Source organism: Micrasema longulum, unplaced genomic scaffold (assembly GCF_059751315.1).
Source record: "Micrasema longulum isolate JH-2025_06_02 unplaced genomic scaffold, ASM5975131v1 h1tg001519l, whole genome shotgun sequence".
Taxonomy (NCBI): Eukaryota; Metazoa; Arthropoda; class Insecta; order Trichoptera; family Brachycentridae; genus Micrasema; species Micrasema longulum.
The window spans coordinates 60,847-126,863 of record NW_028278702.1 but is presented as its reverse complement, the minus strand read 5'-3'; the positions used below and the strand labels follow the sequence as shown (position 1 = coordinate 126,863).

The 66,017-nt window shown below is 32.9% G+C and overlaps 6 protein-coding genes across 10 annotated transcripts; 3 read left to right on the top strand and 3 right to left on the bottom strand.

Annotated features, from left to right (window-relative positions):
- The first annotated feature begins 8,441 nt into the window (after nt 1–8,441).
- On the top strand, nt 8,442–11,477 carry Arpc5 (Actin-related protein 2/3 complex, subunit 5). Its single transcript, XM_088236179.1, has 3 exons — nt 8,442–8,730; nt 9,047–9,118; nt 11,138–11,477. The coding sequence occupies exons 1-3, from the start codon at nt 8,590–8,592 to the stop codon at nt 11,375–11,377; spliced, it is 453 nt and encodes a 150-aa protein (XP_088092305.1). The 5' UTR covers nt 8,442–8,589; the 3' UTR covers nt 11,378–11,477.
- A 1,956-nt stretch (nt 11,478–13,433) lies between these two features.
- CRAT (Carnitine O-Acetyl-Transferase) lies at nt 13,434–26,798 on the bottom strand. 3 transcript variants are annotated; one of them, XM_088236178.1, is made up of 13 exons: nt 26,672–26,798; nt 25,976–26,045; nt 23,573–23,812; nt 22,498–22,709; nt 22,174–22,324; nt 21,613–21,787; nt 20,702–20,886; nt 18,823–18,926; nt 18,377–18,496; nt 18,160–18,282; nt 17,852–18,050; nt 17,043–17,180; nt 13,434–15,361 (listed from the first exon to the last, which is right to left on the bottom strand). In XM_088236178.1, the coding sequence occupies exons 2-13, from the start codon at nt 26,009–26,011 to the stop codon at nt 15,146–15,148; spliced, it is 1,899 nt and encodes a 632-aa protein (XP_088092304.1). In that variant the 5' UTR covers nt 26,012–26,045; nt 26,672–26,798; the 3' UTR covers nt 13,434–15,145. The 3 variants fall into 3 exon arrangements, with proteins under 3 accessions (XP_088092304.1, XP_088092303.1, XP_088092302.1); XM_088236177.1 differs by lacking the exon at nt 26,672–26,798 and adding an exon at nt 26,217–26,660 and having other exon boundaries at nt 17,043–17,176; nt 17,848–18,050; XM_088236176.1 differs by lacking the exon at nt 26,672–26,798 and adding an exon at nt 26,217–26,660.
- Nucleotides 26,799–32,556: 5,758 nt separating this feature from the next.
- On the top strand, nt 32,557–40,236 carry Prx6a (Peroxiredoxin 6a). 2 transcript variants are annotated; one of them, XM_088236171.1, is made up of 6 exons: nt 32,557–32,695; nt 32,926–33,019; nt 33,098–33,273; nt 34,117–34,315; nt 38,895–38,967; nt 40,008–40,236. In XM_088236171.1, exons 2-6 carry the CDS (start codon nt 32,931–32,933, stop codon nt 40,131–40,133), a joined length of 663 nt encoding a protein of 220 aa, XP_088092297.1. In that variant the 5' UTR covers nt 32,557–32,695; nt 32,926–32,930; the 3' UTR covers nt 40,134–40,236. The 2 variants fall into 2 exon arrangements, with proteins under 2 accessions (XP_088092297.1, XP_088092298.1); XM_088236172.1 differs by having other exon boundaries at nt 32,590–32,605.
- A 416-nt stretch (nt 40,237–40,652) lies between these two features.
- Ntmt (N-terminal methyltransferase) lies at nt 40,653–43,712 on the bottom strand. The gene is made up of 2 exons (XM_088236170.1): nt 42,979–43,712; nt 40,653–41,568 (listed from the first exon to the last, which is right to left on the bottom strand). Exons 1-2 carry the CDS (start codon nt 43,407–43,409, stop codon nt 41,169–41,171), a joined length of 831 nt encoding a protein of 276 aa, XP_088092296.1. The 5' UTR covers nt 43,410–43,712; the 3' UTR covers nt 40,653–41,168.
- A 916-nt stretch (nt 43,713–44,628) lies between these two features.
- Nucleotides 44,629–48,971, top strand: Rab14 (RAS oncogene family member Rab14). Of its 2 annotated transcripts, none has more exons than XM_088236174.1 (5): nt 44,629–44,786; nt 45,379–45,488; nt 46,052–46,232; nt 46,465–46,647; nt 47,347–48,971. In XM_088236174.1, the coding sequence occupies exons 2-5, from the start codon at nt 45,383–45,385 to the stop codon at nt 47,516–47,518; spliced, it is 642 nt and encodes a 213-aa protein (XP_088092300.1). In that variant the 5' UTR covers nt 44,629–44,786; nt 45,379–45,382; the 3' UTR covers nt 47,519–48,971. The 2 variants fall into 2 exon arrangements, with proteins under 2 accessions (XP_088092300.1, XP_088092301.1); XM_088236175.1 differs by having other exon boundaries at nt 44,629–44,925.
- A 6,566-nt stretch (nt 48,972–55,537) lies between these two features.
- Nucleotides 55,538–63,402, bottom strand: Rpp30 (ribonuclease P protein subunit Rpp30). The gene is made up of 6 exons (XM_088236169.1): nt 63,171–63,402; nt 60,594–60,721; nt 60,021–60,095; nt 59,293–59,636; nt 58,921–59,000; nt 55,538–57,152 (listed from the first exon to the last, which is right to left on the bottom strand). Exons 1-6 carry the CDS (start codon nt 63,250–63,252, stop codon nt 57,037–57,039), a joined length of 825 nt encoding a protein of 274 aa, XP_088092295.1. The 5' UTR covers nt 63,253–63,402; the 3' UTR covers nt 55,538–57,036.
- Nucleotides 63,403–66,017: the final 2,615 nt, after the last annotated feature.

Genomic DNA, 66,017 nt, shown 5'->3' with positions numbered 1-66,017 from the left:
CATTATCCTCGTTCTTTTCGAGTTTATTTCATGGGCCAATGTTCTTAAATATTATATTATAGGTATTACAACAGTTTGCTTTTAAACTTTGGTATTGGGTACTTTGGTATTATTTATTAGCACATTTTTACTGCGGATTGCAATTATTGCCTTATTTTTATATTTTACATTACTTTTCTGAAGTACCTAATATTTGCTGAAAATTTTGTGAAGTAAGAAGGTCAATTAATAAGTTTGATAGTATTTTATATTATTGCGAATGTAGATAGGTATAATGTATCTCCTAAAATCACCCGGTAACGTTTTCAAAATAACTACCCTCTAATGGTTAGCTACTTCCTAATTATAGGTATGTAATATGTAGGTAGCTACATATTTTCTTTAATCCCAGGGTTTTTATCGGATAATGTTTTTTTAAATATTTTCGACTTCCGCAGCTATCTGAGGCTGTAAAACTCTCCACTATACAAATTTATTACGAACCTCGGAATCTTTGGAGATACCTTTATTTATTTGTGGTAATTTCTTGATATTCTGTACCCACTAACAATTACAGAGGGTACACGAGTGGAGAGTAGTAAATCAATATCGAGTAACAGAATATAATGTTGAATTAGATCATTTCTTTAGAAAGTATCGGGTAGTTTCGAATAACCACAGTCAGAGTAATGGCCGTAGGTATTACGCAGATCAGAAAACTTAACGAGAGATTATTGAACAAGAAATATTGTAAAATTTTGCTCATAATTTTCCGTTTTGAAATGTGTATGCGCAAAAGGCAATACGCATTAAATACCTAGTTGTCTTATACGCACAGTACCTAACTATGCATACCTACGCGCAAGCAGATTCTGAATCAGAAAATTAATGTTTTTTTTTATTTAATTGAATGAATTCTTTCTAGAATGTCGTCATTCTGTTTTTTTTTCTCAATATAACCTATTTGATCGAAATTTTAAATTTAGCATGCCCACATATACCGGTACATATTTTATCCCTGCATACCAGTACATCTAATATGTGATACATGCCTACCATAGAATTAGACTATTATAATTTTATGATGCGCACACAAGTTTTCAACCAATTTGTATGACATAATCTTTTTACTCAAAATCTGATCAGCTTTCGGATTCGTGTAATACCTACAGCCATATTAGTTATTTGTATATTTGTAATTCAACGTGTAATCTCACCAATTCAGAGATTTAAAACAGTTGAGGCATTCTGAAAAAATAACAATAAACAATTAAGTGTTTAAATTCACACCACAAAACATTGTAGTGAGAAAAAAGATTAAAGAGGAGAGTTACCAAAAAATCACTCCATGTTTGGAATAATGTCCCTTAACTTCAAAACTAGAGACGAGTTATTAAAAACGATATCACGCATTAAAACTTGAATAATGAGTGTATATTGGAAATAATATCACGTCAGCGTTTACGTAATCGAAAACAGGCCATCAAAGTATTGGTCAAAAACTTACTTTTGGTATTTTTTTCGTCCAGATGTCGTATACATCCAACCATTCCCTTTAGACTGTGGTTGCCAACTCCATCATGTGGCGCATCAAAAACACAATAAATGCGCGATGTTGCCAGTCTATCGATCACAGATTTTTTTTTAATCGCCATTGTTTCAACTCTCCTCTGTTACAACCCTCCTCAGTCTCCCCTACACAATAATAGTTAAACGAATGCATAAAATAAGAAGCGAAGTCTGTAAGTAAAAGGCCGTTAACATTTAGACAATACAATATTGTTTTGTCCCAGGATTCGACCATTGTCCACATGTAAAACAGCAATTTGATTGTCCTCGTGTGAACACGTACGGATAGGACCTTATGACAGTAGCGATTTGCTTGACGTGAACGTGTCGCTCCTAAAAAAAAATTCTACCGAAAATGGCGGGCCAAAAAAATCCTTTTTGTTTTTTATTTCGTCCTTTAAGAATTCCAATACATCTTAGTAAAAAATTAATAATATTTTTTTGTGAATTCACACGTAACGAACGCTGTTGTGTGATCATTTTCGCAGCGCTCACGTATCAAATGCGACCGAATTTTCGTATTTTTCCTAGCTTCCTGTCCTGCGCGGTCGAAGCTGTTCACGAAGCTGGGACATGAAAATATTGTCATATTTATTGTATTGTCCACATGTAAACGGCCCTTAATGATAGGGGTGTGTTGTTTTATCCTCTGCCATCGACATAGGGACAAAGTGCTGTATGGGTACTAGCCCGGTGTCTTTGTTCTTATGAAATATATTCCCGTATCCCTGCGCGGCGGAATAAAATGTGTTAAATAAAACTGGAATCCTGTTTGACTCAATGGCTAGGTACTACTAGATAAAAACCCTGAAAGGGGAAATCGGGTGAAGGAGTGGATATAAGAGTCCGCATAGTAGAGTAGAACACATTTCGGAAAAATTGCGGTGGTTACACACTTATTTAAGACAGTGTATACCACCTTGAGGTCCTGGCTTCTATTTCTGAATTAAATGGGGTTTTACACTTCAAAATTTCATTATCCTGGGCTGCTATTCGAAACGCTCTCACGGCACGTAAATACGCTCTATAAAAGCGTTTTCTACGGCCGCGCGAGTGTTCAGAATAGCAGCCCTGGACTGACGCCTGCAGCGAAAATTTTACTAAGTACCTCACTTTCATGTAATAGATAATCGAGATAAACTGTATTTGCAATTCAGTGCCCTTTGCAAATGCATATATATAAAGCAAAATACTATTATTTCATATTTTTCCATATCCGCTCCTAAGTGGAGCATGTGGACATCACCAGACGGCTCCGGGAGATCCTATCGCCAGCCAGCACTCTCGCCTCTTTCCACGTCAATCCCGCGTACCCCCTTTGTCGAATAAAGCCGAAAGATCGTTATCGACGGCCTTCCAGAACGGCGGAATCTTGCAGGTGTAAAGAAGAGGCAACTTGGCTTTAGGTTCTCGTGAGGCATGAACAGCACGTGTCAGTCAGGTCCGCCGCCGCACACTCAAGACGCTCGTTATAGGAGGCTGCTGTGTCCGTTCTCGAACTTCAATAATAGTTATGAAATCAAACCACCTAATGAAAGAAGAAAATGAAATTAAAAACTTATAAATGGTCTAAGAAACTCTGTCAGTCCAGGTTTTAAAAATGTAACTGTGTCATTAGTCAAAGCTTTATGTTCTTTTGTAAGTAAACCAATTACTCATATTGTAAATATGAGCTTGAGAAATCATGTTTTTCCTAAAAACTATAAATAAATAATAGTAATCAAAATATACAAGAACGGAGATTACGAATAACTATAGTCCAACTTTCTTATGGTATCAAATTTTGCCAATTTTTTTGAAAAAGTAGAAAAAAACAACTCCTAATTAATTTCAAAGCAAATAACATACTTAATGGTAATCAGTATGGCTTCAGAGAAAATATAAGCACTCAAGATGCCATCGCTAAATTAACGTCAATAATATATGATTCATTGGACAAGGACAAGGGTAATAAGGTACTTGCTATATTTGTGGATTTAACAAAAGCTTTTGACTGATAAACAGGCTGAAAGTTTATGGGGTTGGTGGAACGGTTCTTGTGTAGTTAGAAGTATTCTTAAAAAACAGAATCCAGTACACTAGGATAAATAAAACATTGAGCGATTCGGCTTCCTCCTGCTTTGGCATCCCCCAAGGTACTTTTCAAGTTCCAATACTATTTATAATCCATATTGATTTAATGTTTAATTTACCACTTAAAAGCTAAGACATTTATTACGCCTATGAAACTGTGATCATTTTCAATGAAAACACTTGAAATGATGTTAATAAAGTAGCCAATATAGATTCAAAGGTTTTTTAATCGTGGTTGGATCAAAGTTACTTGACAATTTTTTTTTAAATCCACCACCTTGCCTTTAGATTAAACAATAGAAATAGACCTAAAATCTCATAACAGAAACTGCGGACACCATACAAACTGTACTTCTTCTCAGCTACCGAACTTTTGCAGGATACTTACAGAAAGTGTTATATGCTTCGGGTGCATAAAGAGAGCCTCCCATCAGACCGTATTACGGGAAGGGGAAGTTCACAGTGAAAACAAAAGATGACGACTTAAATATTTTGTTTTTGAATAGATCATTAACGTAACCTGATAAATTATCGTGCTTTAAAAAATTAGAATATAGGGATCGAACCTATAATATTACGAGTCTGCCATACTACCACAGAAACACAACCCGCCTGTTGGTTCATGTATTGACTAAAAAAAACTTTATTGGTAAGAAATTATTGAAATTGTGATTACTGCAATCATTTTCCTACCAGTTTTGGTTATTTTCACATTGTGGCTATCCATGATAATTATTGTTGAACATATACTTCTCAACGTATTTACGTCGTCAAAAAGTGATTGTTTTCGATTATACGTACACCTTGTAACCGAGTAACTTTTTCAAAAAGGATTTTTATGCTAAATGGGTAGTACACAATACTATACAATACATGCTATCGAAATCCGTAATGTGCCTCATACGGGTAGGTATATGTAGTTGACTGCGTAGGTATTTTACGAGTAGGTAGGTACTTCCGAAGATTTCTCTGTAAAAGTTGCCCAATCTATTTATTTATTTAAAGTGAGCAGTTTTTATATTATAATATACGTAGGAGCACGGGTATAGTAAATCAGGTGTTTGTAAACTTCCGTAGCTCTGAAGTTTATTGTTAAATTCTGGTCTCTGGTGAAATCGAAAGAAGCATTCATCGTCTTCAAAATAACATGGTTTCAGTTTGCCGTTTGTAGCTTATTTAATATTGTGTATTATTATTCTACTTCTAGAAATGATTGATTGTGTCCGTCCGGTACGGGCCCGTTTCACACGTATCGCGCCGATCTACCCGGGCCCGGTAAAATTGGAGTGGGTGGATACTTATTCATTATTTTCTTATTTGGTTTTATTACACTGTTACCCATGCCCCCCTGCATACATATTATTAGTACTATCAATATAATTACTATATTATTGAGTGAGTTTCTAGAAAACATATCTCAATTATCATTACAATTATGTTTTTATATATATATTCTTTTTCTGTTGATTTCAATGATACTCTTATTTCGTTTTTTTTAATACTACTATATATTACTATTTTTTGTTGATTTTAATGATACCATTATTTTGTATATTTGATTATGGGTGATTCTTAATTTGTATAATTAATCTTTTACAAATTATTTCTGATTATCTTTTTTGCATTGCATTCTTTGGAACTTTATTATTTATTACATTACCTTTTTTTCTAGATTGTTATTCTATGTCATTGTAAATCTATCTCATTAATTTTACTACGTATTTTTATTGTTATTTATTGTGGCTTGACATGGGCGTAGCCTAAAAAGCCTTAATAAGTTCATTAATATTTAAAATAGTGTAATTTTGAATAAATAAATTTGTTATATATCTATTTGGGGCCGGCGACAGGGGTGGCAGATGTGGCAAATACCGGGGGGGCCGGGCACAAAGCAAGAAAACGCTATTTAAAAATATAAAAAAAATTGCATACACATGACTACTACAATAATAAAAATAGAAACAACAGGGCCCAAGATTTTTTTTTGTATATTATAAATGTTGTATCTCCCGCGGTTTCTTTTCTTGCTACACCTAGTCCTTAAAATATAGCTTGATTAGAATGACAGCTGTCAAACTAATTTCATTAATGATGGGAAATTACTGATCACTAATCAAATCGATTTTATCAGTTATTTCAAGCAATCATGAAACTCTGTTTCCGAAAATTGATATAAAAAACGCAAAAACAAGCCTATTATAGTGTGTTTAACACAATTATTCACCAAAAAATGAGACATTTATACTATTTTCATGAACAACAAAAAAGAATTATTTTTTTATTCGATCAATTTACATTGATCAATTTGTCCCATCTCTAACGTTTTTGCAAAATGATGTAACTTTGTAAGAACGTCGTTAATAATTAGGTTTATTTTAGTCTTCTTTTAGTTTTAAAGCTGATTTTATGTATTAATTTTGATTTATGTTTCAAGCATTGTATTAAAAAAATTAAGTAACACGCCAGATACAAATGATTTTTTGTGTGTCAATATAAATAACTCATTAGACGTTACTACAAAGTTATGTCGTCACTTTTTCTGACAACTGTCATTCTAATCATGTTACATTTTAAGGACTATAATCCTTGATATATTTTCGAAAAATAAAAATTAGTACGTCTTATTCGTTTTTTACCGAAAATTAATAAAATAGTAAAATACCTACCGTATTTTACCAAAGCCCAGTTTCTCGACGTCCTAGACGACCGCTGCTAATTTAGTTGGTAGTTCATATCCGAACCACGAGATGCGAACTTGACTTGTGAGGATACACAGGAGCTGGCAGCCGACCGAGATGCCCGGAGAATCTTTGTGAACACCATATGCTCCAACTAGGTAGCGGACATAGAATGATGATGATGATGATGATAACTTTTGGTAGGTCAACTATTAAATAATTGGTAAAAAGTTAGTGCAAATACCGCTTTTCCGCTATTTTGATAAACTCTATTTGATATTCAAACGTGTAGGTAGGTATATTGGAAAGTATTGATCAGAAGAAAAAAACGAATTTTTGGTAATTTTTATTTTTATAAATATAAATTTTATGAAAGTTCATATAATTTTTTTATAAAATCCATAGGGACGTAATTATAAGCAAAACAACTTCATTTTTTCAAAATTTTGGCATGAGCGGTGGTGGTTCAAGGTCACAAACTTAAGGTTTTATTATTATTGGTGACAGACGGTGATATGACGCATTTATTACTAAAAAAGGATGAAATCAGTGGATTAGAAGAATCATCAATGCAGGCACAAGCTTCATGCACTTATATTCATCATAATGTTATTTGGAATTAACCACTTTTTTGGATATTTGTCATGCACTAATTTAATTCGGCGGCCTCCGTGGTGTAGTGGTTAAGACATTTGGGTCACACATGGAAGGTTCTGGGTTCGATTCCTGGTGAGAACACAAAAATTAAATGTGATTTTCTTAAGGCTGGGTGTACCGTGCTGTAATTCACCACTGTAATTGGGCCTCACGGCCTGTTGTGGTGCTAAAAAAAATCGGTCTGGTAGAAATGTCCTGGGATTAAATATAACAGTTTAAATAAAAAAAATAAAAAAAGGAATTTTCTCCATATTTTTATGTATATGGCAATGTGTTGATCATCACTATATGACTTTCGGATTCTGAAATACCATTCTTGACATAACAAGATTCCAGCAAGTTTTCTCAAAACTTGTCTCTTGAAATTTGACATGACAATATTCCAGAAACTTTTGATAAAAACTTGTCGCGTCAAATTTTCCTTTTCAACCTTCCACCAATCTTAAGTCAAGTTTTTACCTAGTTTCACCACTATCTGGGTTAGAGATTACACACGCGTTGACTTATGACGGTGATAACTTAATCATGTTCATTATTATAAAGTTTATATTTGAAGCACTAACTTTGTGGTTATTCATTACAATAAAATAAATAAAACAACTTTGTTTTTAACCGCTTATTAAGAAGCTTGTTTGCTTTGAAACCGGTCAGTGAAAAATAAAAATTAGTGGTTATAAACAAAGTTGTTTTATTTATTTTATTAATATGTTCATTACTGTTCATTGTGCTTAGCGTGTTTTTAAGCACGTCAATAGTTATTTATGATTGAGCTACAGGTATTAAATAAAAACAGAAAACGAAAAAAAATATGGTTACATTTATTTGTTTGTTTGAAAAGATAAGACATAAATCGAAGAATATGTTTTCAAGTTGTTAATAAAACAATTTTTTTCATTTATTCCTAGAATGCATGTAAATAATATTAATATGATATGCTCAGAATTTTAAAATCTTGATTGATATTTTTATCAACAAAATAAAAACCAAAATATTAAAAACAATTGTGTTTGTCTGTTTGTTTGTGTTTCCTCACGTCCCAACGGAGCAACCAATCTACGTGATTTTCTGCATAATGGTGGCCGGAGAGCTGAGAAGTGCTTTAGGTTACTTTTCATCCCTAAAAAAAAACACTCCTTCGGGAAAACTCTTAGTAGAATATTAATTTTAATGAAAACAGAATAACGATGTTACGTCGATGGCGACGTAATGGATTAGTCCGATTAACGGATCGTTGTTTTTTTGCACAGCGATAGTTGGAGGACTGGCAACCGATATGGGCTATTTTTTAACAGGAAAAAATATATCATTCTTTGGGAAAAAGTATTATTATTATTAAACGAAAAAACTAATTAATTAACAAAATTCTCTCTAATACCACGCGAGCGGAGCCGCAAGTAGTAGGTAAATAAATTTTATAGGTAATTTGGGAAAGCGTACAATATATGTCATAGACTACAAAATACACTTCTGTGAATCATTGTGGGCCATAGATTACTTGGGCGCTGTCAACCGAAACTTGTCTGTCAGTGCCGTGCCTGTGCCTGTCATCCGAAAGCCGAAAATCAACGAAAGCGCTCTGCTGAATACCAGAAATTATAATTGATTCTTTTCGAATTCCGTATTGTATTAAAAAATGGCCAAGAACACTTCCAGTTCAGAATTTCGAAAAATTGATGTTGATCAATTTAACGAAGACAACTTTAAAGAAGACGAGGCAGATCAAGGAGGACCAACTGGCCCGGATGACAGTGAAATATCTCTACTTCTGAATCAATATCCTTTTAAATATCTTCTTAAAAACATTACTCTTTTTTTTTCAGGATGTGTCATATTTTATGGCAATAGATTTAAAATATGTACGTTTTTACCTGCCTGCAAAATTTTCCACGCTTCAGCTTCGTTACAATTCTTGTTTGCTCTAAAACTAACTAACTAATTATATACGTTTACGTAATTGTTTAACCCTAACATAGCTTAAAAAAACCTTGGAGATTAAGACAATATTTATAAGTACATAAGCATCCTCTTCTGTTGCCATTGTATACCTCTTGTTCAAAATCCGTTACTAATTCCTTAACTCAATATACACAGGAAAACATATTGAAGCTCTCAAAACTGTTCTTCAGTGTGCACCCCTTGGCTCGAAAAACCAACAAGTAAAGGTAAGTGAATGTTATCTATAAAATGAAAATGGTTTAAAGTGTGATGTTTTAAAATTGAAAGCACTGTAATTTATGTTCATTAAAAAATATATAAATGAATAGGTCTATAATATTTATAGTCTTTACACACAAGATTATCAGTTCAAAAATAGGTTTTTTTTATTGAAGTACATAATAACGGGTGTTCGCCGTGAGGGTTTACTACTTTATTTGGCCGCCATTTTGGTAAACATGAATTTTGACAGTTCATATTTGGCAATCGTGAGGTAAAGACGGGGGCAAGGAAAAAAATCAACTTGGCGTTACGGTTTTCTGTCACTGGAAATGTTATTGTAACACTATTGATAACTTTTCGACTCTAAAACTAGATGCTTTGGGCTTGATGTGTGATTGTGAGTGTCAACATGTGATTCCAATGAGACACTGCAACTTCACATACAGCCAATGTTACAATGGAATTTACTTAAAGATTTGTTTCCATAACAAATTATCTCAAGAAATGGTGATGTCGATTGGCCTCCACGGTCCCCAGGCTGTTGCCTCGGACTTCTTTTTTTGGGATATCTAAAGAGCAAGGTTTGTGTCAACAAACCAGAAACACTTGTGCAACTTAAACAGAACATTTGTGGGGAAACTAATAAAATATTGTTGAAATTTGTGAAAATGTGATGAAAAATGTTATGAAAAGAACCAGCATTTGTCAGGCTAATAGAGGTAAACATTTAGCTGACATTGTCTTCCATGCATAATTCTCAACATTCAATAAAACATTTATCAGCATTAATCCGTTTTGTTTTCATTTTCCATAAAGTTGTATAAAATAAAAGGAGTTCAGGGACAAGTTGCATAGCCTTGGCCTTGCCCAAACTGTGTGTCCGGTGGCGAACGCCAATCTGCAGAAATTTCCTGTGGCAATGCGACATTATGAAAGAGACATTATGATCGCAAGTCGGAGTGAAGTGATGAGACCTGTGTATTGCATAGATCTTTTCTCTAACAGAAAATTTCAAGGCCTTTAAACAATTTATGGGATCTTGGGTATCACAGTGGGAGGAGTTAAGGGGTGCGGCAAATTAACTCAAGCATATTTCTGTGGAGGTAGGGTGCGTGCACTGTTGGATCATCCGTGGTGGGGGCAAAGTGTTGACTGTTTGTGTTGTTCACTCCCTCCGGGGGCGATATCGTATCTGTAAATATTTTTATTTGTATTTTCACATGTCATGATGTGTAATGTTTGATAACTTTGTGTATGTTTTTTTTTTTTTTTTTCAATAAAGTTGTAATGGAGGCATTGAGGGAGACTAGGGTAGAGAAATCGTGTATATGTGTTGATTGCACGCACTTTTTTGCCCTAGATTTTGACTAAAATCACTTGGGAAAAAAAATGTATGTAGAAAGTAAATTCATCCCCCAGGACAGCTGCAGGTGGTGTGGGTTTTCTCCCTCAATGTACAAAAAAAGTAGTAAACCCTCCTGACGAACCCTGTGTATTGATATTATCAATACTTATAGGAATATGCTCACTGTGATAAATTCTTGAATCTGTATCTTCAAAGATTACAAGGATATAAGTTCTGTTTATTGTGGATCGAACTCATTGTTATTTACTAAATGCAGCCTAAAGTTTTTCATAATTGATTTAAATTGTAACACATCATTAATATTAAGTAAGATGTCATTTATCAATGTCCAAATTGAAAAGCATAGTTATTATAGGCCTCATGGTGTAATGGTCAGCCCGTTTGCCTACCATGCAAGAGGTTTCGGGTTCGATTCCGGACATGGTTGGTATGAAATATTCATTTAAAAGTGGTTTTCACACTAGAATATTTCATAGTCCCTGGACTGGTACCTGAAGCATAAGACTGATCATCTTACCTTCATGTAACAAAAATGATGTCCTATGCACCATTAGGTGCGAAAAGGGAATGATGATGATGATATAATATGCTCTCTTCTCATCCAAATGAATTGTTATTTCTGCTGAACAGTATTTTTACACAAAGAAACATTTTTTAGGATAATGCATTAACACTAACGCTCAAAGTATTACTGGCCATTAAGTCTGCACAAATAGAAGAATCCGTGATGGCATTGGATAGAGATTTAGTGGATGTTCTAATGAAATATCTCTACCGAGGATTTGAATACCCTTCAGAAGGATCCAGTGGACATTTGTTGCTCTGGCATGAAAAGGCTTATCAGGTTGGGGGAGCTGGGGCCATAGTGCGAGTACTTTCAGACACAAGAAAAATTTAAATCAAATATTTAAGATTAAATAATTATATTTTATTCACAAATAGTTTTATTTTATTCATTTTAGAATTTTAGAATATAAATACATATTTGAGAAAACATGTTTGGATGTATTTTATTTACTTATAGTTGTAAAAGTTGTTAAATAAAAACAATGGTAAGTAAAACTTTTTAGCAAAACTGAAAGCAGTGAGAGACTGTGAAACAGACCCCGATCGAATCGTTTTTAGAAACACTGAAACCGAGACAAAATTGTCAAGAGATCTGCTCACATGGACAAATAACGCTTCCTGGATTTGCAAATAAATGCAGCAAAAGAGGCATCTCACAGAAATGATTCCAAAATCTATTTAAAATCAGACTCTAAATATCTGGCATGACAAACACCATCCCCAGGCCCTGTTTGCAATTGCAGTGAGACGGTCAGCATTTCCGCAGAGTCCTTAATCACCCACCTCCCTCGGACCTTGTCAATATCCTGACAGAAGCTGCTCAAATCAGTATTCCCAGAGCAGCAAATATTCTTGACCATTCTCCGGCCATCAATTAAATCATCAGGGCGTTAAAATGTCTCAAGAATTTTATTTTTAATATAAAATTTCATGGTACCATCATTGAACTTCACAAGAAAGATGACCCTTTGAAGTGTAATGATTGCTGTGGAATAACTCTGCTGAACATTCTGGGAAAGATTCTTGCGCACATGATTTTAACCAGAATAAGAACTCCTGTACTGCAGATTCTTAGAGTAAACCAAACTTGTTTTTCCAGGTAAATCATGTGCGGACCATATCTATAATATACATGGTCAAATAACTAGTCGAATCCAGTATTTTACTTCTTCGGGTTCATCCTCCACTTCTCTGTGGCTCCAGTCAAGAATCGTCGCTAGCTTCGCCTTGCAGACCGGATCTTCGTTCCGTGATCTGGCCGAAAGTGCCTCCTACTTGACAGAATGCTGTGTAAACCAGGTCCTAGACAGAGTGTTAAGACAGGCGGCGATGCTTACGCAGCTAGGGGTTGGGTGCGGGAGCTATAGCTGAACCGGCGATTTTTTCGCTAGCGTATGCTTAAACTCTTCAAGTCAGGGTGTGTGCGTCGACAGAGAGAGAGACAGCAAAGATGGGTACAGGCACATAAAACGGAGACCGGCAGACCATACAGTAAATAAGGCAATGTCTATGGATCTTCCCTGACAGGTTTCCAGAAGAAGATCAAAGAACTCCTGAATGACTCAATGTTCCAAAATCCTGCAGTTATTTGTTCAACAATGTTTTGAGTATGTCCAAACGTTTGCAGACTAACCAGATTTCCCTCCCTAGGGAATTATTTAGATCTAAATTTGTTGCAACAGAGAGGGAAAACATTTTTGAGAAGGGAATATGGAAGTCTGGTTTCAGCTCTTTTACTTCATAAAAGTCAACAGATGGAAGAGTTGAGGAAATGTGGATGTTTAAACATAGGCAGAATGGTGAATGTTGCACGGTGTGTTAAGTGGCCACTTAAACCAGCCAAACCAGGTCTTAAGCCCTGTAAATGCCTAGATTTCCATATTCCCCTGGCAAAAATGTTTTCCCTCTCTGTTGCAATAAATTTAGATCTAAGTTATTTGGTATTTATGACTAAAAATATATTTAAAATAATTATTAAATGAACACTTCTTGCTGTTTTTTCTGCCTGTGTCATTTAGGTCTCAATGATGCAAAACACCAATGAAAACCATTTAGTATCCAGGTTCATAGATTTTCACAGCTTTTTAGATTCTGATGGTTCATTTTTCTGGATTAGTATGTTGTGGGTTATTAAAAACAATTTTTTTTTTAATATAGAAACAATTCATTTTATATGTTTTTCCTTTATATCAGAAATATTATCCCAAAACTTAATAGAGTGAATATGATACTACTGTAGCATAAAAATCTCAAAGAATCTGAAGCTGTAATGAGAGATGCAAGATTTTTTTTATCAAATAAGCAAGGGACACTAAATATTATCTCTCTATGAATCACTTTAATTAGTGATTTAATCAATTTTTGGACTTAAAAAAAACAAAAGCATACATAATATGAAAGTACAAAATTTATTATCATCATTAAATAAAAGTTAATTACACATATAGAAACCAATGGCAAGTCATTAAATTTTATAAACATTGTAGTAAAACATACATAAATTATTATGTAGGTACTACTTAAATAATTTATTAATGTCGTCGAAAAATTGTTGCTACCATTCACGACTCAAATTTTATTAGTGTCTATTTCTGTTAAACAATAAATTCATATTTTAAATACAACTATATCAAAAATTGGCCTGAAATGAATGACCGAGGTTTTTTTACATTTGCCCACCCATCACTGACTGAGTAGTTTTTGACATTGATGATTTCAAAATAAATAATATAACAGTTTTTTATTGCATTTAATAAGTCACATGATAATCTTCAATGAAAGTGTCAAAACTTTATATGTAAAATGGAACATAAACCATGGAATTTCAGTAGGTATCTGCCATAAATATTTCCAAAATTAAATTTTGGTGATTTATGACCCATCTCCACCGTGGGTGTTCTATTTTTACTTATCTCGCATAAGAATTCAAGAATATGATTATAATATGATACAGCAGAAAAATATATACATAAAAGCGGTGGTGAGTAATATCAATCAAATGTATTTCAATATTTCAAAATGCGTAATTTTATCTTTCACTAGAGCATTGCGCACTGTATATCACAGATACGCAATGGGTGGCCACCAACTCATCCGTGCTTCAACAATTAAGGATCTTGGAGTAATCTATGAAAGCAGATTGACTTTTCATGCCCACATCGAGAGAACATGTGACCTTGCACTAAAGATGTTGGGTTTTATTCTCTGAACTGGAAGGGTTTTTGAAAATCCCCGTACACTCAGAATTTTGTACAACTCGTTGGTTCGCTCGAGGCTTGAGAGTACATCGGTGATATGGAGTCCGCACGAAGCGAGATACTCCCTCATGTTGAAGAGGGCTGAGAATTTTTTTTTTAGGTATCTCTACATGAGGGAGTATGGTAGTTATCCGTGGCTCTATCCCACTGGGTTCCTCTTGGGTATGCTTGGGATCAATAGTTTACAACTTAGAAGGGATGGGTCTACACTGACCCATTTATTCAGACTGTTAAGGGGATTTATCGATAACTCGGCCATTTTAGAGAGTATCAATTTTTATGTTCCTGATGGCTATCTCCGACAGCGTCAGCACAGACTGTTTTACCTCCCGGTTTCCAGAACCAACCTGCCTCTGGTCATGCCGATTGGAAGAGCAGTCAAGCAGCTGAACATTATCACTTTGGAGATCGACATCTTTCACATTAGTGAAACTATGTTTAAGAGGCAAATACTTTTGCTATTAGAGAGTATTATACCTTAATAATATCGAACCATTGCTCAAGGGTTCTTGGTTTGATATAAAGTTCCAATTTAACATCTTAAATCCTTTATTATTTGTTATGTTACTTTGTGAATAAATAAATTTGAATTTGAATTTGTGAGACTTTAATTTTTCTTACGTATCACCACCAATATATTATAATATGTGTACCTAAAAATATACATACATATATCTATTAGTTTCTCGTCCCCAGTAGATCAATAATTATAATAACCAATAATATGGAAAATCAGTATCGGTAATTTTCATACTGAATTAGGCACTATTGGAAGAATAGAAGACACAACAATTAAACTGTGATTGAGTTAAATATTTTAAATTCGATATGTTTGTAAAGCTTTAGAGTTTAGATTGAGTTCCTTGGAGTAATGTATTGTGCATATCCATTAAAGAATCTTCTAGAGCTTTTCTGTACATTCCAACATCTGTTACAGGATTTGATTTAAAAGCTGACGTAGCAAAGTTAATGTCACCATCCCGAGGATTGTAACAAGTTGCATATCCATCTGGAACTAATGGACCATAACACATAAATCCATCACACTTTGCTGCAACCTGAAAAGTTAAAATAATATAATTAATATTTTATTTGACATTCGGTTTCCCTTCCCGAACAGGGAGAGCCACATGCCATTTCTGTAAAAAAACAGGCCCCAGGTTTCTCCTCTTACATTCATCAAGTACTAATGCTCACAGTCGTACTCTTATTATTTATTATTATTAGATTTTTTTCAGTTCATCGAGTCTTCCATGGTACTATATTATTTATCTCTCATCTACATTATCTTATTGCATTTCAGGTGGTTCTATATCACATTTTTACCAAGACTGTATTGACAAGTATTGTCCATCGCTGGTCACTACTTCCTCCCATCTTTCGGGCAGTATACGAATCCTGCGTTGAATAAACTGGTCATCTTTCGAAGCAATCCACGAATCGATTCAATTTTTTACTTTTTCATAAGACCGGAAGTGCTGATCAGCCAGGCCGTGTGCTATTGATCGAAACAAGTGATAGTCAGAGGGAGCAACGTCTGGAGAATACAGCGGGTGGGGTAGGACTTCCTATTTCAACGCTTCCAAGTATGTCTTTTGACCACTTTCGCAACATGGGATCGAACATTGTCATGCTGCAAAATCATTTTATCGTGTCTCTCAATGTATTGCGGCCGTTTGTTTTTTAATGCTCGGCTCAATCGCATTAATTGCGTCCGATAACAATCGCCCGTGATTGTTTCACTTGGTTTTAACAACTCATAATACACTACACCGAGCTGGTCCCACCAAATACAGAGTATGACCTTAGGGGCATGAATGTTTGGTTTGGCCGTCGACGTGGAAGCAAGGTCAGGAAATCCCCATGATTTTATGCGCTTGGGGTTATCTTAATAGACCCATTTATCATCCCCAGTCACAATGCGATGAAGAAATCCCTTCCGTCTTTGCCTTTCAAGCAACTGTTCACAAGCAAACAAACACTTTTCAACATCTCTCGGTTTCAACGCTTACAGTACCCAATTTCCTTGCTTCTGTATCATTAGTTTTGAAATTGCTTGTTGAGTCACTTGGGAGTGATCATTGGGATGATCATGCCGATTCTTTTTGACTTTGACACGAGTCTTCATCTTCTTTTTTTACACCAACTTTACTTCTAAACATTGTTCTATCTTTTATGACTTTAAATTGTATTTTTTAAATTTTATGTTGTTTATATACTCATGTTTTATATAACTTCCTTGTATGTAAAAGCCTTATGGGCATGAAAAATTAATACAATAAAAATAAAAATAAGTAATCCCTCCAATTTTGCATCTTCGAAAATCTTCTCTCTTCCACCGCTATGACCGCCTATAATGTGAAAATCACCATTCTTGAAGCGTTGAAACCACCCAAGACACATTCTTTCACTAATAGCGGCCTCACCATAAGTATTTCAGAGCATTCGATGAGCCTCAGCTGCAGATTTCTTCATATTGAAACAGAAAAAAAACCTCCCACAAATGAAGAGAATTTGGCTCGTAAACTGTCATTTTCAAACGAGAATAACTTTATGATGCAGAAACAAATCGACTAATGTTTCTATGAGGTTATGTTAACAAATGCCTAGGTTTATTACATGACGTGTATGATCTATTTATTTCGACCACTTCTTACCGCTAAAGCCATCTACAGGAAAACACCGGAAGCAAAGTTGTACACCTAATATAAATTATTAAAACACAATTTTATATCTTACCTGACTTGTTGATATGCGCATATGGGTGCTTTTGACAAAGGCGGAATCAGAATAAATATTTGGTATTTCGATCCCGTTTTGAATTGCTATCAACTTCAATCCTAGCAAATGCCTGTCAACTCCAAATCCATTAACTGCCTGTGAAGATAAAATAACATTAAATGTTGCTTTTAATATTTTTATTTACCTCAAGAATGGACGGAGTCTGTTTGTATTTTTATAAAAGAGATCATCCAAAAAGTAAGAAAATTATCAAACTTTAGCACTTATTTCTCACACCAGCAAAATATTGCTATAAATACTGAAAGCTCGGCTACACAATTATATTGGCTGGCAAATTCCAAAAGAGCAGGCTGGTTTTGTGAAAAGAAGAGAAAAGAGTCGAGAATTCCAGACGTCAACTGTCCTGGGCTTTATTGGCTATAAAAAAGCATTAGACTGTGTAAACTGATAATGCCTATGGAAGGTAGGTACTCGGGGATATGAGAGTGTCATCCCATTTGAAACTAATACATGGATTACACCCCCAGTAAGGCAAATATCTGAATAAATGCTCTGCACACTAAAGGTTTACTCATTGAAAAGGGAGTAAGGCAGGGTTGCATGCTCTCTCCTGACCTATTAAATTTCTACAGGGAATACATATGCGCAGGGCTCTTGATGGATGGAACGGAGGAGTGTCTATTGGTGAGTGGGTCCAAACTAGTCACAAAATTTAAAAGGCTTGGTTTATCGCAGGAATATAAATATTTATTTTATACCAAAATTATTTTTAAAAATTTGATTTGTAATATCTGATGTTAACATGCCTGTAATGAGTAATCCTTGTGTCCTTTAACGGCATTATGGAGTGCTTGGATTTTATCTTTTGCAGGTGTATTTGGGTTCAGCATTTTCCTAGCAAAATCTATAGACTCTACAGAACAAGATCGTATAGTTTCAGTTCTTCCTCCTATATATTTACGGGTTGCTGCTGATTCATAATGTGCTCCGGGCACATTATGCAATCTGTAAAAATATTGTCCAATTTTTCAACTCCAGAAACGATAACTTGTAAATTTAAATATACTTATTTTTTATTCCCTTTGATTTAAATAAAATATTTCTGATTACCTACCTGTAAAAAGCAAATTGCATCGCCATTTGAAGATAACTGTCGGGACTCATCTTTTGAGATTTAATAAAATCTTTGCCATATACTTGGAATGTAAAGCAGTTCAAATCTAATTCATTCACCAATCTAGAAAATTAGATTTAAATTATTATTTTTGAAATTTTTCCAAATTAATGTTTTTCATTATTGTTTCACAGAAAATTTGGTATTTATAACTTACTTATCTATATTTTCTTTTGCCTTTTCAATGTATTCTCTATTTTCTAGCGATAACTTAAAATCAAGCTTTTTTACATTTGGGACACAGGATGAACCCTCATTCTCACAATTATTATTTTTCCTGAAACGAAAAGAAAATGGTGAGTTAGTACATTTTTAAAAACTATTTTTAAATAAATGTTTAGTAGAAGCATGAAAAATTATAATAATTAATTTGAATTCTGTGAAACATATTCTTTCTTATCTCTCAAAAATTTATTTTCAAAAATATAAAATTATTTTCTAAGCTGATTAGATAATACAATATTATCTTCTGATACAGTTATAATGAAACAGATTTTGATTTCTTATTCATCGATCTATGCCTTAAAATATATTTATCAATTCATTTAAAATTACCCATTGATTAAAATAAACGGTAACATCTGAGACATTATTTTTACTTACTTGATAAAATCAATAACGTGATCTGTCAAAACAGCAATCGGTTGACCTTCAGCAGGAGAGTGTTCATAAGTCAAACCATTTACTCCATCTTGAGTAACAATAAACTGTAAAAAAACGTTTTATTTTTTTTTAATAAATCAAATAAAATACAATCAAAAAGTGTAAAAAAAAAATTAAGTATACAGCAGCAGGGGTCACAAAAATTGCATTGCTTAATACTTTGAGGTTCTTCACAAATTAAAGTGTAAATTTTACTTAAATATTGCAATATTTACAAAATGAAATTAAGATCAGTCCTAACATATTTCATTAAAATGAGAGGAATATGCGTTTTTTTTTTAATCAACCCATACACATTATTTTTTGTAAAATTTCAATTAACATTTTCACAAAATACCAAATAATACAATTTTCGATATTTTGTGACCCCTCATTTTGCCTTAATGGCGACAGAAATTCAGGACAACAATGAATTTATAGGTGTTTCCAAAATCTCTTTATCCCACGTACCGTATTAGCTCGAATATAACGTAATGTTTTTTGCTTAAAATATTTTTCTAAAAAAAATGTTACATTCAAGGCCGCGCTATATTCAAAGCTGTGTTATACTCAAGGCCCCGTTATATTCGAGGCCGCCTTACATTCAAAGCTGCGTTACATTAGAGGCCGTGTTACATTGGAAGCCGCGTTACATTCAAGGTCACGTTATTTTTCACATTTTTTTGCACCACAACAGGCCAGGAGGCCCAATTACAGTGGTGAATTACAGCACAGAACACCCAGGCTTGAGAAAAATCACATATTTTTTTAGTATTCTCGCGGGAATCGAACCTGGAACTTCCGTTTGTGAGTAAAACGTCTTGACCACTACACCACAGAGGCCGCCTTCGCGCCCACCCGCAGAGGTTATATTCAAAGCCACATTATATTCAGGTCCGCATTATATTCGAGGCCGCGTTATATTCGAGCTAGGATTGAATCAAACATCTTTAGTTTTATTAATGTCTTATTAACAATTCTTACTAATCGTATTGGAGATATTGCAATTTTATTCAGAATTATATCAATACTAAATTTTGGAAGTTGAAATTTTATTTTTTATTTACGGTATTTTCTAGTTCTTTCTTCAGCTTTTTTGCTATCTAGGGTTTCAATCTTTGTATTTTAGCTCCAAGTATTGCTCACAAATGTTTGATTGGGTTTAAATAGGGCTATTTCTAACCTGACTGCTACTGTATCTAATATTGAACTGAATTAATGAATTTGAAATATTTAAATTTGTTGCAACAGATAGGGAAAATATTAAATATTTTTGAGAAGAGAATATGGGAGTCTAGGCATTTACAGGGCTTATGACCTGTCATTGGCTGGTTTAAGTGGCCACTTTACACACTGTGTAACATTCACCATTCTGCCTATGTTTGAACATTCACATTTCCTCAACTCTTCCATCTGTTGACTTTTGTGAAGTAAAAGAGCTGAAACCTTTATCATACGGTGAGATTCATCCGGCTGAACCAATCCACCTATTAGGCAACGCCTGAAATCAATTTTCCAATTTTGTATACTTCTTCTTTTACCAGGTAGTAAATTTTCAACAATGTTTTGAGTATGTCCAAATGTGTAATGTGGCCACTTAAACCAGCCAATGGCAGGTTATAAGCCCTGTAAATTTCTAGACTCCCATATTCCCTTCTCAAAAATGTTTTCCCTCTCTGTTGCAACAAATTTAAATATGAACAACTCCCTAGGGAGTAAATCCAGCCAGTCTGCAAGCATTTGGACATACTCAAAACATTTATTGAATTTGAAATAAATTATGGAATGCATTTCAATATTTCTTTTCTGTTTTATTAAAAGTGTATATTGATCAACTAACCTGGATGGTCTTATCGAACCATCGGTTTCCAGAATTATGTTTACTGCCCCTACCGTGAATGGTTTCACCGGCTGCAATAGTTTGTCTCTCCCACCTCTCTTTATCCAAACCTCCTGAAGCCTTGTCCAAACACATAACAAACATGCTTTTCTCAATTACCTTCAAACTTTCTTTGTTGACAATATCTATAAAAACAACATTCATAAATTGACATTAGAGCTTATTAAAAAATATGATTTATCTTAAAATGATAAACTAGACTTATCTAAAAATAGGTGATATAGTATTTTGAAAAGCAATTAATTTATTTTCCTTCTTCTATTGTGGTTCTAGAAGCATTTAATTACCAAACATGTCACTACTATGACAGATTCACCATCTGAACTGAATATTAAAAATCTGCACATAATGTAGAGGTTAGGCTTCCATAGAAGAGGTCAAGAATCCAGATAAGAAACATATGTTTAGGGAATGTTTTTACTAGAAAATTGTATAATAGTGGACTAACACCTAAAGCTAAAGTGCTAGTCCATAGTTCTTTGTATAATAATTTATCAAGAAAATGCTTTAAGTGGCGTTTCAACTGCAAAACCCTAACCATCATTGAACAGGGAAAAAAGTAAAACGTTATCCTTGTAATTATTTTTTTAGACAACTCCAATAAAAAATATTAAAAGTTAGTCTTACAATGTTTTGACAAAGTCAATTCAAAATAATTTATAAAATGAGTTGTGTACGGACTCACAGATCAGAGGTGTAAGGTTCAAAACCAACTCTACCACAATTTGATTCCCATTTTCTAGTAATGAATTATTTACAACCCGTTTACCCATTTTTACAAAGGGTGGTGTGGTATTATTTAATTCAGTTGTTTCCATAAATTGCATGTTCAACTCATTAATAAGATTTACCTCTAATCATGTCATCATAGACTTTTCCCCAAGCGTCTCTATGTTCAGAAGTCATAATACCAATAGGATATGGTTCTGGTTTTTGAGAAGCTAATATAATTTTCTTAAACTGTTGAACAATCTGATTCTCACTAAGCATTATATTATCTTCTCCCCACAACGGACAGTAGAAACTCTGAAATAAATACATATGTAAATATTACGAGCCAGGTGCATTGAACATGCGTGGAACATTAAGAGTGCACTGCACAATTTCATAATGTTTTTAGGACATAAGGTGAGTAAGCTTATCTACGGTGCATTAAACACTCATTTCTATGTAGCTTCATTAATGAGTCTGATGTTTGTAAGTAAGTAAAAAGAAAGGCATAAAAATTGCATTTGCGACACACTTGTATTCATTGTAAAATGATGCAAACATTATTATTGCTTTGTCAGCTTTTAATACTTTATAATATCCTGGGGTATTTATATCTAGTTTTCGTGTTAAAGGCATGGATTTAAATAAATATATTTATATTAAGTAAAAAAATGAAAGGATTTATAGAAAAAATATCTTACATGACCATTGTGCATTACAATGATATAATTGCAATTATTAAATGATAGTGTATCCCTCTTAATTCCCGGTAAACGACAAGTTCCAAAAACTTTTTTATACTGTCCCATATCCAACGGATCCTTTCCCATTTTGTCAAGAGGAATGGCATCACTTAAAAATTTCAGATGTCATTATTAATATAATAAAGTACATAATCATGATAACAAACAGTAATAGAATATAAATATTTTTTACCAGTTGTTTTATTTTTAAAGTACATACATAAAAAGTTTGAAAATCAAAAACATTTTCAGGCAATTTCTAGTTATTTAAACTCATCTCACCTGTCTATTAACTGTTTGTAGTTTAAAGCACCTAAAACAATTTTGGCAGCATAATGCAATTGTTCATCTTGATTACTAAAACACTGAAAGGGAAAAACTAAACCGGGGTTCGAATGAACCACCACTGGCCATCGGAAGTCCATGTATGCAGAATTCAACCACCAATCAGCGAGCCAATTCTCAGAATTCTGCGCTCGCTTTTCCAAAAGCACCTATAAGAATATATATTAAAAAAATCAATTAATTTAGGTTAATTTAAAAGAATTAATTGATTGACAATTGTAAAGGCAAAAAGTGACCTTTTAAATTGTATATTGTCCAAAAAAAAACACTGAATGTATATTTTGACAAAATACATATGAAAGAATTGCTCCACAGATATCTTCTGCTACTACCATCAGGCTGTATCCCCGAGGATGGGGCACCTCATGTGACTATCTTGACATACGATCAAAGCTTCTTTTACTTTAATACATCTTGTCATACATGCTCTCTGAATATATCGCCTTTATCATGACCAGATTAATGCTTTGGATTTATCTGATCAAGTCTATTCATTCTTGCCTGTCCTTGATCTACATTACCATTTACTCTCACCATATACTATATATTTCCTTTTCCTTTCTTTCAATGTCAATTTACTGATAATTTTGATTTTCATTTATTATTCATTTTCATCATTCCCCCATCCGCACCCGATAGTGCATAAGGCACTACATTTGTAAACCAAATGCAGGGTATCTCGATCATATGTTACATGAAGGTAAGGTGATCAATTCCACGCATATTTCAGTAACCACCTTAAAATATTTGATGACCATACCAGGAATCGGACCTAGAACCTCAAGCATTGTGGACGAGCTCCCCAGCCGCTGCACCACGAGGCAAACTTATCTCCACTCGATTTCTTTTTATAGGATTTTTACCCGAGTACCCATCGATTCTAAAACACACACTCAAGAGTTCTGGTTCTTTTTTACACACAGAACTATATTCTCCATCAGCCTAGGGTCGGAACCTGCTTTATGGAAAATGATTTATTATTGAATAAATAATGAATTATTGGTTGCCGAACCTGCAATTTTTTTCCAATGCCAGCTTCAAATTGTTTGACTAAATTTGAAGTGTTTTCAAATTCTTGCTTGCTCAAAAATGGAATCACTGACTTCAAATATTTCTCCAGTGTCTGGTTCAGTGGAGGGACTGGTAGCCTGGGTAAGACTTGTGATCCTCCACAATCGTTGGAAGAGGAAACACTCGATGTAGAAATTAGTAGCTGCGAGCATTTTGGAAATGCCAGTCTTCGAAATCCAAACTGAAAAGTATTGCAATTACCACTTGCTTATTTTCATTTATTTACGCCCAAAGAGCATTTTTTATGTAAGGGTGAATTATGTATTATCTTCTAAATTAAGTTCACAATTTAAAAAAATATTGGCAGGTACACAAAAGTATGTAGGAATATCATAATTATATTATCCGCACCTAATGGTGCCTAGGGAACTATATTGGAACACCAAATGCAGCGTATCTCGATCATTTTGTTACATGAAGGTATGGTGATCGGTCTTACACTATGGATGCCAGTCCGGGGACCATGAAATACTGCAGTGTCAAAAAACAGTTTTAAATAAACATTTCATGTCAACCATGTCAGGAATTCACCTCGAAAACGTTTATCTTACGCAAATGCACTGACCACTGAACTACGAGGCCAACGAATACACAGGCATTAAACAAGAAAAGTAAAGGAAATAAATAAGATTAGGTGGGGAAGTAAGGATATCTTTCTTGGGGAAGACTACGGTCTAAATTTAACTATAACAATAGTTAAATTTTATTTAGTGATTGTGTGAAGAATGATGATTACTTTGCTGCCAAAATAATAGACTAGGAATTTTGTTAGCGAACCTGAGTATCCGAGTACCTGGGTACAGAGGATTGAAAACTGAAGCCTATTAAATGATTATTGGTTATATCATTTTATATATTTTTTGTAATTATTGTTAAGTATTGTGGCATTAATTTCTCGAAATGTTTAATAACTTTAAAAAATTAATGAGAATAGGTACCTATTGTGTAAAAGTTACAAACAATTCCCCACACATACAGTATAAAAATAATTATTAACACATTAACTTGTGTCCGTATTTTATACAAATGAAGAGAACAAGACAACAAAAAAAATATATTGTTAGTCAATAATGTATTCATTCTCCTTCATTATTTTACAATAAATTAGTAAATAATTCATAGCATCTTCAACGTACACTGCGCAAATATCGAAAGCAGATTTGGCAGATTTATTCTCTCGATTGAACACGAAAAGAAGGGGTGTTGAAAATGCTCACTTTTGTTAATTTTGTATTCCATTTCAAAGGCTTATAATCATATAAAACTATTTATATGTAACATAAGTAACTTGCAGAGCAGAAATTTTTATTTTGAATGACATATAACCTTTACCATTTCGCTTTACTTTTGGAGCTCGTTTTTAAATTTGTAAAAAACGGGCACAACTTATGCTAACATCTACTATGATCATTTTATGAAAATATTGAAATTTATTGAAATATACTATTATAGTATAGAAATGACTTCAGTGGTTATTTAACAATAGTTTTATACAAATTTCAGGATATTTTTTACAATTTTAGCTGCGAATATTTTGCTATGAAAACCATTAAAAGCAGACAATATGATAATAATAATAAGTGACCGACCGAAATTTCAGTTTTGGCCAATAAAACTAGTTTAGGCCGCGGTTTCGGTTCCGGCCTGTGACCTTTAGTTTGTTTCGGCTTCCGTCCGGTGAGTGTTGTTAGTTTTCATGTTATCAATCAGTCATCTGATCTTCAAATATACAATGACTATTGAAAAAAATAGTTATTAATATTGTGCAACATAAAAAAAAAACTAGACCGATTTTGTGATTTTTTTACTGTAATTGGTAGTTCTAAGATCTTTCATATTAATATTTTTGTAATTCCTTTATAGTTAATAAGTTAAAGTTCCTTTAGCTTAGGTACATTGAAGAACTGTTACACAACAAAACAAAGGTGCTAGAAATAAACTAATTTACTCATTAAATTTATGCCTTTAATTTCATTGCGTATTTTATTTAGCACTAATTTTAATGAACTCGAAAGGTTTAATAATAAAAAAGCCTATTTTGGGCGTTTTAAAGTGACTTAACTTATTTAAACAAGACCTAACTTATGAAACTAGAACAGAAGTCGAAATTTGGTTTCGGTTTTGGCTGAAATTTTTGTTTCGGTCGGTCACTGATAATAATCAGCTCATGTGGACCACTGCAGGACAGGTTTACTCCTGTCTCCTCCACTACTTCGGGCTGTGCGCCGTCCTCATCCACTTTCTCCCAGTGGCAAACCTTCGAATATCATTCGCCCATCTGGACATCCTTGGGGCCTCGTATTCCGCAAAATAACATAAAAATATATTCTATATCATGACTTACACATTCATGTCCCACTTTTCCGACCAATTTATGCATGTCAGTGCTTGGTTGTACAACAGCTGTCAGTGATCTGAAAATTACAAACGTCAAATCGAGTGAAAGTTTTTTTTATCTATTGATCTATTCCAACAGCTGTTCAAATCGAAAAGTACCAAAATAATAACTTTTAAATTATGCATTGTATTGGTATTTTATTATGCATCTATTTCAAATGTTATAAAATTCCATCATGAATACGCACCCAACCCACCCAACATGAGTTGACATTCCAAACTCCAAATATTAGTAATTATTAACTTTGATAAACAATCGAACAAACGATAAATGATTACTGTATAATGAAAATACAAATTTGGCCCTCTTTTTAGTAAATCAATTAATTACAACAGTTATCACATTTATGTTGATAAGCTATCGACACGCGTAACTACCAAAGTTGCACAAAGTGGTCTAATCACTAAATTCACTCTCAAATATTATTTTACTTTTACCAAAGCTTGAAAAATAAAAATAATGACAGCGAATATATAAAAAAAACTTAGCGATGTGTGTATTAAGTAGCGTTTACTCATGGACAATACAATCAATACAATTATTTTTCTAGTCAGAGGCCGTGGCGGCATGCACGCGGCACGTTTTCTATATCTTTTGCTCATGCAAATAATGCAAGAGGTCAATTGTGTGTATGATTTTTACCTGTATTAGCTTTTATCTGATTATTCGGGGCGCATTGCTATCTTCATAATTTAACCCCATTGCATTATGAGTCTAGCCGTCAACTAAAATCATGCACATGGCTATCTCCTCCTATCTCGCAGTTGCGAGCGAGTACGTTCTTATCGTCAAGCCGCAAACAAAAGCGTGCAAATGAAAAATATTATGGAGATAATTTTAACATCTAAACAAATAACTCCGAGAATGCATGTTAAAAATATATATTTTGAAATAATCTTTTTCGCTGGAAATATTTGATGTTAACTGATTTTCCTTTTTTAAAAGTGCTTTTGATTTTTCATTAAGATTACACAATTTTGTGTCAACAAAATCAACTTAAATATTATTTTAAAATATAATTACGGATTTTCCTTTTTTGTTAACAATAAAAAAAATATTTTTAAAAGAACAACCATCAAAGGGTTTATTTAAATTATCTCCTTCATTAAAAAACAGATATTGCCGGCGCAAAAATGTGCATAACTAATACAACGCCATCTTTATAATATAATCGATATAGATTATTTTTTTACAATTTTTATAAGAAGTAAAACAGAGGTTTAAAAAATAAAGGATAATTACATAGCAATGAAATACATATTAACAGTAAAAATGGTAAACAAAAAATCCCACAAAGGCATGGCCTGTTCGTGGGTATACAAGAAATATTATGAATTTTTGCTCCTATGATAAATAGACTGGTATTATATTTTTGTGTAATATAAGAAAGAGAAAAGAAAATATTCCGTAAAAGATAATAAGACGCTTTTTTATTTTGTCGTAATTAAAAAAGGAAATAAAAAATACAAAACAAACATAAAAATATTATTAAATTTATTATTAATGATTAAAAATTCTTTATTGAAAAAAGAGTTACTATCTTTAGTTTGAATCTACGATAGTGCGTGTTTTAATTTGTATTATAGATATCTTATTATATAGTGCATCCGAGATCCTAATTAACCGATGCCCGAAAAGCCGGTTAACTGAGTCCTGTAAGGCCGATTTCATTGGGCCAAGAGGATCACAGATTCGTTCAGACTCAAAGGGCCAAATTTATTAGCATGTTACAGTCGCCAACAGCTAAGTACCTGTTATTATTTTTAATTACAGAATTTTAACTATTCAATGTTAATTGCTTAGTAACCCAACTTTTTGCCAAGACATCACTTGTCAGAAATATAGACGGTTTTTTTGCGGAGTACTTTATTAACATCCAGAGATACTACAGAGTTTATTAAATGTACTTAGCTATGCACAATACCACTGTTAAAATATTGTAGTTAACTATTTCAAACTGAATTTATTAAGAAACTTTAATCACTTTCATGGGGAAAAATATGAAATTTAAAAACCCTAGAGATAGACGGGCGGGCAATCTCTGCGGGACAATATGATAACCCCCACCATCACGCGCGGCCGCATTGTCTTAGTGTAAACGCGCACGGACAGGACCGTAGGACAACAGCGACCTGCTCGGAGCGTGCATGTCGCTCCCGCAAATTTTTTTCTGTTAAAAATGTCGGCAGAAAAAATGCTTTTTTATTATTTAGTTCGTCCTTCCAACAGTTCCAATACATCTTGGTATAAAAGAAATAATATTTTTCGCGAAATCGCTCGTAAACTTAAGAGTATATACATCTAAGCGCGTACTCCAAGCTCGTAACAAACATCGTTGTACATTCATTTTCGCAGCGCTCACGTGGGGACTAAGGTCGAATTTTCGTATTGTCCCAGCGTCCCATCAACATATCATTTTACATAGTCCTGTCCTGCGCGGTCGAGGCTGTTCACAGAGATGGGAAAAGACAATGTTGTCGTATTTGTATTGTATTGTCCTCGTGTAAACGGTACTTAAGACATTGGACTACACCATTGTTTCTCAAACTGAGATTCACGCTTAGTTATTAGGGGGTCGCAATCTTAAAAAAATAAGATAGGTACACAAAAAATATTTTTATTCAATAACTTTAAATTATTTATATTATTAAGGCAATGAATTGCTGGAATACATAGATATATTCTAGGATAAAACGGTGATTTCACGAAAATATTGCTTGTCACGTTAGTTGTGCAAAACCTTGTGTAAAGGCTTGAAGTCGTAATTTTATTTTTATTTCATTTTTTATTAGGTTGTCATGCATCGTGCAACACTAAAAATTAGAACTGTAATAGCGTGAGAATATGAAAAATTGTATGACATTACTATTAGTAAGTAATAAGTATACCTACGTAGTGGGTACCTATACAGGTGTGGCGTAATGAATAGATAACCTTATACCTATAGATAGGGGACATCCTGATGGTCCAGAAAATAAAAAAAATATGCCTAGTAAAAGTCTAACAGTTTTCGAGTTAATCGACATTTTTAGAAATTCTAAGAAAATGACACCCTTCGCCATTTTTTACGGTACCAAGATTGCAAATAAAGGAATTTTCTCAATTTGTTTTTTGAACAGTAGTTTGAGATAAGTGTGCTTTTGAATGTAAGGTACTATTTTTACATCGTTACTTTAGTTTTTTTGTAAAAAAAATGTTTAGCTCAAACTTTCATGTTTTGCAATATTTTTTAAAAAGTTTAACCTCTCGTGGTCAAAAAAAATGTATTGTCGCCCGAGTGCCTAATTAAAAAGTAAATTGTCTATTTTATTGAGATTGTAAAATGATATAGCACATTGTGTTTCTAGCTTTTAATACCAAGATCATGGCTATTAAAGTGTGTGAAGGTCAACATTTTCCAATTACAAATAGTACTAAAATTTACTTCATTAGTTGAAATTCACCTAAAAATATATATAATATCGAGAGAATTATCTTAAAATGAATTGCTTTTTTTCTCTCACCACATTACACGCTTTACATATTATGTATATGTAGAGTAATAAGTCAAAGGGGTCAACACATTTTTCAAACTATTGAATTGAAGTTTAAACATTTTCGTATTTTTCATTTATTTGAAAATCCGTTTTTAGAGTTTTAGCTTACGGGGATTAAATTACTGCGGGATAACGATTCGCCCCGTATAAGTATATAAAGTTTATACTGGAAGAAGTCATGCAAAAAACTGGACCCTTTGGATAATTCGTGTGCAAAAGCCGACGAATGGGCCCGAACGGCCTCTGACTGAATGAATAATATTATGGATTATAAATTATAATACGATTCACTAATACCTACTTATACTATCCTTGACCACAAACAAAAGTCCGTTCCCTAAAATGTCATCCGGAACGAAGGGGGGTGCGGGTGGGAAGTGTCCATTGCAAGCCTGTATAACCACAACCCCCTCTACAGAGTGGTTACAGTAGAGGTGATTTTGGTATAACACATATGGATGTAAAATTACCTAATTTTACCAAAAAGCGCGGGAAAATACCCTATAATTTACTGTAATTTTAGGTAAAAGACGAATATGATGGTACTAATTTTTATTTTTCGAAGATATAAAAAACACGAGAAGCTTTGTAAGTATTAGGGCACGATAGTGAAAACCATGTTTGGATCCATCGGGTAGTTGTCGAGATTTATTATAAGTATGGGACGTTCAAGGTTATTTGGTATGTACTTTTTTCACTTTTCTGAAAAAAAAGGTTATGATGTTTTGAAACTTAAATGGGGCTCTTTGTAAAACTTTAAGTTTGTGACCTTGAACGACCACCGCTCATGCCGCTATTTTGAAAGAAACCAGTTTTTTGCATATAATTACTTACGTCCCTATAAGTTTTATAGAAAAAAAAATATACAAAAGTCTGATAAAAGAAAATTGACTTAAAAATCGTATTTTTTTTTTCTTCGGACCAATACTTTCCAAGACACACGTTTGAACATCAAATAGATTTTATGAAAATAGCAGGAAAGTGATATTTACACTAACTTTTTACTAATTATATGATAGTTGACCAACCTAAAGTTCTCATCATCGTCATCATTCCATGTCCGCTACCTAGTTGGAGCATATGCTAATTATACGCTACTTCTTGTCTCTGGAGGATCGAGAGCAATGGTAAAGAAGAAAGCTAGTGATGCTTTGAACGACATCTTAAAACGGGGTAAAAGCTTATACTCTAAGGGTAAAAGAAACAAACTCTCATTCTCGCTTCACAATACTATTGGCTTGATATTACGTGGGAACCTGAATAGGGGGAGAAACCCCGTTTTAAAAATGGACGGGAAGAGCATCAGGTTTCAGAATCATGTCCGGTATCTTGGTGTTCAACTTGGCAGATCTCATTCGTTTCTCACGCATATCGAGACCGTCTCGGTAAAGGCTAAAAATTTGTTTTTCCATTTGCATCTCTTAAGTTGTGTTGAGTGGGGAATCCGCTCTTCAGCCCTGCGGATCTTATATCATGGATCCTATGTGGCTCAGGTTACGTTTGCGGCCCAGGACTAGCATTTCTTAGTGGACAGAGGGTTCCTCTGCTAGCACTGACAAGGGCATATCAGACTGTGGCGTCTGAGACTCTTCCTGTGCTTGCAGGAGTTCTCCCAATATATTTCGAGACGAGAGAGACAGTAGTGAAACGCTCTGTGAGGAGAGGAGAGAATATGGAAAACGTTGGTGTTGAGCTACGCCTTTCCGAGACAAGGTTTAGCGTACTATGTAACATTATGCGAGGCGTAAATCTCAATCAATGGCAGAATAGATGAGACATGGCATGTACGGAGAGATGGACGTGGTCTTTTTTACCTTCCATCAGACACAGGATGTGTAGTAAGTTTTTGGTATTTGACCATCATACCGCACAAATGGTTTCGGGACATGAGGAGTTTAGAGACAAGCTTCATAAGCTTGGACTTGCCGTTGTCTCGCTTGACCATCAATCGGCCGAACACATTCTGTGACACTGTGAGCTATTGGATGATGCCAGAAATGAGATGCCGAATGGTTTGACAGGGGTCATGCGACCAGCATGGAATGTGGATCTGTTGTCCAACAGTACGAGTTTTACACTCTTTCATCAGTTTGTTCAGACTTGGGTATCGCGTTGGGAGCTTCTCAGATGCGCGGACGCCTAGGTGGGTAAAATAAAGTGGGACAGGCAACTGTTAATGTGGGATGCTAATTCAGTTGAGTTTGTGCTTCCTTCCGAGCGGAACGCACACGTTCTTTTGTTTTGTCCTCCCCTTAAGGGGGTGGATCCCCTTAAGGGGATCCTCTGCCTCTGATCACCCAGGGAGTCTTTTTTTATTCAAGGCCGTTCTTCCATTGTAAATATTCGTGTTTTTAATTATGTTTGTCGTATAAGTTATGTTTGTTGTGTTACTTTAGTTTTTTTAGTCATTGTTTTTGTATACGTTTATTTATGTAAATTGTTTGAATTAATATATGTTTTTGAATAATGAAAAAACAAAGGCATTGAGGGGATCCAAAGGTGTGGAGACGACGTATTGTCCTATGTTCATACATCCTCCTCCCCCTCCTTAATCTGCATAGAGTTTGTATTCCTGAGGAATATTTATATTAAATTTCCTCTATGCGCAACTGACGGAGAGTCTCCAATGACTCTATAACATCTGCGGGTGGATAGTGGGCTTGCGGATCTCCCCCCATCAATGTAGCCTCCGAGGTAATCAAATATGTCATCTTAATTTTCTCGACCCCGCTACCATCTATTTCTCAAATAATTAAACTGTCCCATAAACATACCTCTTTTTTCATTCTCCGTTTATTCCCTCCGTGATATACTTGGAAGAGGATGTTAAAATTAAAACTTATTCTCGCATTGCAATCATTGCAGCCACCTACTGGTGACAGTGATAGTGATTAGAGCAAAGATTATACGATTAGTGATTTTTGGACGAACGCTCCAATTGAATGAACGCTCCCATCGTATTTTTTGAAAGAACAAATATCTATGGTAGATAGATAAATTTCTTTCATTTTTTGAATAGTCGACCTTAGCCAAAATATAAGTAGAGTACAATATTTTACATATTATATAGTGTTGAACCAGAAACGAACCGGAATCGTGTTAGAGTCGTTTTACTGGAACATAATAATCGGTAGTAACTTATTTCATAAAATTTTACTTGATTTGAGCGAATACATCACAAGTTCTTGAAATAAATTTTCAAAATATTTTTTTTTTTTACTTTTATAGTAAAAAGTTATATTTTTAAGTTTATTAAAGACACGCGCATTTAAACATATTATTACATTGAGGGCATATTTAATTTATTTATTGTTACAATATTTGTCAACTTCATATTAATTTTCATAAATATTTTATCAGGAGCAATGGCTTTATCTTTAGGGAAAACATTTCCCAATTTTACTGCTCAAACAACAATTGGTGAAATTCATTTTCATGATTGGTTAGGAGAATCGTAAGTCAATTATTTTTTTACTTGTGTTAACTTACTTCTGCCATTTTGTGATTCTGTAACTGAAAATGTGGATTTCAGGTGGGGAATTCTTTTCTCGCATCCTTCAGATTTTACACCAGTTTGTACAACAGAACTTGCTAAAGTAATACAACTGATGCCTGAATTAAAAAAACGTAACGTGAAACCCATCGCTCTTTCCTGCGATTCCATAGAATCGCATCTCAAATGGATTAACGATATTAAATTCGTCGCAGGTAAACAGAATACATTTGATTTGTTTTATAACCTCTACTTAGATAAACTTTGATAGTAAAACATTGTGCTTATAAAACTGCAAATGGAATTCTGCTGCTTATATGATACTTAATAAGATTACATTACATTTTATTTTTGCATATTTTACTTAGCTGTAAAAAAATATTTTCCTATAGCAACTAGTATATAAAATTCTGCCCTACTAACTACATATTATACTACAATAACTATTATATTTTTTTAAAAAATACTGTACCAATAAATAGCTTTACTGACAGAATGCATTAAGTCATTAAAACAAGTTCCGAGATAATCGCATTTAAAGCTTGTTTATTCTTTCAACGCATTATTTCTCCCACATCTTTATTTAATTTTTTAAAGCTTTTAAAGAGTAACCTTTATTCTAGGCATAGCAAAATTTAAAATCAACATCTTGCACCTATATTCAAAAATATTTTAAATATATAATGACTGTTGACTCAATGCATTCTGTCAGTATAGCCTCGATATTGAACTCCTATAATCAAATGTAAACAATTTATTATATTTACCTTAGAACAGAGTATCCTAGTAGGGACTATTAAATCAACTGTGTATACTTACAATTTTTCATATATTTAGTTAAAAAAACTTAACTAAGTTTGTGTAGTAAAATGTATATAATTTAATTAAAAAAACAATTCATACAATGAAAACAACTTAATATTCACAATTTCCTAAATTCTTTGACTCTTACTTTCTCTCCTCGTTCTATGTTTACATTACAATTTATTTCTATCTTTTATTATTGATAATTGGTATTGCTTTATTTAGATTTTTTGGTGATTATCTTTCTGCTTTAGGTGAAGTAAGTGAGGGTTTTCCGTACCCTATTATAGAGGATTCCAACAGGACACTTTGTGTTCAACTTGGAATGTTAGATGAAGATGAACTAGATTCTCTGGGAATACCTCTTCCAGCCAGAGCCGTCTTTATTATTGATCCTCATAAGAAACATCGTTTATCTATTTTATATCCTGCTACTACAGGCCGCAATTTCAGGTTGGTATACTGAAAATGGATTCCTGACGGAGTCGAGAAAAGATATTTGTGTGTAAAGTAGAACTGAAACCCTGAATGAGTTTTTGTGACTCGGCTGCTTCTCTCAGATAAAAATTATGAAAATGCAATCGAGCCAAAATTAGTCTAGGTCATGGTGCAGTAGTTAGATACCTGAAGTCCCGGTGATTTCTGGAAATTTTGACGTGAAATGTTTATTTATTAAATGGTTTTTCACTGCAATATATCCAAGTACCTGGAATAGCGCCTAAAGCGTAATACTGATCATCGTATATTTATGTATATTACAAATTATCGCTGGTACGGTGGATTTGAGTACCGTTGCAGTGCCCCCTGCTCTATTTTTAAATGCGGATAAAAGAATGATGATGATGTCTGTAAAATTATTTGATGTTAACCATTTTTTTCCAAAATTAAAAATGAACACCAAAACTTTAAAAAAATAATTAAGGTTATATGTCATTTGAAAGGAAAATTTTTGCTCTACAGGACATTGTTTTGCTTTTACATTTTTTCTTTTACAAGACAGTTTTTTTTTGCTCTACAAGACATTTTGTTTGTGTTTGCTTTTACATATATCATCATCTCATTCCTTTTCCGCACCAAATGGTGCATAGGGCACTGCATTGGTACACCAATCACAGTGTATCTTGATCATTTTTGTTACATAAAAGTAAGATGATCAGCCTTACGCTGTAGGTACGAGTCCAGGGATTATGAAATATTCTAGTGTGAAAACACCCTTTGAAATTGATATTTCATATCAACCATATCGGGAATCGAACCCGAGACCTCTTGCATGGTAGGCAAACGCGCTGACCACTACACCACGAGGCCGACGACAATATTATCAACAATATTTTGAGTTTGTCCACAATTTTTGCTTACAAGGACTGGATTATACCCCCTAGGGAGCAACCAATATTAACATATTACAACAGAGATGAAGAACATTTTAGAGAAGGACTTGAACTTTTATATTCCCTGCTGAAAAATTTGGACGAACTCAAAATTTTGTTGATGAATTTACCCAGTCCTAGAAGTACAAAAATTGAAAAATATTTTCAGGCGTTGCCTAGTGTGTAGGTAAATTAATTCAACCAATTGAATCTCCCCGCATCAATAAAGGTTTCAGCTCTTTAACTTCACAAACATCAACAGATGGAAGAATTGAAGGAACATAATAATTAGTTCAAAATGGAATATCTAGTAGATCAAAGTGAGCATTTTCGACGCCTCTTTCTGTTGGCGTTCAATCGAGAAATAAAGCTGACAAAGCTGCTTGTCATATTTGCGCAGTATGCAGTGAATATGCTATGAATTATTGACTAATTTGTTGTAAAATAATAAAGAAGAATACATTATTGACTTTTTTTTTGTGTCCTCTTGTTCTCTTCATTTTGAAAACAACGGACATAACTTATGTTTACACCAACAAATTAGTCAATTATGTATTCTCCTTCATTATTTTACAACAAATTAGTCAATAATTCATAGCATCTTCACATATTCTGCGCAAATATTGCGAGCAGCGCAAATATTGCGGGCAGCTTAATTGAAGGCTCGACATTCCATTTTGAAGGCTTGTAATCAAATAAAATAATATGTGTAAAATAAAAGCAAACACAATATTTTATAGAGCAAAAATTTTCTTTCAAATGACATAAAATTTACCAATTGTTTTCATTTTTGGTGCTCATTTTTAACACCTAATACATTACAATTAATGCATTTTTCATTAATGTATCTACTATTTAGATAAAACATGTATAAAAATATTTCAGATGTTACATTTCCATAATCATCGACCTGCTAATAATGTTATTAACTATTTGTTGGCCACATTCTTATCAGAGATAAATTTATCGATCACACTGTAATGTTTACAATATGTTTATTTTTCATCATGTCCTTTATCATGAGAATTATTAGTGAATATATTAATCTATTGTGCTAGATTTTCAATTATATAAAAAAAACGTAACTATAGCATACATACCTACAAAGTAATAAAATATAATAATAAAAATAGCTAATATACATTTTTAAATTTATTTCAACAGAGAGGGAAAAAGTTTTCGAGAAGGGAATATGGAAGTCTAGGCATTTACAGGGCTTATGACCTGTCATTGGCTGGTTTAAGTGGCCACTTTACACACTGTGTAACATTCACCATTCTGCCCATGTTTGAACATCCACATTTCCTCAACTCTTCCATCTGTTGACTTTTGTGAAGTGAAAGAGCTGAAACCTTTATCACGTGGGTGAGATTCATCCGGCTGAACCAAATCACCTACTAGGCAACGCCTGGAAACAATTTTCCAATTTTTATACTTCTTCTTTTACCAGGTAGTAATTCAACAATGTTTGATTATGTCCAAATGCTTGCAGACTGGCTGGATTTCCTCCCTAGGGAGTTGTTCATATTTAAATTTATTTCAACAGAGAGGGAAAAAGTTTTCGAGAAGGGCAAGGGTTTGGACATAATCAAACATTGTTGAATTACTACCTGGTAAAAGAAGAAGTATAAAAATTTGAAAATTGTTTCCAGGCGTTGCCTAGTAGATGATTTGGTTCAGCCGGATGAATCTCACCCACGTGATAAAGGTTTCAGCTCTTTCACTTCACAAAAGTCAACAGATGGAAGAGTTGAGGAAATGTGGATGTTCAAACATGGGCAGAATGGTGAATGTTACACAGTGTGTAAAGTGGCCACTTAAACCAGCCAATGACAGGTCATAAGCCCTGTAAATGCCTAGACTTCCATATTCCCTTCTCGAAAACTTTTTCCCTCTCTGTTGAAATAAATTTAAATATGAACAACTCCCTAGGGAGGAAATCCAGCCAGTCTGCAAGCATTTGGACATAATCAAACATTGTTGAATTACTACCTGGTAAAAGAAGAAGTATGAAAATTGGAAAATTGTTTCCAGGCGTTGCCTAGTAGGTGATTTGGTTCAGCCGGATGAATCTCACCCACGTGATAAAGGTTTCAGCTCTTTCACTTCACAAAAGTCAACAGATGGAAGAGTTGAGGAAATGTGGATGTTCAAACATGGGCAGAATGGTGAATGTTACACAGTGTGTAAAGTGGCCACTTAAACCAGCCAATGACAGGTCATAAGCCCTGTAAATGCCTAGACTTCCATATTCCCTTCTCGAAAACTTTTTCCCTCTCTGTTGAAATAAATTTAAATATGAACAACTCCCTAGGGAGGAAATCCAGCCAGTCTGCAAGCATTTGGACATAATCAAACATTGTTGAATTACTACCTGGTAAAAGAAGAAGTATAAAAATTGGAAAATTGTTTCCAGGCGTTGCCTAGTAGGTGATTTGGTTCAGCCGGATGAATCTCACCCACGTGATAAAGGTTTCAGCTCTTTCACTTCACAAAAGTCAACAGATGGAAGAGTTGAGGAAATGTGGATGTTCAAACATGGGCAGAATGGTGAATGTTACACAGTGTGTAAAGTGGCCACTTAAACCAGCCAATGACAGGTCATAAGCCCTGTAAATGCCTAGACTTCCATATTCCCTTCTCGAAAACTTTTTCCCTCTCTGTTGAAATAAATTTAAATATGAACAACTCCCTAGGGAGGAAATCCAGCCAGTCTGCAAGCATTTGGACATAATCAAACATTGTTGAATTACTACCTGGTAAAAGAAGAAGTATAAAAATTGGAAAATTGTTTCCAGGCGTTGCCTAGTAGGTGATTTGGTTCAGCCGGATGAATCTCACCCACGTGATAAAGGTTTCAGCTCTTTCACTTCACAAAAGTCAACAGATGGAAGAGTTGAGGAAATGTGGATGTTCAAACATGGGCAGAATGGTGAATGTTACACAGTGTGTAAAGTGGCCACTTAAACCAGCCAATGACAGGTCATAAGCCCTGTAAATGCCTAGACTTCCATATTCCCTTCTCGAAAACTTTTTCCCTCTCTGTTGAAATAAATTTAAATATGAACAACTCCCTAGGGAGGAAATCCAGCCAGTCTGCAAGCATTTGGACATAATCAAACATTGTTGAATATACATTTTATCCAAAATACAATTTATGCTTATCTGAAAGCATTCAGCGGCTTAGATATAAAGTTATTTTTTAATAGTATTTTGAGTTTGTCCAAATTTTTGTAGACAAAGACTTGAGGAGCAATGCCATGTTATAATATACAAAAATATATGCATTTTGGCGGGTTCATTGCTAAATCAAATATCTTCCAGCCAACCAAAAAGAGAGACTGGCCAAAAGAAAAATGATCTAATTATTTAATAAATAAGATTTTATTTACAAATTAAACAAATGCGTCTGTTGTTCTTCACAGTTGTAGTGTAATCAAATCATTTTTTCATCACACATAATGTAATTTTTCTGCGTACTGTCACATATGATGACAAAAAAATCTGTTGGAGGAAGAAGGCAATTATCTACAAATTTAAATGCATCGATTTAGCACTCCAACGTGTCTTTTCAATTATTCGTCATCAAACCGTAATATAGTTTTTTTAATACAGAGTTTTTATTTATAAGCATTGCGTTTTAAATTCTTTTTTTATTCCAGTGAAATACTGCGTACCATAGATTCACTGCAGATGACAGACAAGAGTAAAGTTGCTACGCCTGCTGACTGGCAGGTAAAACATCTAATTGAGGGTTTGACTGTTACCAAAAATCTATTGATTTAAATTCTTATTTACAAACAAATAATAATGACATACTTACATATTTATCATACACACTCGGTTAATACAAGATGTCCCATAAAAAGGTTCATAATTGTTGGTTCAAAATAGCTGGGTTTCTGGAAATTTATTTGCTGTGGATTGTTTCACTGGAGTGGAGCACGAGTTCTGTGTATGTGTATATTACAAAAACAATGATTCTGCATCAGTGTGACTAAAGTTTTGCAATCACTATTATTTATGTGGTAAATAAAACTCTGAGTGCTCAACCGATGCAGAACGTGGATGCATAAATTCGAAGAATCTGGTTCCACTTTTGAGTAAACCTCGGACAGGCAACCAAGGTCACTAAAAACTAAGTTGACCATGTTGAACATTTGAGTATCAGTTTGAAAGAATTTCACCCTACCAGTTCGCAAAAGAGCCAGAATTGTAAAAAATTCCTGAAGTTCGTTACACTGCATTCTATGTAAAGACCTACAGCTGGGTATAACCAGAGAACCTGGTTTCAGCAAGATGGAGTGACATTACCCACTTTAAGCACATCGTTGCCTGTCATTCGAAAACTGTTTCCGAATAAATTGATAACCAGAAAAGGCGACCTAAATTATGTCCCACAAAGTCCGGACATCACGCCAATGGATTATTTCCTATGGGGATACCTTAAATCCATAGTATACAGCAACAATCTTAGATCCTTGAATGACTTGAAATAAAATATTCATCAAGAAATAGCAGCGATTACAGAACCATGTGCGGAGCAGTAATCAGGAATGTTACCGTTTGTTTTGAAAAATGGCATCACATTTTTCACTGAACTTATTTATGAGACCTCTGATCCGTGACTACGCCACAATAGCCATGGGACCGTAACCTGATTCCAATCTCTTCCTATTCTACAATTCCTTTGTATTCTAATGTTTTTATATTATTTTGAAACCTTCTAAATCTTAAAGATCACGGTATAATGTTATTATTTCTTCAAATTTCAGGTTGGTGAATATTGCATGGTCCTACCAACTGTTCCTGAAAACAAAGTAACTGAATTATTTCCTAAGGGAGTAACAACAATTCAGTTACCGTCTGGGTTAAACTATTTTCGTAAAACTCAGCCTTAAATTAAGTAAAATATGTAGAAATCAGCAGAAATTATTTATATAATCGTTATTAAACAGTTTTATTATATTTTTTTATACAAATAAAAGTATTTTTTGACAATGAGTGACTCATAATTTTTAATAGCAAAACCTACCTACATTTCAAAATTTGTAGTGTACCAGGTATGACTGTTTTGTTTAAAAGCGCTTTTTGTGATCTAAACAGTAATAGATTCTTTCGTGTTTTATGCTGAAAGTTATAACGCAACAGTTATCAGATTTGAATGGAGAAGTCAGGAGATGTTTTGAATTTTTAAGCAGTATTTACCAAAAAGAACACACATGATTGAGATTCCACTGTGTAAGCACCTTTACATTTGAATGCCCATTCTTTATTCTGATACTTATGTGTAATCTTCAAATAATTCTACATGTAAAATATTTAGATCTTTGTGGTGTAGTGGCTAAGACACTTGACTATTTACAACATTTAAACAATAGTTTATTTCATATAGTAAGTAAATAATAACAAAAAAGTCAAGTCATTTGGATTAAAAAGAAAATATTTATTTATAATAATATTCAATGATTTATGAAATATATTCGCAGACAAGCATTGGAACAAAAATCGTACAAATGATTATTTTGGTACCTACATAAATAATAACAATGAGGTAAATAGAAAAAGCTAACCACAAACATCTAACAAAAGAACTTGTCAAGTCAATAACAATAACTAAGGAAAACTATGTGTATAAATATATTTTTGTTAAGTGCATACAGACATATATAAAAAAAAATATCTAGCCATAAAAATGGTACTGCTTTATGTTATCACAATATTGTGAAATAGTTGTTATGCTTTTGGTCAAACATGAGCTTAATAAAGATATCATTTTTCAAATTTGTTTTTAATGCATAAATCTTGTTAAAACATTATATATAAGACTACAACATGCATTTTTAAATATAAATTAAATTAGCTCTGTCATGTTAAACATAAACAAAATACTTTTATTAGTCGATTAAAAAACAAAAGTAAGATTTTGTTTCTTTTTACATTTCATCATTGGTTAATGAACTATCACTGTTTTCTTCTTCCAACATATTATTTTCTTGCAATTCAATCAATTTAAATTCCTCTAATATTATACATTCATCTTTTGTGTCGCTAGTATCTCCATAATCTTTATTTTCTATTTTATGAAAACTCAACTCGTCTCTTTCTTGTGACATATCACCGGGACGTAATGCGAACATATACACAGGATAGATTCCTACAGGAAAATCATTTTGTTTGAACTGCTTTATTATTTTTAATTTTGATACTTTTAATAATGTTAACAAGTGTTCTAAAGACCTTGTCACTGAAGAATCAACATCATCTTTTTCAAGCAAACCTGAAGATGTAACATTTTCTTTAACAATAATAACACCATTTTCTCTTAAAGAATTCCTGGAAAGAAAAATCATAACAATTAATTTATATATTGTATAATATATTTCTTAATAGATTTTTTCAATCGCTGCAGTACTGATATCGACACTGCAGTACTGTTGGTGACACTGCGTAACTATCAATGAATTTTTTTGGCATGGGTCTTCTGTTAATATATTACTAAGTTTTCATTTTAAAGTTTTAATCAACAAATATACCGCTGGAGTATCAGAAAAATTAGCATTATTTAAAGTAAAAATAGCAACAATTAAAGACTAACAGCTCTTACTCCCATAATGAATTTATTTCATATATTTTTTTTTTTGTTAAAATAACAGGTTATGCGGGTTTGCAGTATCACCGACGATATAATAGACACATTATTTCTTATATACTAGATACATCTAAGACAGAGGAAACATTGTGTTGCCCTCAAAAATGAGGAATTTCTGTGCTATGGAAAATTGGATACTAAAAATGTTTTCTTAGGCGCGGTAAAAAAATTGAGTATTAAATGGTACGGCAAAGTTGCTTAAAAAAGTATGAAAAAAATAAATCAACTGCTTTGAACAACGTCACTAGTTCTTCCGAACGAACTAATAATAGAGTGTTGTGATAGATTTCCGATTTACGGGAAGCCAATTTGCCAATCAGCAGAACTTACCGAAAAGAACTTATGACATATGTGAAAAATGTACTTAAAATAACCATCTACTTATGCCATAAATTGGATTGTATTTATGAATGAAACTATGTCTTGACTAATTTTTGAAGTTGCAGAGTAATTAAAGCAATTTCTTATCACACACAGCGGCATTATTCTTTGTGGTCAAGTCCGATCCACAAATTGAAATGCCATCTATTACGCGCTTCATTGCACTGCAACTGTAATTTATTTTTTCGACATAAAAATACTGAGATTATTTATTGATAATAGTGTAATTGGCTTTATAATTGCATGATTTGTTTTCTGTAATAAGCTGCATAATTTCCCCTTAAATAAAATTAATTAAAACCATTAATATGTTGGGAAAAATCAATGTTTCTTATAATTAAAATAAAATGAACGAAATATATTAACAAATTACAACGGAGATGGAGAACATTTTAGAGAAGGAAATGTGGAAGTCTGTCTAGGTATTTACAGGGCATATGACCCGTCATCGGCTGGTTTAAGTTGCCACTTTACACACTGTAACAATTCTTGCATCTGTTTATTTTAGTGAAGTTAAAGAGCTAAAACCTTCATTGCTGTGAAGAGATTCATCCGATTGAATTATGTCACATACGCCACTTAAACCAGCCAATGACGATTTCACTCCCTAAAGGGTGGAATCCAGGCATTTGTCTACAAACATTTGGAAACTTAACATATTCAAAATATCATAATAAAATATATGTTAGGAAATAAAGTAACATGATACATACTTGCATTTAATAAAGAATTGTATAAAATCAGGATCAGTTAAATGACCAAGAACCCACTGACACCATATAATATCATATTTTTCTTCTGTTTCAAAATTCTGTAGGCCGATAGGGTACATACGACCGAGTTTAGACTTTGGTTCAATCGACATCTCTGCTTCTCTTAAAAAAGCTTCGTTTTGTTCCACCAACTCCACTTTATCACACACATCTATCAATAGATTTTTAGTAATTCTGCCAATCCCTGCACCGCAATCCAGAGCAATAGTCTTTTGGGGTGGGTCTTCTAGATCAAATAACTGATTTAAAAATGTTTTAGAGCCCTGTATATCGATGTTCGATATAAATCCAAAACCACCCAAGACGCCTTCCAGAGTTGGGGGAATTTTTGACCAATAATCCGCAGCTTTCTTATAAAACATTGACTCCATGATGGTCTTTGTGTTATTATATGTTACTGATGATAATATAATTCATCTTTTCAGGTTAACAATTATGTATAATCGAAGCTAAATTTAAAATAATAATAAAAGAATCGTGATCCTTTACCATGTATATATCGAATACTCAAATTTTTCTTTTCTATAAGTGGGATAATATAATATATACATATAAATATACGGACTCAATAAATCGTAAAATAAACATAAACACTTAAAATTGACATGCAAGTGACAGTTCGCAGATCACATGGATTTCGATTTTGGTCTTCAAGTCTTCATCTTCAATCTCAGTCTTCATTTTTAGTCTGTGGAGATATCTGTAGTCTGTGGTCTGTGGATTATTCCAAAGTTTCTTTGCTTTAGTTTATGGTATAGTGGGAGTGGAGATTTGGAAATCGTTCCAAAAAATGATTGTTTCCACAATGGTTGCTGGTTCGTTTTTTCATGGCCAATGATTGCTGGTTGGTGATAGTAATTCATTAGGTAGCAGCCATTGATTGTTGGTGTGAATAAACAACAATATGCAGATCTATATCTTCATAATTTAGTTATGATTATACGAGACCGTTTGCAATAACGGTGTGTGGTCCCGTAAATGGAATTCCGGACTTGAATCTTGTTCTTGTACAACTTTTTTCCCGTTTTCTAAAACAGTTATTTACGACTAAAAAAATGGGCCCAAAATTGAAGATGAATTTGGGTGAATCATAAAAACGCGAAAATTTTCACAAAAATATCTCAATTGCTTTTACCCTTATCCAATACCTCAGGCTCCTAAAAAAATTAAATTATCCAGTATTTAATGAACATCTAATAAACCTGCAAAAAATCCTGAAATCGAATTGTGGTAAGTTCACCTCGTAGTGGTTAGCGCGTTTGCCTACTTAGCTTGAAGTCCTAGGTCCTATCCTGATGGTATAATATTTCACAGTCCCTGAACTGGCATCTGGGAAGAACTGGTAAGACTGATCACATTACCTTCCTGTAATAGATGATCGAGATATGCTGCGTTTACTTTAGTAATGCAGTCCCCTATGCACCAGTAGGTGCGGATAAGGGTTTAATAATTGATGACGATAATTCAATTGTTATTAGCGCTAAGAAATATTTTTTTATGCGTTTTATACCGTTTTCATTGGAACTGTCGGAACTCAGATCTTGAAAACTGAAAATCTCCCAACTTCGAAATGCGCTGAAAACGAAAACTGAAGTGAAAATATTATTGTTTATGGTGCAATGTCGGTTGTCATTTTTGTCGTCAAATAGGTTTTTATTCCTTCGTTGATTAATATTTCGTGTTTACGTCATCTTCCAGGATATTTTCATTACTCTCTACTACCATAAAACAGTGCTTTATATTAATTTGCGAGTAAAATAACTTGTTATCTTTTCGCTGGCTTGTGAATGATACACCTCTCTAGGAGCCATCGCATTTATATTTTGATGTGTTGATTATTCGAGGTTTTTTAATTCTTTGTTATTGTGTGCCAGATAATTAAGAAGTGTAAGTATTTACAATGGAGTAATATTTTTCATAGCGCTTCAATTGCAAGACGATCCTTATTTTACTAAAAGTCTACGTGATTCATTACTTTGTCTCATTATGGCCTCTCCTTTTTTTGTTTTCATATGCATTTAAACTGAAGTGTGAAATGTGTTGAAAATTTGTGCACTTTTCTCGACCTTGCAAATCTCTGATTGTTCAAATTAACATGTTTTATTAAATATCCTCGTGGAACACAAATATGATTAATTTCTGTTTTTTTTTATAAATTCATTCAATTTATCAATAATATCTGCATATACCCCATTATTAAAAATAATACTTCCCTTATTGATACAGAAAATTCCAATTGAGAACTAAAAATATTTTAATTAAAAATAATATTTTCACATAATATACTTACCTATTTTATTAAATTTGCGTTTTGTATAAGTGATCTCTCTTTGTTTTCAGAATAATGGCAGCCGGCCCATATAATTACTCTTACATCTTCAAATATATAATTATTGGTGACATGGGTGTTGGAAAATCTTGTCTGCTACACCAATTTACAGAAAAAAAATGTATGATATTTTTACTATAGTTTTTCTCATTTTTCTCTTAAATTTAAGTAAGTAAGTAAAGGAATAGAAAGGAAACATTATTTAAAATCAATGGTTCAGAAATCAGTAAAAATGTTTTGTTTTTTTTTAAATGGTAAGTCACAGAATATCAATTTGAAACGATCTTATAATTTATATTAATATTATCTTAACGAAATGTAGATTAACATCTATCCCAGCCTATTTTGCATAAAATGCGTGAAAAATCCCTAGCAGTTTTCAAATAAAAAAACATTTGTTTATTTTTTTTTTTATCTTAGTCTGCCGCCGCTGTTACCCATGCCACCATTGATTTTAATGTTAATCATATATAAAAATATCACTAATCATTACCTTTAAATTCTCGAATTCTCTGTCTATTTAATACAAACTCTTGTATGAATACTTTGAGCCGATTATCGGCCCTGTGGAGTTACATAATATAAAGGTTTAAGTATCAATTGTGATTAAATAATTATTTTTTTTCCATAAATTACAAAGCATTTTCAACCTGATGTTTGATCTTAAATTTTCTGCTCTTTTAGTCATGGCAGATTGTCCTCACACTATTGGAGTGGAATTTGGCACTCGAATAATAGAAGTGTCCGGCCAAAAAATAAAATTGCAGATTTGGGATACAGCCGGTCAAGAAAGGTTCCGAGCTGTTACTCGTTCTTATTATCGTGGCGCCGCTGGAGCGCTTATGGTCTATGACATCACACGGAGGTGAACAAATTTTAAATTTTAATGGTGTAATTAAATTTCTAGCTTAAGTTATTTATGAATAAGTGGCAATAAGTCCGCCATTTAACTGTGTATTCCTTTGTTTTAGTTTTTTGTATTTATCAATTGTATACTTATACTATGGTTAATAAAGATTTTTACTGTTATTATTAATGTCAATAAATTGAAATTGTCATTTTACTTGTACACGATAAAATGTTTTTTTTTTCAACAGGTCAACTTACAACCATCTAAGCAGCTGGCTAACTGATACTCGCAATTTAACTAACCCTAGCACTGTCATATTCCTAATTGGAAATAAATCTGATTTGGAAGGACAACGCGATGTAACGTATGAAGAAGCTAAACAGTTTGCCGATGATAATGGTCTAATGTTCGTAGAAGCGAGTGCCAAAACGTAAGTTCCGTTCGAATAGCAAATTTCAGTTTATTAATTCATCTGATTTTATCTGCTTCGTCGTACTAAATCCATTCATAACTGGTGCAAAATGAAATATGTTTTGCTTTCGTTTATGATTTAAATATCAACCCGAAACCTTATCAACGAAACATTTGTGACAAATTTATCGTATCAAAAACAGACAAATCTATTTCTTCTAAATTTTGAACGAATCGAAAATAAAATAACTGTGTTGTCTAAATTTGTTGCAACAGAGGGAAAACATTTTTGAGAAGAGAATATGGAAGTATAGGCATTTACAGGGCTTATGACCTGTCATTGGCTGGTTTATGTGTTCACTTTACACACTGTATAACATTCACCATTCTGTCTATGTTTAAACATCCACATTTAATCAGCTCTTCCATCTGTTGACTTTTGTGAAGTAAAAGAGCTGAAACCTTTATCATGTGGGTGAGATTCATCCGGCTGAACCAAATCATGTACTAGGCAACTCTTGAAAACAATTTATATATTTTTTTACTTCTTCTTTTACCAGTTAGTTGATTCAACAATGTTTTGAGTATGTCTAAATGTTTGCAGACAGGCTGGATTTCCTCCTACCTACCTGAAATTTCGGAGCACTGTAGTTTTTGATAATTTTGTCTTCATTTTTATTCTCTTATACTAAAAAGCACTTACAAAAATTGTTTTCAGTGGTGAAAATGTAGAAGAAGCATTTCTGGAAACAGCCAAGAAAATATACCAGAGTATTCAAGATGGCCGCCTAGATTTAAATGCAGCAGAATCTGGTGTCCAGCACAAGCCGGCACAACCCGGCCGACCACTCACTGATCAACCCGAGCCTAAGAATAATTGTTCTTGCTAACTAGATACCTAAAGACCTTTGCAATATCATTTTATGGGTGAAATATGAGACATTCCGCGTATATACATTTGTATCAAAGTGGCTTACATGGCATGGTAAAATGTTAAATTATGTATTTTGTGTTTGTGGTACATCATGATTTTTGTTTGCATTTTGTAATGTTATATTCTCCAAATCTATTAGCAATGTTGACGTCATGATATACATATTTAAAGTCATGGTATATATATTTTAAAAAAATCCCATTACTAAAATTATATATCACTTATTTACTCTTATTAATAAATTATTTATTTTTACCAATGACAGCCCTTTACGTTTCACTTGCAATACCGTTTCAATTAGGAATTTGTGTAAATAAATATCCTATTTTCATTTATAGTTGAATTTGTGCCGATTAATTTAGTGAATATTCATTCAATTACTTGTGGAAAATAGTTTATGCAGATTAAATGTATTTATAAGTTATTATAAAATAACATCATCAAACAAGAGGAAAAGACAAATAAATTATTCTTTTTATATTTCTTTCTCCAACCTAACAGTCAAAAACTTAATTAAAATGAATTATTTTATGTTTCATTTAAAATATCAATTTAATTTATTATATTGTCGTTTCTAGTTATTAATATTACGTATTGCTTTGAATTCTCCATTCGATAGTTTTCTCCCACAAAATTTTGTATGATACCTATATTCTGTTTTTTTTTTACAGCTGTCCCATCAGCAAAAATTTATATTCGATTACTTGATATAATTATTATTACACATCAACATACTTTATTCTGATATACCTTTAATGCATGTATGTCAATGCTAAAACTAGTACAGTCGAACTTGGTTATAACGATCACGGAAATAGTGAGATCTCGGATATAATGAGGAAACATTATTTGACATTTTAGTTTGTGGTTTTCTCCATACATTTATTCACTTTTATAACAAGCTTCTTCTCGAACATACTGAACAAAAATATTTTTAACAGTTAAACAGAAACAATTCAATTTGCGAAAAAGTGGCAATTATTTGTAAAAAAGAATCTGGCGCTAAATATGTTGAAGTTTTTTAAAAAAAATTCAACATTGTCCAAAAATATGAATGTTTATTTATCGGAATTTTAGAAAGTGGTATGTTTGTAAGCATTTATTATCATTTTCAATAGTGACAATTTGCAATGACGATTGGATTTGAAAAACCTTTCCCTGGTATTACAAGTAATGCCTATAACGAGCATATTCAGCCGGTCCCATCTTCCTCGTAATAATCAAGTTGACTGTATTTATAATGTTATCTTAAATGTTTTTTTTTGTCTGATACTAACGTGTAAATAAATTAAGTTTTTTAAACAGTTATCTTACTATGGGCATTTTTGTATACATATTTGGACTCTGTCACTTATAGTAACTATTTACATTAAGAAGTTTCATTAGTTGCAATAAAAATTGATTATGAATTTTTGTGTATATATTTTTTAACAATTTCATTCTTGACTTGCACCATCTGGGTATATTACAATATTATAAGTAACGAAAGCTATTCTTACTTTTATTTCTTCTCATTTGTTACAATCAATTTAAATTTTGATTAATGAATACATATTTAGCAAATTATTTACATTGACCAATATTATTCAAGTGTGTGTTTTTAATGTGAGTTAATAATTGTATGAATGTAAAAAGGCTTTATAATTAAGAGAATTAAGTTAGCATTTACAAAAAATATATATTACAGTACAGGAGCAGTAATATCTAATGTTTTCAGCGGATAAATAAAGCCTTTGAATCAGCAATGAGTTGGAACAAAAAATGTATATCAATTTTTTTTTAATTAGATAATGTCTACTTACATATCAACCTTTTTTAATCAGCACCCTTTTCAAAATTTAACCCTACCTACATTAGCCCTTTATTTTGAAATTTCCATTACTTTAAAGGATCTTTATAAAGGTTCTTGTGATGAATGTAACTCGAAATACACATTGGATACTTTTTAGCTGAATGTAACATTAATATTATATACGTAAATGTTGTACACACTTTAACAAATGTAATATGTTTTTTTTTTGAAATTTATAAAAAAAATATGGGTACCTCATTTGAGGTGAATTTCCCCATAATATGTAGGAAGGGTAAATATATTTTGTACTGTCTTTCTTATTACATATTGATATTATTTGCTTATAAATATTATATTGCGGGGTAATTTCTACAACTAGGTAATTTTTGTCGGCCTCGTGGTGTGATGGTCGGCACGTTTGCCCACCATGCAAGAGGTCCCTGGTTCGATGACCGACATGGTTGATATGAAATATTTATTTAAAAGAGTGTTTTCACACTAGAACATTTATAGTCTGGACTGGTACCTGAAGCGTAAGACTGACCATCTTACCTTTATGTGACAAAAATGATCGAGATACACTGCAATTGGTGTACCAATACCCTATGCACCATTGGGTGCGGAAAGGGAATAATAAAGTAATATCAAAATTAGGCTTTTTGAGTTAACCATTAAAACACATTCTTTTATCTTCTGCCATGAATACTACAAATAAGTCTTTATGCATTTAAATATTTCAATTATATGAATGCACGACTTGTCTGTTTGTAGCATTTATGGAAGAGGATACAAAAATGTGTTTTTAGTGGTTAACTTAAAAATGCCGGTTTTGAAGTTACTTAGTTGTAATAATGAGGAAATTCCGTGCCATGAAAAAGTGTAAATAAAAATTGTTTTCTTAGACACGGTTAAAATTAGAGCATTTGAAGGGTGGGCTGAAGAAACATGCGGAGTCATGATTATTACAGATTTGAGTTAAATATGCCAAGTTGTAGGTATTTACAGTATGCATCCGTGTTTCTTATCAAAATATCGTAATTTACGCCCAATCATTGGCAAAACGTATTTAAAATTTTGGGCAAAGCTGAAGAAACGCGAGCAGTCGGTATGATACGGAAAATAATGATTCGAAGTTCGCGCATAATTTTAAGAAACGTGCGTAGTCAGTCGCTAGTCAGACGGATCTCAACAGTGCGTGTTGAAAAATACATATTACTGTAATTCTGTTTGTGAGTTACACATTATTTGTGACTCAGGTGAAGGGCAAAATAATAACTTTACCATATTTAAATTCTGCTATTAATATCGTTTATACTGTTCAGGCACTTGATGAAAACTAACTCTGAACCCAAAATATGTTTTTCGGAATGTCACTTGGTTTAAAATTACATTGTTTTGAAGGTTTCTTTCCCCTACAATGAGGTTTATTTTTATATTAGTCTGCGTATTACTTTTCTTTGCTGATCATTTTAACGACTATTTATTTAGAGTTATTCAAAAATGTTGATTAATTACAAATATGCAAAAAAAAAGATAAGCACTTTATTAATCGATAATGTTTTAAACGGTTTTGAAACTAAAAAATTGTTTTTCTCGAAATATTGGTTTCATGACTACGCATGTTTCTTCCGCCTACCCTTCATTTAATTGTGTCTCAAAATTTTATGAAAAAATTAATAAAAATTAATTACTAACATTGAGCTATGTCACTCGGATAAACCAATGAACGAATGCTGTGACAGATTTCGGGTAAGCTAATGTACCAATCAGCAGAACTTTCCAATGTAATTTTTATATTACAAAACTTTAAAAATCATAACGCTGATAATTCGATACATAAAATAAATTCAAAATCACTGAACTTCCTTATTACCCCACGATATATATATATATATATAAATATTTGAAAACAGTACCATGCCTAACATGGCTTGCTGGAACTAAGGACTACAATGGTAAAATTACTTTTTTGTTAAATTTAACAACCATTTGCAAGTTTGTTTTTAAAATTTTAATATGCTCTCTTTAAAAATTGTGATTTTGCTGGTTTGCATACATGGTTCTTTATTTGTAGATTTTATTCAAAACATAATACACATATATTTAAAAATATTTTTTTTATCAATCTGCGTTTTCCTTCGAACATCCTTATTCCTGCTGAAATTGAACTACAAATGTAAGCACTTGCCATACTCATATTTGCGAAACTTTCCTTTATCCATGCAATTACAAGGTCGTGTTTACAATGGTGAATATTAAACAGTGCACATTTTATTGTAATTCTTGTTAGCTTTTTCTACACATTCTTTTTCTCTGTGATTTGAAGGTATCTAAAACCTTGATCCATTCCTGGTGAAATTGAACTACAAATGTAAGCATTTGCCATAATCATATTTGCGAAACTTTATCCTTTATCCATGCAATTACAAGGTCGTATTTACAATGGTGAATATTAGTGCACATTTTATTGTAATTCATGTTAGCTTTTTCTACACATTCTTGTTCTCTGTGATATCATTTGAAGGTATCTAAAACCTTAATCCTAGTAATCTGTTGTCGTTTAATGACATTGGTCTTTAGCCATAATCTAGATAAGTTTCTTTTAACACTGCATTATCTACATATCTCGGAGTAGAACTATTTGTGTACATGTATAATTCAACTCTTTAAAGTCTACAAAATAAATCTGAACATTACATACATAATATATCTATTCAAAATAATTATATGGATAATCATGGATTTATTCATTTTAGTTAATGTAAAAAGCTTTGTTGACTTTTTATAATATATATTTTGGAAATATCTAATTCATTAAAAACAAACCAATGATGTTTTGGTTTTAATTTCATCTCATTGAGTAAGATAAAGATAATGAAAGGTACCAAATCTTATTTACTATAAAAAGGTTTTGAACTATAAAAATATCTAAATTAAAAAAATAATGCATTTAAAAGTTTTTTTGTTGAAAAATTAGGCCATTTTATTATATCTTTACTCTGTATCAAGCTTATTATATTCCTATTGGAGTAGTATAATTTTTCACCTTCAGTATCCTTTTTATATTATATTTAAAAAAGTATTACTTTTGTTTGTAGTAAGAAAGGGAATAAGATTATAAACGTAACTTCTTTACATTCGTTATTGCAGACACCTCTATCCAACTTATTTTATTCTTATGTATCATTAATTCATTTTTTTTTTCAATCTTGTCTTGGAATTTTTTAAAAAGCTACAAGAAACATCTATGTAAGTCTATAATCTATCATGGTAGAATTTAAATGTACAAATACATTGTATGTATTCTAAATAAACATATGTTGTAAAATTCTTATAAAATTGTGTTTAAAAATGGCCCCATTAGATTAAGATCTCTGAAAAAAACATTATTTTGCTAAAGTTTAGTTAAACTATTTATTTCCACTCTTTCCAATCCGTCCTAAGTAATGAAAACATTATTTTAAAATGACATAGTTCAACAAATACATTGAGGGGCTGGATATGCAAAATACCTTTTAATCTATAAGATAATAAAAAATATATATTATTTGACTTAGATTTACTGAAATTCTCTCTTTCTGTTTCGTGCACAGGGAGTAATCACCTTGCTGGATAGAGTAACTTCTCAACAGTGCGGCTGTTTATTTCTTAAAAAATTAAAGGATGTTTACGAACGTTACCAGTTGAAAGTTGATTTATAAAAAAAATATTAATTTTGCTTCTTTTGATAAACAAATTCTAATTTTTAAAAACATATCTTTATTTTATTTTTTATTGTACCGGAAAAAGTGACTTAAGTTTGTCTAAAACATTAAAATCCTTTTTTAATGAAGAAATATTTTTGTGTCTAAATTACAAAATAACATGTTGCAAGGAAAAGCAAGCTTTTAAATTACTAGACTTCATTCAGATACAGATAATGTTTTTCCAGGTTGTTATGCTGTGTTTAAAAGCACACCTTGCTAATGTCAGACTTACAGCAGCCCAGATGAACACCGCAATGAGATCAGAGGTTGGCAATTGTACCTATTCCAACAACCCCAAAAAACTCATCTCTAAGTTTTTCAATGTACTAATCAATAAATTTTCTTTATAATATCATATTGCAATCACAGTTTTTTTTATATATGTACATTAAATATAAGAATAACAAAAAAAAATAGGTTTATAGAATATTATAATTTATTTAAAAGTTGTATCTTTATGAAATTGTATATAATTTGACTTTCTTTCATCGGTTATTGTAAAATAGCATTATTTTCTTGTGATTAAATGTAAAATTATCTAAAAATAAATGTTATTAAAACATATCATTTATAATATATTACTTTGTTAATATTATTATTTTGGTTAGGTACTATCTGATTAGTTAGTGGTTAGGAATACACCCCCGGCAATATAAATAGCCAAATGACTAATTAAATACAAAAATTCCCATTAGGTGTCCAAAGTAATTGAACCTAGGTTTGAGTCATGGGTTATCACTTCTAGGAACAAGTAATAGCTACTTACGAACCTGGAAAGCCTTAAATTTCTTCAGTTATACACCTGATTTGGCAGTGATTAGTCATTTTCTTAGTGTCCCTATTTTATTGAAGCAAAATGTTTACGAGACTTAAACTTTCGTTAGAAAAAAAAGCAGTTATTGCATCATCTAAAAAATATTTTTCTATGTGATATAGCAAGGCAAATACAGTGCAATGAATCAACTGTGAGGAGATTTCTAAAAAAAATTCAAAAAAAATGGGACACTAAATCGAAAAGTTGGCACAGGATTAAAACGCTGCACTACAAAATATGCTGATCGTGTTCTAAAAAATATTATTAAGAAATGGGTTCGCATCAGCTCCAGAACTAAGAGCACGACTACAGGAAACCACCGGTGTCAGTGTTAGTGTACGCACAGTCACAAATAGACTACTAGAATTTGGATTACTGGCCAGAAGACCTGCACAAAAACCTCTATTGAAACAGAAAATGAAAAGAACTGTTTGGAATGGGCGAAAGAAAAAAAAAATTGGACAGAGAATGATTGGGAAAGAGTTGTATTTTCTGATGAATCAAAATTTAATTTGATTGGTCCAGACAGTTTGCCGCCGAGCTGGAGAGCGATATAGTGACGAATGTCTTGCACCCACAGGTAAACATTCGCCTTATATCATGGTGTGGGGATGCATCACAAAATTGGGTGTTGGTAATTTAAAAATTAAAGAAGGGTCAGTGAATAGTGAAAAATATAATTAAATCATTTTAGAGGTGTTGTGCCAACAATTGAGAACATAACTGAAGAAATTTATGACCTTGTATTTCGGGATGATTCTGCGCCTTGCCATCGGGCTCATTCTGTGAGTGTGCAATTTTTTTTAATGCGTATTGATGGTTTACCTTATTGCATTTTGAGACTAATTTTCAAAACAGGTATCGTAGCTCAAAGAATCATTGAGAATTAATTCCCTTTTATGGCCAGGAAATAGTCCAAAATTGAACATAATAGAAAATCTATGGGTCTGTTCAAATCCATGCCAAGACGAGTAAATAGTGTGATAAAGGCCAAAGGCGGTCATACAAAATATTAATGTTGTTTTAATTAATTTTTTTTTTTTAAATATGCTTTAGGGTGGTTTATTTACTAAATAAATGTTTTTAAAATTCAGTATTTCAGTTTAAAGCATAACAATTAAGGCGCACTTAGTTAGAAGGTTAACTATGAAACTGGCGTCGCGGTTTGATTCCCGCCAGTTGCAAGAAAAAAATTTAAGAAATATTTTATTCTCAATTGGTCTGGGTGTTGTGGTGTATTTTTCATAACCTCCTTCCATATCCCCTCTTTCGCACCTGCTGACAAGCCTCTAAATTGAAGCTTAGCGGGTTAATCCTTCTTTTTTTTAAAGTTTTTTTATTCATTTTTTAAATGTTTTTTGTCTCAAATAGAAAAACTCTCATAACTTTTTTTTAATGTCAAAATTAGTGTTTCATTGATGTAAATAATACATAAAATACATATAGGCATAGAATTAAGAATAGTCCAGAAGGAGGGTAGAATCATATTTGAATACAGCGGTCTGTGTCCAATAATTCCCCCACTTAAACACACTTTCGCCGCGCGCATACGTTAAGTCGCCGGGTAATGTTGCTTGATGGGAAAAAAAAATCATAACACAAATGTAAGGTAAAAAAAAGCAATTTGTTAATTTCTCTAAAATTTTATTGTGCCCGCGGAAACATTGATTGACACAACAGATTAGATAAATAAAGGGTCATTTAATAAGAGTAATTGAATTTATGAACTTTGAACTTAAAATATAAAACTAATGTCGTTCAAATGTCCCCCACAGCGTTGTTTAATCCGAGGTCTAAGTTTCATTAGTTGTTTTATTAAATGAGCAAAGTAGGGTAAAAAAAACTATACCTTGGCAATACTAACGAAATTTCCATTTTGTTTCTTCGACAATCTGACAGATGGAAAAATAATTCAATTTTTAAGTAATTCATTTGCTACTTAAACATTCGTTTTTTACTTACATACGTGAAATGTGATGCCATCCTGTTTCTTTAAGATCCTAGCAGTATTTCTACACTTTAAAAGGACACAACACGTCATAGTTGAATTCAAATCAGGAGTTCTATTTTTTAAGACAGGCGCCGTGCCGCAGTTGGTTAGACGGCTATCTGTGAAACTGGCGTCGCGGGTTCGATTCCCGCCAGTTGCAAGAAAATTGATTATCAAAACTTTTCTCAGAATTTTGTCTCGTATGAACTGACACCAATATGATATCAGATGTAAATTTTGGCATTTACATCTAAAATCCTCTTATAAAGCATTCATAAAATCAACAGACAGGCGCTGCGACTCAGTTGGTTAGACGGCCAACTGTGAAGACATCACGGGTTTGATTCCCTCTAATTGCAAGAAAGAAATCCAAGAAATATTTTTTTCTCCATTGGTCTGGGTGTTGTGGTGTATTTTTCATTACCTTCTTCCATATCCCCTCTATCCCACCTGCTGACAAGTCTCAAAATAGAGGCTTAGCGGGTTATTCCTTTAAAAAAAAAAAAGGGTTCGCCGTAAAACTAAAATAACATAACGCAACAGAAAAATCTTCTTAAAGCAACAACTGGTTAAGGGTGAAGTCGGCTATCAGCCAGAAATTGGTTTTGAAATTTCAATACTAGCATCTCGCTTCAATAGTCTCGATATTAAAAATGTCCTGACTTGAAATTTCGAGTCTCAAATGGAAACCTAGTCGGAAGAATAATTAACTAAAACAACATATCACAAAAAATATTATACAAAATAAGAAAATCCATTAAAAAAAAAACATATGGCACATCAATATAAATATTTTAAAATGACATACGTTTAATTAACATGAAAAAAAAACTCAAAGGAGTTTCCTACTCGAATCCCTCCCGGAAGGTAAATCCAGCCATCCCCAGAAAGAGCTCTTGAAAATTGGTTTTGTCCTGAGAGCTTAATATGCTCTAACAAAATATTGAACACTCTCGGTGCGATAAAGAAGAGATGCCTCTGAGCAAAAGTCCAAGGTCATTTTGGGAACTCATGCAAAAATTTGCTAAAAAGGTTCATTCTCATATTTATTACATCAAACAATAGTTATACTCAATAGAAAAATACATAATAATATTATACTATTGTACGCTGTTTACGCAAATTCAAACAATCACAATTCGATTCTGCTTTTTTTACACTCCGGGGGTAGAAAATCTGCATCATCACTTTTATTTAAATCATCTTTGATTGAAACAAATACAGCAGCTTTCCCGCGTTTTCTATTGTCTGGAAATAAATATGAAAGATGTACAAAATCCTGTTGTTTGTAGTATAGTTATTAGCATGTTAGACTGCCAAACATTTTACTGTTGTAAATGTTTTATAAACCTGCCTAACAACAACAAAAAACCACACACAAAAAAAAATAATTATAATTTTCATTGCCTTTCAAATACTGATAGTGTCCCAACATTGGTAAGAAGCGCTAACAGATGAAATATTTGTTTCTCTAATATTTCTTGTTACTGTTAGCATAGGCATAAAATTATTTCTCCACCTTCATATAATTGACCATCAATTAATTAATGTTTTTGTTTGCACCAGAACAGGCCAGGAGGCCCAATTACAGTGGTGCAGTGTACAAAACACCCAGACTTGAGAAAAATCACATAAAATTTTTGTGTTCTCACGGGGAATCGAACCCGGAACCTTCCACGCATGAGTCAAGTGTCTTAGCCCTCACACCGAGGAGGCTGCCGCAATAGGTGAGTCTATGTACTGTCCTAAAATAATATGTTCATAACTATGCTGGTGCAGACTACAAAAAGGAGATAATATATATTTTTTTTCATTTACGATTCCAGGCGGATGAAGAATACAGTTCTGCAGTTCAGTGTGAAATAGAACCAAAACCTTGAACGAGTGTTTTTGACTCGGCGGCTACTCTTAGGTAAAAATCCTGAAAAAGGGAATTGAGTGGAGATAAGTTCATTTCGTAATGTAGTGGTTTGCGTCTTCACCTACCATTCTTGAGGTCCTGGGTTTGATTCCAAGCAGGATGGATGTATAATATGGATTTTAAAGGTTCGAACTACAATATTTCAGTCTGTTTCTGGACTGGTATGAAGCATAGGCCATATCACCTTACCTTTATGTAACAGATGATTTAAATACGCTGTATTCGGTTTAATAATCCAGTTCCGAGTGCACCACTGAGTGCATGAAGTGGAATGAATAATCAACAACAATGTAGGTAGGTGTTGACAACAATTAGTATGTAATTTTAAAGGTTTGGTAAAGTAATTGGATAACTAAAAATATCCACGGAATCCATCAACCTATTAATACACATGGACGCGCGTCCTGAGCCCTGAAAAATTATGACTTAACCGATGCCCAAACGCTCAGTGACGCCCAACGCGTATTTATTTCGACCACTAGCCGGGTGTGATGTGAGCTTGAGGTTTAGAATTGAAACCAAAATGCCTGCTCATGTCGTAAAAGCGTTCGGATAAACGCTGTAAAAATAACGATGTAACTCTTCACTGGAAAGTATTTGTTTATAAGTAATTGACAAACCTTAAAATAATTCATATTCAAATATTAAAATTTTATTTAAAATGTCAAACTACGTCTGGCGGCAAAAAAGCGAGGCCTTCTTACTAACAAGGGTGCACTGTAGGAATACGTTTTTAAATATATAATAAAATCAGGTAATATTATTTTTGTATTCTCCAAAATCCAGTAAAAAGAAATAAATGGCTGAAAATTATAAGGAATTTGGTGAAAAAATCGGATTGGGTTCTATAAAAAACTAATAATGTTTGTAAAACATTTATATAAAAACTTTTTTTAATTACCAAAAGGTGTATCCTCGCCTTTTTTTATTTATTGCAGCCCTGGTATAAATAAACAAACTTGGTAACTATGGGTATGTTTTCGTGTCACTACTTTAAAAAAATATTTTACTCTAAAGGTCGTGTCTATGTGTAATAATAGGTCGATGATGAAACCTGAACAGTAAAGGAAGGTAAAGACAGAAGTAATAGCAAACCTGCTTTAAGTAATAATCTTCTAGCATTCTCAGTCATGGAATGTTTACACAATTGTTCATTTAATCCAAAAATAAGACCCCTGGGAAGAATGTTAAGGAAAACCAATGCTATTTTTGAAATCATAGAAAAAATTAAGGGAAATGTTCACCATCTATCAAACTGCTTCTCTCGCTTAGATGCACACAAATAATCATTAGTTGCATCCAATCGCCGTATATGTTATTTTAAAACACCATTTACAATAATTAAGTTGACAAAAAAGAAGAAATACATTTCTAAATATTTTTAGAACAATTTATATTTTTACTTTGTTTAAATTAAATAAATTGAAATAAAATGTTTTAACTGAAATTTTTGTTTTAAAAGGATACAAATTAATTATATCATAGGGGCCTCTGATTTGGTATTCATTCTCTGCTGCACTCGACAGTATAATATTAGCTGACTTGCCAATTGTGTGATAAAGATGAGCTCTCTGAATTATATTCTTTCGACATGAAGAATCCTTTATCGCGGGAGAATACATAATTTCAAAAAATACTCCCCTTTCCACTGCTTGTTTATAAAATTTTCTGTTGATTTTTGCCATGGAGCTTGTTTCTGGTGAAAATGATATTATGTCGACATCCATCGTAGTACATGCGTGATTTAAGGCAGCGGTAGAAGAAGGTATGACAGACAAAATATCATACTTTTTAACATTTTCGGACTGATTCTGCAAAAAATATTTTATAAATTCATATTTATTTTAGTATACTAGTTTTTTTTTACTTGATCCATTATTGGCACCAACCATTAATTTCTCAAAAAAAAACAGATATATATTTTCAATATTTAAAAAAAAAACGCTATTATGTATCTTATAAATAACTGTAAACAAGGAAGTATTTTGCACAGGCTAAGAGGTGGTATTATACTATTATTTTCAAAATTTCAGTATTTGTATAACATTATGAGTTTCTATCGTCAGTCATTATGATAGAAGATACAAAGCATATTATCGACAACATTTCATACAAATATTATATTTTAAAGGTTCTATTCACAGGCTTTCAACTATCCGGGTAAAATATTTTGTTTTAAAATTTATAATACTTACCAACTTTAAACAAGAACTTATTTCCGAAATTTCAACAGTGAGTCTATGAAGAATAGTTATATCTGAAGCAATATCCTGCAATATAAAACAATACAGCTATTGTAACTGACATACATCACAACAAAAAAAAAAATCATAAACAAAAAAATTCACTCCTTTTTTGCAAACAACAAAGCAATGTAGGTATTTAAGAAGATAATAATTATCATGCAATATAATTTTGTTACAAAAATTAAGTCATATTTGAAACTATTATGAAAATAAAACGTTGTTATTAGAGTTACACATTTTTTATTCCTTTACAAGAACACTACTACAGTTTCGGGAGAGCACTCCTCCCATCGACGGGTGATATAAAACTTTCCCGAAACTGTAGTAGTGTTCTTGTAAAAGAATAAAAATTGTGTAACACTAATAACAAAGTTTTATTTTCATAATAATTTATAATGAAGTGTTACGAAGTGAATGTTGGTTCAATTAAAAATATCGTATTTGAAATGACTAGTGATATCTGTACACGAGAAATAAATTAGATTTTTTATCATAAGTTTTTATAAAAATAAAAATATGTACCTTTGGAACTTGAATCGGTGCTGGAATTATGTCGAAAATTTCTCGACTCTCAGATTTCTTACCTTTTTTCTTAAGTTCAAAAATTGTTTCATCAATAGACTTGTTGAGTGCTATGGTTTTATATCCAACTAAAAATATTTCGTTTTTTTAAATTATTTTCAACATTATAATTTCAATACAGAAAATTAGAGTTGAATATACTGAAAAACGTCAATAAATCTCTTATTATCGAATATAATCAAGGCCAAACACATCACAATTTTTACTTAAAAAAAACTTTTTTTGAAATTTCTACATTTAACGCCTAGAGGGGCATTGACAATACACAGTTGTTTAAATTAAAACTACATAATAAAGTTAAAAACAATACAGTTATGTCTCCTACACAATAAAGCTTATTAAGTAAATAAATAATTAATTAAAAAGTTAATACAAGAGTTTGAGAATGTTTTGAGTACATCCAAATGTTTGTAGACATGCTGAGTTTCCTCCCTAGGGAGTTATTTTTTTTATTTTTATTTTTTTTTTTATTTATTCACACTCTTTATCAAAATACAATTCCATATTCACTTTGCCCAGCTATCAAGGGTACATACCCCGTTCCAAGCTAGGCAATTACATTTTAATATATTATAATACTTAACAAATTAATATAGAGCACAGACAAACAAAATATAAACTTATTCGGATACACATTTTGATTCATATACATACAGACATACACATATATACACACATGTATATATAAATATACACATATATACACATGTACATACACACACACGTACATACACCCATGCGCATACACATACATACATTCATAAAAACATAGACAATTTATTTATGCGAAACTTCATGATTGTCATCTATAAATATATATTTTTTAAATTATTCTTTATTTTTTATATTTTATTTTTGACATCCAGTAAGGTTCTCCAATCCGTGGCATGCATCAACTTTTCTGACTCCCTACGACCAATGTCATGAAAGAGCGAGGTCAACACCTTCCGTAACTTGACAACACTCCCGTCTTTCCACGATTCTGGCAAAAGGTTATGGACCTTTTTGCCTACGTCTCGATGCCAGAACAGTGTTGACCCCTTCACTTAGTATCAGATCCCTATTAGAGTATCTTGTATTATAGTTGTGGTTGACGCTTGGGTAAATGTCTCTCTTTATGTGTGTAACCACTACCGTTCTCAATATATACTGTTGAATAATATTCAGTACTCTGAATTCTTTGAAGAGCAAGTCACTTGGATAGCGAAATATTTAGATCTAAATTTATTGCAACAGGTAGGGAAAACATTTAGGAGAAGGGAATATGGAGACTAGGCATTTACAGAGCTTATGACCTGTCATTGGCTGGTTTAAGTGGCCACTACACACTGTGTAACATTCGCCATTCTGCCTATGTTAAAACATCCATATCTCCTCAACTCTTCTATATGTTGACTTTTGTGAAGTAAAAGAGCAGAAACCTTTATTGATGCGGGTGAGATTCATCTGGGTAAATTATTTCACCTACTAGGCAATGCCTGAAAACACTATTTTTATACTTCTTTTTACACCGGTTAGTTTAATCAACCATGTTTTGAGTATGTCCATTCACAAGTCAACATACGTATGTAATATGTGTAATTCTATTGGTACAGTGTAAATAAATAATTAAATCACTAAATAGCAACATACAATTAAAACAAGTTAGTAACCGTCAAAGGAAATGAGAGTCACTGAAATATAATATGTAGTTAATATAAAATATTAAGAATCTTTAAATTTGTATAAAAAAATAGTGTAGTTCCTGTTTGTTTTATAATTTTAAAACCGACTTTTCGAGGTTTCGGGAGGCACTACACCAGTAAGTTAAGAAAAAAAATGAGATGACCATATTCACACAAAAATAATTGCGCCATTGAGAAAAACAACACTATGTAAATTGGCCAATCATTGTTGTTTGAGCAAAATATTGTGGAATTAAAAATTCTGTAGTTTGATATGTCGAATCGAGTATCTATTAATACATACCTAGACGCTGCCCTAGTTCTTGTATGTTCAACAGAACATTTTTAGAAAATAGAGTGCCAATAGGTTAATTATCTTATTATGCATCCATGTAGCTAAAGATTTTTTTTTGTGCGTTAGTAAATAGTATTTTCATATTTTTTTAGTGCTAATCTCTACTCAATGATTTCACTTATTTGATTTTAAAAACAAATAAAATATCTTTTGTAAAATTTGCAAAATGGTCTGTTGAACTAGGGTAGCGTATAGTAAACTCTGTATTAAATAACACCTTCAATTAATGTTTTCAGATTTGGTTGTTTCCGGCTTGGAAAGCTATTGTGACATGTTTTTCAGGCAAATAATAATAAAATCTCTATTAAAATTCTCTAGGCTAACAGTTTTGTAAAGAGAGCTAATAACAAAATAACAAATAGAAAAGGTCTTATATGGTAATATTTACAGCTGATTAAACTAGGTTTTCTCCAAAGCACTTCATTTGTGGAGAAGGAGAAAACGGAAAAAGAAAACAATATGAATAGTAACATTTTTGTTTATTTTTGAACAACTTACGTTTTGAAAGTTCACTAATTTTACGAAATTCAATTTTATCTGATATATTAAAATCACAATACGCTTTAAACTTCGGAGTCATGTTTCTGTCGAAGAATTCGAGATTATGTAGAACAAGTAGGATTAGATCGTAAATCGAAAACTATTCAAAAACCACTTCAATTTCAAAACAAATAAAAATAAAGCGTGGATCCCGGAGAAGACTGGACACTTGACAATCTTGACATTTACGTCACAGAGAGACAGAAAGGCACAGATTACCAGAGATTATTCTTCTTCTTCTTCGTTTTTTCATGGCCTTTTCACATCTCAACTCGGGTGTTCTGGCCAGTGTCGAGTATTTTTGCTTTTTTTTTACATATATATACACATGTGTTAGTAATATAATATGTACAAGTTAGTATGTTAGTATTTAATATAATATAAACATATAATAATAAAACATATTTACAGCTTTACACCATTTACAACTAAATATTTACATAGGATTTTAAATACACGTTTATTGGGTGGGGACAGGAGAGTTAGAATATGAATAGGGAATGGGATATTAATATCAGAGAGGTCGGATAGGAAATCGGGATAACAATCATTTATGGGGCATCCAAAAAAAATATGGTTTAAATCTTCCTCATCTAGCTGACATTCGCAAATGGCAGAGTCCCGGACATGGATTCTGAACAGGTGAGAACCATTGCAGCAGTGCCCAATGCGCATTCTGCATATGGAGGATGTCTCAAACTTGTTCAGAATCACTTTGGAAAACCAAGGCTTTTCTGTTACATTTGGTTTCAGTTGGAAAAGATGTTTACCCTTGGCTTGGGAAGAGGCTACCCAATATTCTTGCCATGTGCGAAGTTGCTTCTCCTTCGTCATAACAAGGAGATCACCTAGTGGTAGTAAATTACTATAGGCAGGATCCCCGAAGTGGACCGCCTCCTTTGCTAACGCGTCCACTTTTTCGTTACCGGGAATACCACAATGGCTAGGGATCCAGGACATAACAATACTCTTATTGGATGCCTCTGATAAAGAAAGAAGAAATCGAGTTTCCACGCAGAGTTCATCCTCGGGATAAAAGGATGGAGGGGATTTGATTTTTTGTAAGGCACTCAAGGAATCCGACAGGATTAGGAACTTGCTATATTGTGAGCTTAAGGCGTATTTGACAGCTTCTCGGATTGCGATACATTCTGCGGTAAATACAGATGCATTCTTGTGCAATTTGTACAATCTTTGAAAGTTGTTGTCTTCACAATATATAGCCGCACCCGTATGGGTTGCCGAATCTGACCGAGATCCATCAGTGTAGATAATTTTCCAACCTATCCATCTTGACGACCGAATACGGTTGAATGTACACCGGGGCTGTAGGTGGCTTTCGACTTCGAACGTGAGTTCAATACTTGGGGCATAAATAGAAGTTTTAAATGGGAAACGATAAAGGGGAAGAAGGTCTTTAGGATAAATGTTAGATTCGAAAGATTTGTAAAAATGAAAACTGTTCACTAGTAAAGGGGGTGGTTTATGAAACCAAAAAGATGAGGATGTCACGCAGTCAGAAAGAAACTGTACCTTTTTGAGGAGCAGGTTGTTTTTTTGGACAGAGCATTTTAGAAGAAATCTATCCGCCAAGTATTGTCTTCTCAAACCGAGTGGGGGATCACAAGCTTCTACTTGTAAAGCGTTAATTGGAGATGACTTCATGGCTCCGACGACTAGTCTCAGACTTTGGGATTGGATCCGGTCAAGTCTTTGGAGATTATTTTTTGAACAAGGTTCTAAAAGGAACGAGGCATAATCTAGATGGCTCCGGATATACGCAGTATAAAAAAGTCTCTGTATAAAAGGGTGGCTCCCCCACCATACTCGCGAGACTGCTCTTAACGTATTCAATCCGGCTTGACACTTGTTTACTTTATGATTTATGTATGAGTTCCATGTAAGATGAGTGTCCAGAATTACTCCCAGGAACTTAATCTGGGACGTAAAAGGTACTATCTCATCTCCGTGTTGATTTTTATGGTTGGGATTTTTCGCTGTCTACAAAAGGTTATGGCATTACTTTTACCAGTCGATAGATCCAAGTCATGTTCCACTAACCAATTCCTGATGTTACTCATACCTAAATTTAGAGTATTTTCTAGATTATTTGGGTCCTTCCCATATGCATACATGAAGAAGTCGTCCGCGTATTGAAGCAAACTTGTCTCTAAGGGAGCAATTCCGCTTATGTCATGCGTATAGATATTGAAGAGAATCGGACTCAGGACAGAACCCTGAGGTAGTCCCTTGCTCAACTCTCTCTCCACCACAGCATGACCGCGAACACTGATTTCTACCTTTCTGGAGAGAATCAAATTTGCTATAAAGGTAGTGAGTTTTCGCGGGATTCCAATTCGTAGCATTTTAGCTTCTAGAATATGGATAATAACATTGTCATATGCACCACTTATGTCCAGACAGACACCTTTAAGAAATTCTTTCTTAGTAAGAGCGGATCTAATATCAGATGTCAGAACCGACACGCTTTCGATAGTGCTCTTTCTTTTCCTGAATCCAAATTGAGACTCGGGGAGAGTTTTCGAGCTCTCCACAAACCAGTCCAAGCGTTGTCTCACCATATGTTCCGCCACTTTCAACAGTGTGGAGGAGAGGGCTATGGGGCGGTAGGAAGACCCAAAATTTGGGTCTTTGTTGGGTTTAAGGATAGGTATAATATATTGGGTTTTCCATGAAGGGGGGATGTTTCCTGATTCAAAGATCATGTTGATCAATGAAAGGATGTAGGAGAGGGTAGGATCACTGTTATATTGGATAAAACTATACAGTATACCGTCAATCCCT

Excerpts from the sequence above, each read along its gene's own strand:
- Ntmt (XM_088236170.1), bottom strand. The coding sequence starts at position 43,409 with ATGGAGTCAATGTTTTATAAGAAAGCTGCGGATTATTGGTCAAAAATT. Across the intron at positions 41,569-42,978 it reads CAATTCTTTATTAAATGCAA|GAATTCTTTAAGAGAAAATG; the intron begins GTATGTATCATG and ends TTTTCTTTCCAG.
- Arpc5 (XM_088236179.1), top strand. The coding sequence starts at position 8,590 with ATGGCCAAGAACACTTCCAGTTCAGAATTTCGAAAAATTGATGTTGAT. Across the intron at positions 8,731-9,046 it reads TATCTCTACTTCTGAATCAA|GGAAAACATATTGAAGCTCT; the intron begins TATCCTTTTAAA and ends TCAATATACACA. Across the intron at positions 9,119-11,137 it reads CGAAAAACCAACAAGTAAAG|GATAATGCATTAACACTAAC; the intron begins GTAAGTGAATGT and ends AACATTTTTTAG.
- Prx6a (XM_088236171.1), top strand. The coding sequence starts at position 32,931 with ATGGCTTTATCTTTAGGGAAAACATTTCCCAATTTTACTGCTCAAACA. Across the intron at positions 33,020-33,097 it reads CATGATTGGTTAGGAGAATC|GTGGGGAATTCTTTTCTCGC; the intron begins GTAAGTCAATTA and ends TGTGGATTTCAG. Across the intron at positions 38,968-40,007 it reads CTACGCCTGCTGACTGGCAG|GTTGGTGAATATTGCATGGT; the intron begins GTAAAACATCTA and ends TTCAAATTTCAG.
- CRAT (XM_088236177.1), bottom strand. The coding sequence starts at position 26,242 with ATGTCAACTCATGTTGGGTGGGTTGG. Across the intron at positions 23,813-25,975 it reads GAAAAGTGGGACATGAATGT|TTTGGATTTCGAAGACTGGC; the intron begins GTAAGTCATGAT and ends AATACTTTTCAG. Across the intron at positions 21,788-22,173 it reads TTGTAATGCACAATGGTCAT|AGTTTCTACTGTCCGTTGTG; the intron begins GTAAGATATTTT and ends TATTTATTTCAG.
- Rpp30 (XM_088236169.1), bottom strand. The coding sequence starts at position 63,252 with ATGACTCCGAAGTTTAAAGCGTATTGTGATTTTAATATATCAGATAAA. Across the intron at positions 60,096-60,593 it reads CACCGATTCAAGTTCCAAAG|GATATTGCTTCAGATATAAC; the intron begins GTACATATTTTT and ends TTTATATTGCAG. Across the intron at positions 57,153-58,920 it reads AAGATTATTACTTAAAGCAG|ACAATAGAAAACGCGGGAAA; the intron begins GTTTGCTATTAC and ends ATTTATTTCCAG.
- Rab14 (XM_088236174.1), top strand. The coding sequence starts at position 45,383 with ATGGCAGCCGGCCCATATAATTACTCTTACATCTTCAAATATATAATT. Across the intron at positions 45,489-46,051 it reads CCAATTTACAGAAAAAAAAT|TCATGGCAGATTGTCCTCAC; the intron begins GTATGATATTTT and ends CTGCTCTTTTAG. Across the intron at positions 46,233-46,464 it reads GTCTATGACATCACACGGAG|GTCAACTTACAACCATCTAA; the intron begins GTGAACAAATTT and ends TTTTTTCAACAG.